General features: G+C 43.9%; 3 pseudogenes; all 3 read left to right on the plus strand.

Annotated features, from left to right (window-relative positions):
- The first annotated feature begins 4927 nt into the window (after window positions 1–4927).
- LOC141098761 (large neutral amino acids transporter small subunit 2 pseudogene) lies at window positions 4928–6547 on the plus strand (annotated as a pseudogene).
- Window positions 6548–25771: 19224 nt separating this feature from the next.
- Window positions 25772–28196, plus strand: LOC141098762 (large neutral amino acids transporter small subunit 2-like; annotated as a pseudogene).
- A 5752-nt stretch (window positions 28197–33948) lies between these two features.
- On the plus strand, window positions 33949–38681 carry LOC141098763 (large neutral amino acids transporter small subunit 2 pseudogene; annotated as a pseudogene).
- Window positions 38682–72089: the final 33408 nt, after the last annotated feature.

The following is a 72089-nucleotide window of genomic DNA, read 5'->3' on the forward strand; positions in this document are numbered from 1 at the left end:
TTGAACAGCCGGTCGAGGGTGCATACTGCTGTGCAAGATGTGAGCACGTTGTGCATTTGGAAGCCCAGATACTGGATCTAAATGTGCAGCTGGCAACACTGAGATCCATAGACAATATGGAAAGGAGTCTTCTGCTCACTGAGCAGATGCTCAATGGGATAGATGAGGGGGGGATGCTAGGTTGGAGCTGCAGGACAATGAAGCAGCTAGCTGGGTGACAGTTAGAAGGCAGGGTAGAGGGAAGAGCACCAGGGAGGCTAGTCCTGATCTGGCACACCCCAATAAGTTTGCTAAGTTGGCAGATGAGGGGAGTGTTAGTGCAGGAGTAGCACTGCTGCAGCAAGGCATGTCCTCTGAAAGCCGGAGGAGTGTCTGCTCCAGTAAGGGGGGAAATAGGAGAGCAGGGCAGGCCAGACAGGTTCTGGTAGTGGGAGACTCAATTATTAGGGGAACAGATAGGGTAATCTGTCACAAAGACAGGGATCGTCGAACGCTGTGCTGCCTACCTGGCGCTCGAGTCCGACACATCGCTGATCGGGTTGACAGATTACTGGGAGGGGCTGGTGAGGATCCAGCAGTCATGGTGCACATTGGCACAAATGACAAAGTTAGAGGTAGGTGGAAGGTCCTTAAAGATGATTTCATGGAATTAGGCTGTAAGCTTAAAGCAAGGACCTTCAAGGTGGTATTTTCGGAAAAACTTCCTGTACCACGTGCCACGCCAGAGAGGCAACGGGAGATTAGGGAGGTTAATAAGTGACTCAGGAATTGGTGTAGGAAGGAGGGGTTTGGGTTCCTGCAGAACTGGGCCGACTTCTCAGTTGGCTACAGGTTCTACGCTAGGGACGGGCTGCACCTCAATGGGGAGGGTGCCGCTGTGCTGGGGGAGAAAATGGCTAGAAGGTTGGAGGAGTGTTTAAACTAGGGACGGGGGGGAGGGTATTCCTTTTATAGGAGGGGAAGACAGTGCAGAGAGAGACCTGGGCACAAATAATGACATTGGGGTGGGGGTGGCATGGGGGTGGGGTTAGAACAGTTAATAATTTAAGAAAGAATAGAGGTACAGAGAGATACATAAAGTGCATGTATACTAATGCCAGAAGTCTTGCCAACAAAATGGAGGAATTGGAGTTAATGTTGTTGGAACATAATTATGACATGGTGGGGATATCTGAGACATGGCTGGACGAGAGCCACGACTGGGTGTTTAATTTACAGGGCTATAGTCTGTTCAGAAATGACCGTACAAATAAGCGAGGGGGAGGCGTGTGTTTATATGTAAAATCATCCTTAAAACCCATCCTGCGTGATAATATATATGAATCTAATGAAAATGTAGAGTCCCTGTGGGTAGAGATAAGGGGAGGGGAGAAAATAATAAATTACTGATAGGGGTTTGTTATAAATCTCCAAAAATAATGGAAGCTACAGAGAATATCCTCATAAAGCAAATAGATGAAGCTGCGACTCAAGGAGAAGTCATTATTATGGGGGACTTCAACTACCCTGAAATACATTGGGGAACAGAAACCTGCAGTTCCAGCAAAGGTAATGGGTTCTTGACTACTATGAGAGACAATTACCTTTCACAACTGGTTCAGGACCCAACAAGAGGGGGGCACTGCTAGACCTAATATTATCCAACAGGCCAGACCGCATATCAAATGTAAGGGTTGGGGGGTCACTTGGGTAACAGTGATCACAAATTAATAAGTTTTCATGTATCCTTTAATAAGATGTGTAGTAGAGGGGTTACAAGGACACTAAACTTCAGGAAAGCAAATTTCCAACGGATGAGAGATGATCTTGGTGGAATTAACTGGGACGATATCCTGAGACATAAAAATACACAAAGAAAATGGGAGACGTTTATTAGCATCCTGAATAGGAGCTGTGCACAATATATACCGTATGGGAATAAACATGCTAGAAATAGGAGGAAACCACTATGGCTAAATAGAGCTGTAAGGGGCGCAATAAGGGACAAAAATAAAGCATTTAGCGAATTAAAGCAAATAGGTAGTGATAAGGCATTAACTAAATACAGAAGATTAAATAAATTCTGTAAAAAGCAAATCAAGACAGCAAAGATTGAGACAGAGAGACTCATTGCCAGAGAAAGTAAAAATAATCCCAAAATATTCTTTAACTACATAAATAGTAAGAAACTAAAAAATGATAGTGTTGGCCCCCTTAAAAATAGTCTGGGTGAAATGGTGGATGAGGAAAAAGCCAAATATGCTAAATGACTTTTTTTCAACAGTGTTTGCACAAGAAAATCCCATGACGGATAACATGATCAGGGATAAAAATTCTCCATTAAATGTCACCTGCTTAACCCAGCAGGAAGTACGGCGGCATCTAAAAATCACTAAAATTGACAAATCCCCGGGCCTGGATGGGATACACCCCCGAGTACTGCAGGAATTAAGCACAGTCATAGATAGACCATTATTTTTAATCTTTAAAGATTCCATAATAACAGGGTCTGTACCACAGGACTGGCGTATAGCAAATGTGGTGCCAATATTCAAAAAGGGGACAAAAACTGAACTTGGAAATTATAGGCCAGTAAGTTTAACCTCAACTGTGGGTAAAATCCTGGAGGGTTTTCTAAAAGATACTATACTGGAGTATCTGGAGAAGAATAACCTCATGACCCAATATCAACATGGGTTTACAAGGGACCGTTCCTGTCAGACTAATCTGATAAGCTTTTATGAAGAGGTAAGTTCCGGACTGGACCAAGGGAATGCAGTGGATGTAGTGTACATGGACTTTTCAAAAGCTTTTGATACGGTGCCACACAAAAGGTTGATACATAAAATGAGAACAATGGGGATAGGGGAAAATGTGTAGGTGGTTAAGAGCTGGCTCAGGGATAGGAAACAAAGGGTGGTTATTAATGGAGCACACTCAGACTGGGTCACGGTTAGCAGTGGGGTACCACAGGGGTCAGTTTTGGGCCCGCTTCTTTTTAACATTTATTAATGACCTTGTAGGGGGCATAGAGTAGAATTTCAATATTTGCAGATGACACTAAACTCTGCAGGGTAATCAATACAGAGGAGGACTATTACAGGAGGATTTATGTAAACTAGAAGCTTGGGCTGATAAATGGCAAATGAGCTTTAATGGGGATAAATGTAAGGTCATGCACTTGGGTAGAACTAACAAGATGTAGAATTATGTGCTTAATTGTAAAACACTGGGCAAAACAGTCACTGAAAAAGACCTGGGTGTATGGGTGGACGACAAACTCACATTTAGCGGCCAGTGTGAGGCAGCTGCTGCAAAGGCAAATAAAATAATGGGATGCATTAAAAGAGGCATAGATGCTCATGAGGAGAACATAATTTTACCTCTATATAAGTCACTAGTGCGACCACACTTAGAATACTGTGTACAGTTCTGGTCTCCGGTGTATAAGAAAGACATAGCTGAACTGGAGCGGGTGCAGAGAAGAGCGACCAAGGTTATTAGGGAACTAGGGAGTCTGCAATACCAAGACAGGTTATTACACTTGGGGTTATTTAGTTTGGAGAATCGAAGGCATAGGGGTGATCTTATTACAATGTATAAATAAATGCGGGGACAACACCAAGACCTTTCTAATGATCTTTTTACTCTTAGACCTGTGACGGGGACAAGGGGGCATCCCCTATGTCTGGAGGAAAGAAGGTTTAAGCATACTCACAGATGCGGATTCTTTACTGTAAGAGCAGTGAGACTATGGAACTCTCTGCCATATGATGTTGTAATGAGTGATTCCCTACTAAAATTTAAGAAGGGACTGGATGCCTTTCTTGAAAATTATAAAATTACAGGGTATATACACTAGTGTCCTTAATATTGCGTTGATCCAGGGAGACAGTCTGATTGCCGTATGTGGAGTCAGGAAGGAATTTTTTTCCCCAATGTGAAGCTTACTTGTTGCCACATGGGTTTTTTTGCCTTCCTCTGGATCAACATGTTAAGGCAAGTTAGGATAGGATATGGGTTGAACTAGATGGACTTAAAGTCTCCCTTCAACCTTAATAACTATGTTACTATGTTACACAGCAACTAGCAGACCCCTGCAGAAACCTTGCACATGGACTATTCCATCAGTGGCCTCTATATCCTCACAGCACAATACAGACACTGCTTTCTATAATGCCATTCTCACATCAGCTATTGAATTGGTCGCCTCTCACGCATGGCAGAGTGCAACAAATCAATAGACAACTCTTGCACAAAAACCTCACCAAAATGCTTCAGAAAGTGTCCAGGTTTGCAGAGCGGTGCTGGAAGAAAAACGCACTCAAGGTGACGACTTCCCCGCATTCAAAAAAAACAGCCACACATTCAAATCTGCCCTCACCTCTGCTAAACAAGAATACCCTTGTATCCTTTATCCCAAAACCCCAAAAATCTATTCAAAACACCTTTAACTCGTTCCTTGGCCCCCTCAACTCTGCAGAAGACTACTGCATGTCACATATAAGATTTATTAAGCAAGACAAGTCTTCAAGCTATTCGGAGAACTTCTCTCCAAATTACTAATCCCCACTTGACCACATGCCACTCGACTTCAACCATGCTTGTCCCAGCCCCAACCTCTCTTCATTCTCATGTACAGCACCATGGAACCAAATGGTGCTTTATAAATAAATAACCTCCAACTTATTAACTTCGGGTATCTTCCCTTCTGCTTTCAAACATGCCACAATCTCGATAAACGAGCTGACAGGCAGCAGGGACAGCAACAGAGCGGAGGACGGCGGGGAGGCTGCAGGTGTGCGAGGAGCCGCCACATACATGGTGATAGGATCCGGGGCTAGGATGACAGCTCTGACGGCAACATGCTGAGGACATCCTGAGACAAGCGACCAGGAGCTGGTGAAAACCTATTTCTCTTTGATATACTGTTATTTTGCCAACCAAGATGGCAGAAGGTGCCCGACTGCGAACTAGTGCTTAGAAGATCCCTGAGCATCAGGCACAGGATGCCAGCTCCACTTCAAGTGCTGGCGGAGGAGGTGGCGCGTGGCCCTTAAGGAGGAGATCGGACTAGTAAGTGCCTGTGGTATTACTGTAGGAAATATCATCGGCTCTGGGATCTTTGTGTCTCCAAAGGGAGTACTAGAGAATGCTGGTTCGGTGGGTATGGCCCTTATTGTGTGGAACTTCACCGGAGTAATCACTGCAGTGGGTTCCCTATGTTATGCAGAGCTTGGAGTCACCATACCCAAATCTGGGGGAGACTATTTATATGTTTAGGACATCTTTGGTGGACTAGCAGGTTTCCTCCAGCTCTGGATTGCCGTCCTGGTAATTTATCCTACTAACCAGGCAGTCATTGCATTGACCTTTTCAAACTACATACTGCAGACCCTCATCCCAACATGTTTTGCACCTGAATCAGGACTGCGTCTATTAGCAGCTGTCTGTCTACTGCTGCTCGCCTGGGTGAACTGTGCCAGTGTACAATGGGCCACTCGAGTTCAAGACATGTTTACAGCTGGAAAGCTGCTTGAAATGGGACTGATCATAATTATGGGAATTGTCCAGATCTGCAAAGGGGAATATTTCTTGCAGGAAACAAAGAATGATTGAGAATTTCCAGGAGCCGGACATTGGTCTTATAGCATTGGGGTTCCTTCAAGGATCTTTTGCATATGGTGGCTGGAACTCTCTTTACTATGTCACAGAGGAGCTAGTGAATCCCTACAAGAACCTCCCACGTGCCTTCTTCAGCTCTATTCCACTTGTCACCTTTATGTTTTTGCTAACATTGCCTATGTGACAGCCATGTCCCCTCAAGAGCTACTGGCTTCCAATGCCGTGGCTGACATTTAGTGAAGAATTGCTAGGTCTCATGGCCTGGATAATGCCATTATCTGCTGCTTTGTACACATTTGGAGGAGGAGTCAATGGATCTCTATTTACTTCTTCCAGGTTATTTTTTTGCTGGGGCAAGAGAGGGTCATTTACCAATTGTCCTAGCCATGATCCACATTAAAACGACGCACCCCAATCCCAGCACTTCTATTCATGTGCCACTCTACTCATGTTGGTAACTAGTGACATGTATACTCTGATCAATGATGTTGGCTTCATCAACTACCTGTTCTATGGTGTTACCGTGGCGGGGCAGATTGGCTGCTTCCATCTGTGGACAGACATCCCTCGGCCAATAAAGGTTAACCTCATATTTCCAGTTACCTACCTCCTCCTTCTGGGCTTCTCTGCTGGTCTTCAGCTTGTATTCTGACCCTGTTGTCTGCGGAATAGGCCTGGCCATCATGCTTACTGGTGTCCCTGTGTACTTCCTTGGAGTCCATTGGCAAAACAAGCCTCAATGTTTCAATAACTTTGTTGATGCAATGACACGAGCGGGCCAGAAGCTGTGTGGTGGTTTATCCTCAGATGGACAGTGAAGATGAGGGTGAGGAGACAAAAGAGCAGAAAGCTCCAATCTATAAGCCAGGGTCTGAAGATGGTGCTCATGCCAGAGCTTCGTTACTCCTCCATTGAGAATTCACTCCAATCCCGCTGCCCCTAAAATCCCATGCTGTCAGGACCACATTATACAGCCCTGCAGAGATCGATGGAACCTGTGTGTATTTGTGAATGTGTATGTGTGCCTCAGTGTGCACAGACTATGCTGGTTATTAGATTTCCTGTCTCCATTGCCCTCAGGTATTTGTGGCGTCCCAGGGTGTAAATCACTCAGTGCTACGTTATTGTCTGTACTCGTAAGACCTGCAGTCGTGCATTGTTTCTCTGTAGCTCTGTCTTTTACTGTACTATGGAACTGTTCCTTATCACCACTATATACAGTGCCCTTATTTGCTATACTAGTTTTCCTGATGGGCAGAAGGAAATGCAACACTGCTGTGTCTGGTGGCCTAATGTCTATGCACCTTTGAGTGGAACTTTGAACCCCAAGTGTGTGTCTCTCATGATTCCCAGCAAACGTGCATCTAAAACCTAAATTGGGCTGAAAAATGGCAAATGAGGTTTAACACAGATAAGTGTAAGGTTATGCACATGGGAAGGAGAAACAGATGCTACAATTACTTACTAAATGGGAAACTGCTGGGGAAATCAGACATGGAAAAAGACTTAGGCATCTTAGTCAATAAGAAGCTAAATTTGAGAGCCCAGTGTCAGGCAGCTGCCACCAAAGCAAATAGGGTCATGGGATGCATTAGAAGAGGTCTGGGGACACGAGATGAAAACATAATTCTCCCTCTGTACAAATCACTTGTCAGACCACACTTGGAGGATTGTGTGCAATTTTGGACGCCGGTGCTCAAGAAAGACATTACTGAACTTGAAAGGGTTCAAAGGTGGGCTACTAAAATGATAAATGGAGTTGGTTCACTACAATACCCAGAAAGGTTATCAAAATTAGGTCTATTTACTCTAGAAAAGAGAAGACGTAGGGGAGACCTAATATATATGTACAAGTATATCAGAGGGCAATACAGAGATCTCTCCAATGAACTGTTTTTTCCAAACAAAGAGAGTGCCCCCTTGTTCTTGTCACAGTCCTTGGTACAAAGACAATTTCTGCACCAGTATAGAAGAGGGTTCTTCACGGTAAGAGCAGTGAGGCTCTGGAATTCTCTTCCTGAGGAAGTGGTGATGGCCAACTCACTGAATGAATTTAAGAAAGGAATGGATGCTTTTCTTGTGAGTAACAGTATAGGTGGTTACGAATAACAGATTATAGGTAGATGGTTGACCCAGCTTAGGGGGAAGGAATTTTTTTCCCTATGGAGAAAATTGGCTTCTACTCTGTGGGTTTTTGCCTTCCCCAGGATCAACAATGCAGAACAGCTGCACTAAAAATAGGCTGAACTAGATGGACATAAGGTCTTCCTTCAACCTTCAAAACTATGTTAAATATTATAGATTGCTTCTCATGATTGGCCACAACGGACTTTTATACCAGATCAAGGTACCTGAAAAGCTTGTTGGCCCACCACGTTCACTCCTTCCATGAATCTGCTGCTTAGAAAAGAACATTTCACATGGCACTACTAAAATAATATTCAGTGCTAAATGAAGTATTACACCTGACAATCGAGGCACACAAAAAAAAAAAAAAAAAAAAAATGACTCCTTGAATGGTCTGCACCCCACATGTGGACTTTATGGTACATGGCATTCCAACAGTGCAACCTGCTACAAAGGACAGTGTTCTACATTGTGGTCTCAGGTTTCCTTTCCCTGTCCGTACCAAGGCATGTCAGACCTTATTTCAGTTTAAAGCTGCCGTTAACCAGAGCCCCTTGAGGGCACTCCAGTCTCCTACTACCCAAATGTCCTAGGTACAATCCAGGAGCTCTGAATAATTAATTGCCAGGTGTTTTAATTCTCCAGAAAACTCTACATGTTATATATAATTTTTTTTTCTTATTTAGGATCTATTGTCTCTGAATTAACGCCCCCTGACGAAGGAAACGCTGAAATGCACGTTGGGATGGGTGCAGGCTTCAGGGCATCGTGGTCACTATTACCCGGATAATATTATTTTGGCTGACATGGCTCTATGACCCTTATGGTGTGCTGGTCGCGCTATTGGGTAAACGCTGTATTATACATTTGTTATATGCATGATTACTTAATTGATCTGTACCTTGCAGCGTTTTTTACTTATACAGATAGATCTCTAAATATTAGACCATTCTGATGCCCTGTATTGCTTGTACCTTTTGGGTATTTTTCTGACGCACATATGCACTTTGTCTCCCCCATGTTACTGTTCTTTTTCCTCTAACAATAAAGTTTATATTTTTCCCTAAAAAAAAATTGGGCTTTCTTTGATCGCTTTTTCCCTTTCCTTTTTGAATTAGTTATGTTTGCGATTAGCCCTTAATTTGGTCCTAAACTAGCACCAATATGTGTTATGAATATGTGACTATTAACTGTCTATTATAATGGTGCATTATATATTGCGAAGTATTTGTTTCACGTCTCTGAACGTAATAAAATGGATCTTGTGCCTTGGAAAAAAAAAAAAAAAAAAAAAACACCCTGAAGAAACTGTACCTCGACCCGATCACAACGTCCAGCCATAGTCCCTCATTACTGTTACAGTTCACCTCCAAACTCCTTGAACAGCAAGTCCATGCTGAACTGTCCTCCGACCTCGCATATAACTCACCGATTATGGCATCTACAGTCCAGATTTTTTCCCACTACTCCACCAAAATTGCTCTGACCAAAATTACTTACGACTAGTGTTGAGCATTCCGATATCGCAAATATCGGATATCGGCCGATAATCGCGGTATCGGAATTCCGATACCGAGTACCGATATTTTTACAATGTCGAATACCGGAATCGGAAGTTCCCATAATGCTATCAGCTAGTTGTGTTAGCCATGTTAACTAATGGCATGGCTGTGATTGGCTGCTGAAATGATGTCATCATGATGCGCTGTCTACAAGTCCCATCGGGCTATGCCTGCTACAATGACAGTGATTAACACATTAGCCAATGATGAGACAGTAGTAGTCCCATCATCCAGCTAATGTGTTGAATGTAAAAAAAATAAAATACATACTACATTCATACGGCATATATACATACTACATTCATACAACACACACTACATACTACATGCAATACATACAGTACATACTCACCATCACTTGGTCACTTTGATCCCGAAGCAAGTGTGTCATCTCACTGTAAAAATTATTAAAACAACCACCAATATACTCCCTGATCCACAGAAATCCACAAGTGTCCCACGACGATCTCCTGCAGTGCATCACTGAGAGGTTACTATAGTTCACTGGTCTCACTTTATGGCAAAAGCTGCGTGGGAACTTTCTCACACAGCAATGCCAGAAGTGAGACTAGGGACTATTCTTTTTACAGTGGCTGAGGAATACAGTGCGGAAGGATACCTACCTCCAGTCATTGTATTCCTGGTGCCCCTAGAGAGTGGTTGCATCAGCTGATGCTGCTGTTCTCCACAGGAGATCATTGTGGGACACTCATGGATTTCTGCAGATCAGGGAGTATATCAGTGGTTTGTTAATTTAATATTTTTTATAGATGACACTGGCTTCAGGGATCAAAGTGACAAGTGTTATGAATGGGTCACCGAGGAGGAAAAAACCTAAACATGCTAAACCCAGAAAAACCAGAGAGGTTGGTAACTATGCAGATTGCAGATCCCTGATCCTAACCTCACAACTAGCAGCAGCAGTGGAGTGTTCCTACGATGAACCTAGACGCCTCGTCATGGCCAGAGGACTAAATAAGCCTAAAGCAAGAAAAGGGTAAAACTAACTGCCCCAGAGCAGACCCCAAAGGATTAGACAGCCCCCACACATGTATTGACGGTGAAACAAGATGAAAACACAGGCAAGAAAATAGGCTGAGCAAACCATGGGGCCCAAACTAACTAGAAAGGAGAGGAAAGGAAAGACACTGTCTGCAATCTGCCCAAAACACTACAAAATAATGTGCAACACTTCTGATAACAAAGTTAACCCTGAAGTCACTAGACTTCTCCCACTATATCAGCACTCTGAAATATTCTGAGACAGAGCAAAAAAGAGGCCAATCTAATAAGGGACAAAAGCAAATTGGCAAATACAGATAAATAAGAGTGGAAATTCAGCACAGCCCCAGCCGGGGCTAGCTGACCACACAAAAAACTGAATAGAACAACAAAATCAAGTGTGAAAAGTAGCAGAGAAACTTAGCTTGAGCTCACTGGAACAGAGCTGAGAACCAAAACCTGGCAGAAGAAATCCCCAGCACCAGAGTAGGGCGTTGGCTGTCTTAAATCCAATCTGAGATTCCTGAGGTCCAATTGCCATCCTCATTATCAGGTGGCAGATCTCTACTGATTAATATCAGCCTCACTACCTCCTGTTACCACCAGAGGGAGCTAGGAACGAGAGCTCAACTGGTAGACCAGAAAGTGAATTCACAAGTGATGGTGAGTATGTATTGTATGAATGTATTGTATGTAGCATGTATATATGTTGTAAGAATGTAGTATATATAGTATGTACTATGTATATTTTGTTTTTGTTTTTTTACATTCAACACATTAGCCGGAAGATGGGACTACTACTGTCCCATCATTGGCTAATGTGTCAGTCACTGTCATTGTAGCAGGCATAGCCCGATGGGACTTGAAGTCCCATCGGACGATGCCTGCACACACACAACCCCCGGCAGCCCCGCACAGACACGAACAGTGTCCACCCACACTCCCCCCCCCCCCTCCCCAACTGGATGTGCAAGTAAAGAAAGGGTTTATTTTCATTCCGATGTTTATGCCCCATTGACTTGCATGGTTTTCCGGTATCGGAATCAGCAATACCCGATAATTTTTGGGTATCAGTCCGATCCTTCACGATATCAGATGGTATCGCTCAATACTACTTGCAACTTACTGCCAGAGCCACACTCAAGAAGTAGGACTTTTTCATGTGCAAGAAGTAGAGGCGTTTATTTATAACAACAATGACTATACAATGTGTGTTGTAATCGAGGTAACGTTTTTACCCAATCAGGGGTCTTTCTCAAACCTCACTGCTGGTGTTTTTGTAGGTGCAGCCAATTACTGGAGAGAAGGTGGTTGCAAGAGTACAATAAAGGGTATACAAAAATCCAACACTTATAATGGTGGCGCAATGTTATCCTACAAGCTGACCTTGTAGTAGAAAAGAGTAAACCAGAACAAATAATAAGCCAGGCCAAAAGACAGAAGTCACAGGTAGGGCTGTAGGGAGAATAGGGAACAAGACTGTACCTGACTGTCTTTCATGCATTACTCTCATTCCTGAACAGTATACTAAGGGCAGTAGGAGTAGAATCTGCCGGTGTACAGAAGGAAGGTCCCACCTGGGGCTGTGCAGTTGGCGCAATAAAGATTAAAATGCTGCCGTAGTGGGGTAAAAGAGCACGTTTGTAGAGGTAAAGGGAAACACATACCAAGACATGCCTTATTTATATAACAGGGCGTTCGCCGTCTGTGGTGGAGTGTGCCTGCATTGGTGGCCAGCGGGTTAAAATTGTATACGAACTAGAAAACAGGGGTGGGGAGCGAGGGCTGGAAGAGGGCGCATGCGCTGGAAGGAGGACTGAAAGGAGGCTTGAGCAGCAGAGGACTATGTGGGCGCGTACACAGTATAAGGAAGTGGGACGCCCCCCAGGGCTGTGGGGCTCGGTACCGGGCCAGTCTCAGATGGGAATGTCACAGCAGCGGTGACCTGGTCCGTGGCCCTGGGCGCCCTATGTAAAAATGGGAATTGAATGGTGGAATGTAGTGGATTAAATGAATAGCTCGTGACTCCACCTGTGGTGTTCGGCAAGGGAGATATTAAGCAGACGCTGCATGCAGATCCTCAGGGACTGGTGATATGGCACAGCAAAGATGTTATAGCTCCCACAGGTGGAGCTGTAGTCCCAGGGCAGTGTAGATATAGAGGCAAAGTGAAAGCGTAGGTGAAGCAATATCGGGCACCAGCATGTAGCAGTGCTGGGTGTCTTGGCGCAGGAATAAGTGCAGGACACCAGACCATGTATTTCCAAAGCTTTACTCACAGTGCAAACATGTGCCTGCCTCTGTGCCGTGTCCTCCGGATCAGGGACTCAGTCAACCTCCAGGCCAGATGGGATACTCCTTTCCAACACTCTGCCAACATGTGCCTTTCTGAACATCTCCTCTTATGGCGCCTATATATGAAGTACTCCCAGTACCAAGTTACAATGGAGTTCCTCCTGTCCAATGTTCTTATGACCTTTCCTTGTACGGCAGACAGCTGTAGCCTGCTTTGGGGACTCCTTGCTTCCTTGTCCCGGCTCACTATTCAGTTGCTGTTGTGCCCCCAAGTCTGATGTGGGAATGAAGTATTGTTAACTTCTACTCCTCCAGTATCTTCTGCAGGATCATTAGTATCCATACAACCTCGGGGACTGGACCCCAGCCTTGCGCCCAGAACTTCTAGGAAGGTTCACCTCCAACCCACGTCCTCTGTTGTCCTTTACTCCTCACGTTCCATACTAATCCTTTCTTTCTATGGATTAAATCAGGTTTCCTTTCTATGTCTCTTTCCTGTGCCAGCAGACCCAGGTCACTGGCCTGCTGCAGCACTTGCTTCATCCATCCCTCTCCCAGGGATCTTCTGTCCTTCTGCATCCTCACTCCCAGTGACTGAATCCCTAAACTCATCTCGCTCTGTGTAACAAACTAACTCTACCCACCTCCCAGCACGTTTCGTGTTCCAAGCAGGGAGCCACCAATGGGTGTTTTGCTACACTACTTTGTGGTGTGGGGTGCAGGTGTTGGAGCGTGGTTGGGAGTCTCCACCTTAAACTGGATGGTGGGGTACCACACCTCAAGAGGTGGGGTACCACACCTCAAGAGGAGGTGCAGTACCTCTGTGGCGACTGAGCCTCAGAGGCGCCACAGAAGCAGTATAGAGAAGAGTGCCGTGGACACTTGCACAGTAGGGGGCACTGGGTCATCTGCATTGTTGGCTTTGTGTGCACATGCATTCAAGATGAAGTGACTTACAGCCATTCTCTTCAAATACAACAAGGCGCAATGTTATGGAGAGGGATTAAAAAAAAAAACAATCATAAAATTCGAAAAGAAAGTTGCCCTACCATTATAAGTGTTCGATTTTGTATACCCTTTGTTGTACTTTTGCAACTGCCTTCTCTCCAGTATTAGCTGCATCTACAACAAATGCATGTGTATAGCACCTATTTATGTCTATGTATATATTTCTGTTTATTTTGACCCCACCACCCTTGGAAATTAATTTTCTGTATAATTTTTTCTTTGCAGTCAGGTTTGAGAAAGACCCATGATTGGGTCGAAACGTTACCTTGATTACACTATTCAGTTTGCTGTGGTGACTATAAATAAACTAGTCTACATCTTGCATATGAAAAAGTCCTACTTTTTGAATGCGGCTGTTTATTCTCATCTATGACTACTGGATCCACTCCAGGTTCAGCCTGCACCTACTACAGAGCACATGTCATTTACTCTTACTATTGCCTTGTGTTGACGTCTGCACCTGTGCCCTAAATGTCTTCTGAAACCTTTGCGTTTGACAAATCTGAAGCCTCTAGAATCCTCTGTAAGGTAACCAACCTGGGTGACTTCCTAAAGACTCCAGCCCTTGAAGTTCGGACAAAAGACTACGAGAGAGAACAAAAGAGGTTTACATCGTATGACTTCCACCCACACTAGCCGAATATCACAAGTTGAGCAGGATTCCACGTGGTTTGAGGTGCCATCTAAAACCTACACTATTCTGACAAACCTGAAAATTGTGAGAAATTGCAAAGAATCCTCAACAAGTGCTCGCTGGATATTTTTTAACTTACTGTTGATTTTCTCCAAACAGCCATCACAGAATCTGAAGCAAGACTCCCCTCCATTGAAGAACAATCATCAACATCTTTATCAACAGATTGGAGCAACTTGAAAGCAAAAACTGACAAAGCTATTGAAAATACTGCAAGTACTTGCAGGAGAAAAAAAAAAATTAATAAGTTCCAAAGAGACTGAGGACTACTCCCAAGGTCAAATCTACAGATGGAACGACTCTACAACTTCAGGTACCAGACAAGGAAACACTGGATCTCGACGTCAAGGATCATACAGCACCGACAGCTCTACAAACAACTTTACACAAGGGCTTTTTTTTAATCCAGGTGCCAGAATACAAGACCCAAATACCGACCAGGAGACCGATCAGGAGACCGATCAGGAGGGCCTCCTGCAAACACATCCTATGATGTAAGGCCCTCAACATTGCCTACACCCTGAACACTGCTGATCTGTCAGTTCTCCAACGAGGCCGGTACTTCTGCCCCACCCCCCAGGACAAATTCAAATTGTCCCAGGACCTACAGAACTTCTACCGCAACCTATATGTCAAAACCCATTTTGGACTGCAACAAGATGCAACAAGGAATAGGGTCCTCACATCTGTGGCAGATCCTACTCCTGATATAACTTTCACAACTAGGTCTACATAATACCAGCAGTTTCAGTCCTCCACTAAGCTATCACACCACAGAGGCATACATTGATCTAATACCAAAGGACACCAATTCAACAACACCATATGGGACACATAGCAACATTGCTCCTGTTGAAAAACAGGGCCTTGAATCCCTTAGAAACAAAAGGATCATTATAAAACAGTTGACAAGTGTGGGGGCCATAGTCATACAAAATGTCTGACTACACATCGGAAACTTTGAAGCAATTGTCTGACACATCCACTTAAACAATCCCCCACGACCCCACCCCTGCCATCAAAACTAAAATTGATAGTATTCTTACCAAATATCTGTCCCTTATTACCGTAGACTCCAAAACCGTGACCATTATAACCAACACCCTGTGATGCCAGTCCTGTACACATTACCCAAAATCCATACATCTCTCAATAACCCACCTGGTCGACCTATTGTCGCTTCAACCGATTCCATTCTGGCCCCCATATCCATCTTCCTTGAGAAACTACTTACTCCCCTAACCCGGAATATGAAATCTTTCATTTTGGACACCGGTCATTTTATTGAAATTTTTAAACAATTCCCCAGAGTGTCACCAGAGGGCATTCTAGTAGTCATCTTACACGTCAAAAGTCTGTACACCTCTATCAAACATAACTGGGGATAGAAGCAGTCAGTATCCTCCTTGAACTATCCACCCTCACCAGCAATTTGAAACATGTCTAGATATACTATCCTTAATGCTACATGAAAATTTCTTCTTATTCCGTGATCAATTCTATTTGCAGACCCAGGGCACCGCAATGGGTGCCAACGTAGCCTCAGCTTATACTTTTATATGGACACCTTTGAGCGCTCCTATATCTACAAAAGCGCCTACTTATCACACAGTAAATGTTGGGTTCATTATATAGATGACATTTTCACCAAACCCACAGATTCCAATAGCCTACTTCACTATACCAGTTGCCATCCTCTTTCCATCAAAACAGTCTTCCCAGGTCACAATTCAAATGTGTCACACGGCTAGTCTCCATCCCTAACCTCTTACCTTGTCGCTTAAACTAAATGTCCAACAATTTCCTTGCTAAACAATATCCTAGAACTCTCCTTGAAAGAAAATGAAGGCCCTCGAACCCACTCCCCATCAGACTCCCAAATCAATACCTGAACGCGTTCCCTTTATCCATACCCACCACCCAGTCATGACAAAAATTTATGTTATTTGCCAACATTGGCCCATCCTCACACGCTCATACCCACATATTGAAGCCTTCAAAACCCCTCCTCTGATATGTAAAAAGACCCAACAATATAAGGGACCAAGTCGTCAACGCTGACTTAGGCAGCTTACCTAGACTTCCCAAACAGACCTTTCTCAGTACAGAGAAGCGGCACACTCCCCTGCCTAGGATGTGCATGCTGTTCCAATGTCATTAAGTGAAATTGTACACCCCCCACGCTGGTAAATGCTACAAAGTTAAAGGATTCTTCACGTGTGACTCCAATTAGATCATCTATTTAAAGAAAATGCCTCTGTGGCTTACTATATATAGGTGAAACACAACATATCCGTGACCGAATCGCCAGCCATAAATCCACAATCGGGTGCAAAAAATCATGGCTTCCCCTTTCCCATCACTTCATATCTGCAAATCATTCAGTTTCCCAACTACGCTTCCAAGTGAGAGAGTAGTTTGCAAGATCAAGACGGGGTGGCAATCACATAAAATTGCACAAAGAGTCCTACTGGATATATACCCTGTTCTGCCCATTCTGTGCAGCTAGATATTTTAAGTGCTGTTCCAACTATTGCCAGTAGGTGTCATAAGCCAACACTTAATGTGTTTTGAATTTTCTGTTCTCCAAATGGTTAATTGTTCAGAACCGCCCCTTCTTTCTGCCTGGTCTGCCTGGTCAACAACATGTAACCATTTTTCCAGCAGTCGCAGGAGTAGCTCACACCTGCTCAGCTTTTTGCAAGCCATTACTTATAAGAAGTGGATTCCAGTAAGATAATGCAATTTTGAGGTATGCATCTGTGTTAGTAGCCATAATGCAGCCCGCTATGATGTTTGCATTGCATGCTCAGCTCCTGTGATGTTATTTCACTGCATGTTTGTTATAAGCATCCTCTAGTTATGAATCCTCCGTTCAGTGAGTGTAAAGCTGGCAGCCATTAGTGTGTTAGTTACCTTTCTCCTTTGCTGCTGTGTATGTTATATTGTCCAGCTCTTATATAATACATAACAGCACCCTGTATCATTGCTACTGTTGTGATAATACCCTGCATTGCTATTACCTGCCAGTATTTGTGTATTGTATACTGTTTCAGTACTGACATGCTGCATTATATCCGTCTCTTGTAGTTTTTACCTGAATCATCCACATTTTGTACAACAATCTGCTGAATCATCTATAACTGTACAACAACCCCTGATCTCATCTACTGCTCTACTATACCATCTGTTATCTCTCATTGTTGTCCATATCATCCCAATAAATAGACTTAAGCACCCATACAGTCTTGTTTCTGGGAGTGGATGAAAGGTTAAGCCGTATGCTGGAATCCACACAGCGTCATACGTGGATGAAGGAAGAACACACCCTACAAATCGTAACACCAATGGGAATCAATAGGGAACTTGATTTGGAATTCAAATGATCTCCGGCAAAATCATAGCTAAAACTGTATCTGTCTGCAACTGTTTGCGTGTGGTTATGCATGTGTTTATCACACAAGGCCCGGATTAATAATCTGACGAACCGGGCCGATGGCCCTTAAGACATCTTACTATGTGCGCGCTCTCCTTGCACGCGCTGACAAGAGCCGCTGTGGCACTTGATTGACAGTAGTGCTCGCCGCGGCAGCCCTCTGTCAGTGTGTGCAAGCAGGAGTGCGCACACACAGGACCTTCAGTCACAAGTTTGAACGGGCCGCCCTGGCGTGCGCAGGGCTCTTCAGTCTGACGCTGGCCAGTACCAGCGCCACAGCAGATTTTTTTTCCCTGTGCTACTCACCACTAGCCCCAGCCAGGGATCCACTGCTCTGCAGAGGGGCATATGCCCCCCAGGCGGCTCCTCCAACACTGCAGCGACAGAAGACCGGCTGCTTCTTCCCCCGGGCCAGCACTGCGCCTTTAAATCTTGTGTGCTGGCCCGGCGGCATCACAGCCAGCAGACAGACATGGCCTGGCCCCTGTTTGCTAAAATAATATAATGCAGCAGCGCCCTGCACTGCTATCTGCTGGAGAGGAACATCAAAGGAAGGATCATGTGGGCCAGAGAAAAGTTGGGGGAATGTAAAAAAAAAAATCCTCCCCTAATAAGTGTGTACATGTATGCCAATTCTGTATATTTATGTCTGTAGATATCTACAAAAAAGTTATAAAATTCATAAGTCCAAATATGTATGTGACTGCATGTATATTTATCTGTGTATGTGTCTGTATACTGTATGTGTGTGCGTGTATGCACGTGAGCATGTCTAAGTGTGTCTTATGCATGTTGCAAGCCTGTCTGTGGGTGTCTATAAGCATGTCTATGTACTTATCTAAGCGAGTGTGTGCAAGCATCTCTGTGTGCATGTCTGCATGCATGGCTATGAGCGTGTCTGCGAGGGCAAGTCCCACTATATACACAGCTTCACTCTATATTCCTTACCACCGAATATATTGTGGAGCGGTGGATACATGTTGTAATTCTTAGTATCTGCGCTTATTATGTGAACACACACACACACACGAGGTGTCCCCGATGCTATCACATCGGGAGGGAAGAGTGCGTGTGTGTATGCCGCAGCTGCCTGCTCTCCCGGCTCCGTGCTGTCACGGCCGGCAGGAAAGAGGGTGCTGGAGATGTACGTGTGTATGTGAGCATGTACGTGTGATATATATCACTCTGATAAATTGTGAAAAAAGTGTCGGACTCTTTATTAGCCCATGTAGCAACATTTCAGATCCATAACATAGCCTTTTCTCTGCTGTGGAACTGAAATGTTGCCACATGGGCTAATAAAGAATCCACCCCTCCCCGCTTGCTCAGGGCCCCGGGCACTTGCAATATTTACCTCTTCCCGCTGCGGCGTCATCTGACTGACGTTTCAGGTCAGAGGGTGCAGTGACATCATGTCTGTACTCCCTCTGCCTGAACAGTCACAGCGCAGAAAGCCGGAAGACGCTAACATTTAGGGGTCTGGAGCAAAGCAGCGGCCAGCGAGGAGAAAGCAGGATTTTTTTTTTTTTTTTTTAAATGTTTTGAGCAATATATGGATCCCATCATATACTGGAGCATAATATGGTGCCCATTATGTATGGAGCATTACATAGGGCCCATTTTATATGGAGCATCATATAGGGCCCATTATATACTGTATGGAGCATCACATGGGGTCCATTATATGTGGAGCATTACATGGAGCCCATTCTGTTTGGAGCAATATATAGGGCCCATCATGTAAAGTACAGAGCATTATATGGAACTTATTCTGTATGGACCATTATATGGGGCCCATTCGGTATGGAGCAAGGTATGGGGCTTATTATACTGTATGGAGCACTATGTGGTATCCACAATGCTGTATGGAGCACTATGTGGTACTCATAATACTGTTTGGAGCATTATATGGGCCTCATTCTGTATGAAGCATTATATGGGGCTTATTCTGTATGGAGCAATATATGGGCCTCATTACACTGTATGGAGGACTATGTGGTACCCATAATACTGTATGGAGCATTATATGGGGCTCATTATTCTGTATGTAGGACTATACTGTCTGGTTTCTGAACTATTGATATCACTGATGTAATGTAAGAAGTGAAATCTTTGGCCTATATTTCTGTGCTGTATCTGTGCATTATGAATTGTGGTATGTGTTTAAGGGGTCACTGAGACTCTCACCTGGGTCCCACAAAAGCCTGAAGCCAGACCTGTATACACTGCACTCTACCCCACTTTTCCTGTCTTGTTGTCAAAGAGGCGACTTTGAACTTTGGGAGCATCAATATTGGTTTAGTATTTTCAATATTACTATTTACAAATAAAAATAAAATATTGGAAAAGCTGTTTAAATGGATTATCCCGTGTAATCCCTTCTCCTCTGGATAGGGGATAACTTTCCAATAGCTGAAGATCCGACTCCCATGATCCTGAAAATCGAAGCTCTGTAGAGCACCATGTAAATACAGCTGCAGTCGATCATATGCACTGTGGTGCCATTCACATGTGGCTCTTCAAATATCTCCTTTTAGGAGAGTGAGGGGCACGACAAAGTATAGCAAAAATTCGCTGATCGGGGTGAGGAGTGTTCTAGTTTGTGGGCTGGTGGGGTTTGTGTGGCAGGGCTGCTTTTTGTCCCAGTCCGGCCCTGTTATCACGACACATTTTACATAGACTAATGCATTGTAAGGGTATATGTTTAACATACTGACCTCTGCTACTTTTGTCTCAACTAACCCTGTTTAATAGCACAGGTGTCCCTTCCCATCTGATCCCTTCTCCAAGCCATGCAGGGCAAGTACCCGCCCCAGAACAAATTTTATTCATTATTTTTTTCTTCATTTTCCATTCCCCATTTCTACTTTACATCTTATTCATTTTATTTCTATTTACTTATTTTACATTTTCTCATTTTTTATTTTTTCATTGTCTTATTTCCATTTAATTTCAAATTTTTGCAGCTTTTCATTTTTATTATTTTTTCAATTGCATCATTTTATTTTTTCATCTTTCCAGTTTTTCCTCTTTACATTTTTTCATTGGATTTACATTATTTTCTATATACTCATTTTTATTTATATTATTTTTATTTCGATTTCTCCATTTTTTCTCTATTTTTCATCCGCTCATTTTAATTTCATTTTCTTTTCCAATTCTCTTATCGATGCAGTTTTTTCCATCCCTCTCCCCAACATTGCGCCTTGTTGGATTTTGCAGCCATTGCCCTCAGTCACTTAGTCTTCAGCGCATGCGCCCGTGGCACACACAGCCAACCATGCAGACGAAGGTGTCGGCCCTGTGCCTCATACTGCGCACGCACCCACGGCACCCTCGCTTCTCTATACCGCTTCCTTATACTGTGCACGCGGCCACTTAGTCCTGTGCTGCTCAAGCCTCCTTTCCGTCCTCCTTAAAGCACATGCGCCCCCTTCCAGCCCTCGCTCCACACCCCCATTTCCGGTTCGTATACTATTTTAACCCGCTGGCCACCAATGCAGGCACACTCCACCGCAGACGGCGAACGGATTCATTCCGAAACGCGCGTCGGGACTATTCAAAGGCCACACTAGGTTGTTGTTTGCCAAGTGCAAATGTACTTTTTTTTGTTTAAATGCCACATTCTGCAATAAGTGCTTTAACTGCATTTTTTACACTTACTTGGTTATAGTATGTAATGGTTACACCATTTATGCACTTTGCACTTAGTATTAAAATCAGTTGATTATTGGTTATGTACACTGTGATTACATGGTTACCTCCCCCCTTTTTTATTTACATATTTGTATGAGAAGTTTTATATATACCAATTTATTCCTATATCATGGATTGATTAATTGCCAGCCTGCTATACATATTATATGTAATTATTTTACTATTTCTCACACAGAGGACACGTACTGTGTTATTGTTACCCTATTTAAATAAAGGTATTTTTATAAAATAGAGGTTGTCTCTTATTAATTGTATTTGTATATTTAATACTTCTTCATTGACCTTAAATTCGAATAATGCTTTGTTGGTTTTTCTAAATGTCTTCGAATGGTCTACCATTCCTTTTAGCTGCTGTATATCATCTATGGAAATAACTATTAGGATACTTCTAGATTATATTATTTTCTAGAAAGATATATACAAATATTGCTAAATTCAGGCTATTTTGGTATTATGTATATACACACTCACTGGCCACTTTATTAGGTACACCATGCTAGTAACGGGTTGGACCCCCTTTTGCCTTCAGAACTGCCTCAATTCTTCGTGGCAGAGATTCAACAAGGTGCTGGAAGCATTCCTCAGATTTTGGACCATATTGACATGATGGCATCACACAGTTGGCGCAGATTTGTCGGCTGCACATCCCTGATGCGAATCTCCCGTTCCACCACATCCCAAAGATGCTCTATTGGATTGAGATCTGGTGACTGAGGAGGCCATTTGAGTACAGTGAACTCATTGTCATGTTCAAGAAACCAATCTGAGATGATTCGAGCTTTATGACATGGCGCATTATCCTGCTGAAAGTAGCCATCAGATGCCTGTTCTTAGCTGAGAGGAGTGGTACCCAGTGTGGTCTTCTGCTGCTGTAGCCCATCTGCCTCAAAGTTCGACGCACTGTGCGTTCAGAGATGCTCTTCTGCCTACCTTGGTTGTAACGGGTGGCAATTTGAGTCACTGTTGCCTTTCTATCAGCTCGAACCAGTCTGCCCATTCTCCTCTGACCTCTGGCATCAACAAGGCATTTCCGGCCACAGAACTGCCGCTCACTGGATTTTTTTTCTTTTTCGGACCATTCTCTGTAAACCCTAGAGATGGTTGTGCGTGAAAATCCCAGTAGATCAGCAGTTTCTGAAATACTCAGACCAGCCCTTCTGGCACCAACAATCATGCCACGTTCAAAGGCACTCAAATCACCTTTCTTCCCCATACTGATGCTCGGTTTGAACTGCAGGAGATTGTCTTCACCATGTCTACATGCCTAAATGCACTGAGTTGCCGCCATGTGATTGGCTGATTAGAAATTAAGTCTTAACACACAGTTGGACAGGTGTACCTAATAAAGTGGCCAGTGAGTGTATTGTATAGTTTTGTTAACTATATTTATATGTTTATAGCACTTATTTAGGTCTATGTATATATTTGTTTATTTTGACCGCACCACCTTTAGAAATTAATTTTCTGTATAATTGTTTCTTTGCAGTGAGGTTTGAGAAAGACCCCTGATCGGGTCGAAACGTTACCTCGATTACACCATTTCGTTTGCTGTGGTGACTATAAACTCCTCTACTTCTTGCACATGAAAGTCCTACTTTGAATGCAGCTGTTTATTCTTATCTATGACTCTACTGGATCCACTGCAGGTTCAGCCTGCACCTACTACAGAGCGCACGGCATTTATTACTTCCAGAGCCAGACAATTCCGGAATTGAAGTGCAAGAAAAGTAATATTTCTGGTGCATTCTAGGAAGTGTGAATAGTCGCCATGAGTCTGAAGATCTTTGGGAGTAGCTAGATTAAGGTGATGTAAAGATGGTCCACAGTTTGACCATTTCCTTAAAACCGATCCACAATTCAGTCAGTCATTTTGTGTAACATGGAGAATACCCATAGGGTGAGGTGCAATGTGTGCTATAGGTTTATAGACTTGTCAGAGGAATAGAAACTTTATGTGCCAGAAATGCAAGCTTGTGACTGTAAGGCCTGTGTCACACTTCAGCTTTCTGGCGTCAGTCAAAATCCGCCATTTGCACAAAAAAACACGAACGGATTTGCCTGCCGGAACCGTCTTTTTCCCCATAGACTTTCATTAGCGGCTGATTAGAATGGATGGCCTTGCGTTTCGGTCGTTGGCTAGAATGGAAGCCTATGGGCGCCGGATCAGCGCTGTCCGTCAAATGACGGACTCCTGAGACTGATTCCGTTTAACACTGATTATACTCCTAATCTGTATTTAGTAGCCAATTGTCCAGACAGCCCCAAAACTATATAAAACCTGTCATGTGGCTTCATTCTTCAATGTGCCAGCAAGCATGCAGAGGAAGAAAACCGACAGCAACTCTCCTGCCAGCCAGAAGCATGCCAGCCACCAAGAGTCCTGCCAGCCAGAGCGGGGTGTGCGCGCGCACAGGCGTATCTGGGGGGGGGGCAGCCGGGGCAGTTGCCCTGGGTGCAGCTGGCAGGGAGGTTGCAGTCGGGGAGAAAGGTGCTTGAGGCAGCTGTCCCTCCCTAGGCGCTTTACGTCTCTAATTCTCTCGTGGTGCTGTCGTGGCGACTGAAAAAATGCTTAGCTACTTACCGGTAGCGGTGTTTTTCAGGAGCACACGACATCACCTTTCCATTCCCTCCCTATCTTCGTTTTCTCACGTATGGATCAGCACCTTTTCCTTGGGAGTTAGACCTTAGGCATGGGTGTGAGGAGTATTTAATTGGATTATATATGTTGCTACTAACCAGGGAGGTCCTCTCATGCTCTAATCCAACTGAAGAGAGGGTCGCCTTTTTGTGTCTGTAGGTTTCCTGTCCACGAAGGGCGGATCCCCTCTCTCGTGGTTATGTCGTGTGCTCCTGAAAAACACAGCTACCGGTAAGTAGCTAAGCATTTTAGGTCCGCATGTTATCTGGACTGTGGGCCGTTCTTCTATTCATTGGGCCCAGAAGAGGGCATCCAAGAGATCTTACTCCGAGAATTTTCTTGACAAGGACAGTTTCCATATATTGTGGCATGGTGTGAGAAGCTGAGTTGGTGAATATCCTTAGCGAACTTAAAAATAAAAAAAAAATAAAGAATAAAAAAGGGCCTTCATTTGGCCTAGTCCCAAATTTGGTTATTCTGCATATTGGTGATTAGAGTAAAGTAAAAACCTTGGATCTTTGGGTAATGAGGAGGGATTTTTCCTTGATTAAATGTTAGTTCCCCAACAGTCAGCATACAATTTTCTGAAATGGTTCCTAGGCTGTCCTGGTCTGGGAAGGATTGTAATTTTTTTTTTTTTAAGCAAAAAAAACCATCAGAAAAAGGATTAAATAGAGCGATGGAAAAATTCCCAACGAGTATACGTGGTTTCTTACAGGGACATGGATCTCGAAGGATTTTCTAGAGGTATTTTTAGATCTGATATGGTTAGTTTATAAAACACAGGATTGGATATTTTTAATTTGAGTTTGCAGAATTTGGTTGAGAAATGGCTCTAGTGTTTTGTTTTTTGTTTTTTTTTTTAGGGGGGCAGGACCAATAATTTTGGCCTTGGCTGTTGGATAATCGCCCAGCTCTTGCTGGGTGGATTTGGTCGTTGGAAATTGGTTTGTGGATTTGTATGATTAAATAAATATCATATTGCACAGTTATTTATAGTAACTCTTAATAAAATACATCACAGCCTATTCTTATGCCATATTTGGGTGTATTGGGTATTTATTTTAGCTTTTAGAATGTGTGAGTCTTGTGCTACCATGAATGGCTTCAACATCCCCATCGATACCTGCCAGTCAACAGCATCCAAACACCTGTCGCTTAATTCATCTTCTGGAATTACTCAGTGGTCGTCCTCAACAACTCACAGAGACGACATAAGACCTTATCTTCACCTGACTGCCCCCCATCTAACATCACAACTTCTCCCCCCATCTGACCATCTACTTGTAAGGAGAGTAAGACCGCGTCCGAGGGTCCGTCGCAGAAAGACGGCACATCGCTAACGCATGCAGATTATGACATGCGTTAGCGATGCACTCGTCTATAGCAGCCTATGGGTGCGGTAACGCATCCATTACATAGCGTTAATGCCGCTATGTAACGGATGCGTTAAACGCAGCACTCGAACGCAACCTGAACCCAGCCTAAGCCGACAGTGAAGCAGGATTTATATGTATTGGAAGACCAGGGCACACAAGACCAGATGAACTCTGCTACGACTACCGCCCTGGCTGAACTCTACATACTCACGTTCTCATCCCTGTCCTCACCTGCCACCCATGTCCAGCAACTAGCGGACCCCTGCAGAAACCTTGCACAAGGACAGTTCCATCACTGGCCTCTATATCCTCACAGCACAATACAGACACTGCTTTCTATAATGCCATTCTCACATCAGCTATTGAATTGGTCGCCTCTCACACATGGCAGCGTGCAACAAATCAATAGACAACTCTTGCACAAAAACGTCACCAAAATGCTCCAGAAAGTGTCCAGGTTTGCAGAGCGGTGCTGGAAGAAAAACGCACTCAAGGTGACAACTTCACATTCAAAAAAAAAAAAAAAAAAAAAAAAAAAAGCCACACATTCAAATCAGCCCCCACCTCTGCTAAACAAGACTACCCTTGTATCCTTTATCCCAAAAATCTATTCAAATGCCTTTAACTCGTTCCTTGGCCCCTCAACTCTGCAGAAGACTACTGCATGTCACATATAAGATTTAACAAACAAGACAAGTTCTTAGGAGAACTTCTCTCCAAATGACTAATCCCCACTTGACCACATGCCACTCTACTTCATCAACCATGCTTGTACCAGCCCCAACCTCTCTTCATTCTCATGTACAGCACCATGGAACCAATGGTGCTTTATAAATAAATATTAACCTCCAACTTATTAACTTCGGGTATCTTCCCTTCTGCTTTCAAACATGCCACAATCTCGATAAACGAGCTGACAGGCAGCATGGACAGCGACAGAGCGGAGGACGACGGGGGAAGCTGTGGGTGTGCGAGGAGCCACCATATACATGGTGACTGGATCCGGGGCTAGGATGACACCTCTGACGGAGACATGCAGAGGACACCCTGAGACAAGCAACCAGGAGCTGGTGAAAATCTATTTCTTTTTGATATACTGTTATTTTGCCAACCAAGATGGCAGAAGGTGCCCAACTACGAACTAGTGCTGAGAAGATCCCCGAGGATCAGGCACAGGATTCCAGCTCCACTTCAAGTGCTGGCGGAGGAGGTGGCGTGGCCCTTAAGAAGGAGATCGGGCTAGTAAGTGCCTGTGGTATTATTGTAGGAAATATCGGCTCTGGGATATTTGTGTCTCCAAAGGGAGTACTAGAGAATGCTGGTTCGGTGGGTATGGCCCTTATTGTGTGGAACTTCACCGGAGTAATCACTGCAGTGGGTGCCCTATGTTATGCAGAAATTGGAGTCACCATACCCAAATCTGGGGGAGACTATTCATATGCCAAGGACATCTTTGGTGGACTAGCAGGTTTCCTCCAGCTCTGGATTGCCATACTAGTAATTTATCCTACTAACCAGGCAGTCATTGCATTGACCTTTTCAAACTACGTAGTGCAGACCCTCTTCCCAACATGTTTTGCACCCGAACCAGGACTGCATCTATTGGCAGCTGTCTGTCTACTGCTGCTCACCTGGGTGAACTGTGCCAGTGTACAATGGGCCACTCGAGTTCAAGACATGTTTACAGCTGGAAAGCTGCTTGAATTGGGACTGATCATAATTATGGGAATTGTCCAGATCTGCAAAGGGGAATATTTCTGGCTGGAAACAAAGAATGCTTTCGAGAATTTCCAGGAGCCGGACATTGGTCTCATAGCATTGGGGTTCCTTCAAGGATCTTTTGCATATGGTGGCTGGAACTTTGTTTAGTATGTCACAGAGGAGCTAGTGAATCCCTACAAGAACCTCCCACGTGCCTTCTTCAGCTCTATGCCACTTGTCACCTTTATGTTTTTGCTAACATTGCCTGTGTGACAGCCATGTCCCCTCAAGAGCTATTGGCTTCCAAAGCCGTGGCTGACATTTGGTGAAAAATTGCTAGGTGTCATGGCCTGGGTAATGCCATTATCTATTGCTTTGTCCACATTTGGAGGAGTCAGTGGATCTCTATTTACTTCTTCCAGGTTATTTTTTGCTGGGGCAAGAGAGGGTCATTTACTAAGTGTCCTAGCCATGATCCACATTAAAACAATGCACCCCAATCCCAGCACTTCTATTCAAGTGCCTCTCCACTCACGTTGTTAACTAGTGACTTGTATACTCTGATCAATTATGTTGGCTTCATCACCTGTTCTATGGTGTTACCGTGGCGGGGCAGATTGGCTGCTTCCATCTGAGGACAGACATCCCTCGGCCAATAAAGGTTAACCTCATATTTCCAGTTATCTACCTCCTCCTTCTGGGTTTTTCTGCTGGTCTTCAGCTTGTATTCTGACCCTGTTGTCTGCGGAATAGGCCTGGCCATCATGCTTACTGGTGTCCCTGTGTACTTCCTTGGAGTCCATTGGCAAAACAAGCCTCAATGTTTCAATAACTTTGTTGATGCAATGACACGAGCGGGCCAGAAGCTGTGTGTGGTGGTTTATCCTCAGATGGACAATGAAGATGAGAGTGAGGAGACAAAAGAGCAGAAAGCTCCAATCTATAAGCCAGGGTCTGAAGATTGAGATGGTGCTCATGCCTGAGCTTCATTACTCCTCCATTGAGCATTCACTCCAATCCCGCTGCCCCTAAAATCCCATGCTGTCAGGACCACATTATACAGCCCTGCAGAGATCGATGGAACCTGTGTATTTGTAAATTTGTATATGCGTGTGCGCCTCAGTGTGCACAGACTATGCTGGTTATTAGATTTCCTGTCTCCATTGCCCTCAGGTATTTGTGGCGTCCCAGGGTGTAAATCACTCAGTGCTACGTTATTGTCTGTACTCGTAAGACCTGCAGTTGTGCGTTGTTTCTCTGTAGCTCTGTCTTACTGTACTATGGAACTGTTCCTTATCACCACTATATACAGTGCCCTTATTTGCTATACTAGTTTTCCTGATGGGCAGAAGGAACTGCAACACTGCTGTGTCTGGTGGCCTAATGTCTATGCACCTTCGAGAGGAACTCTGAACCCTAAGTGTGTGTCTCTGATTCCCAGCAAACGTGCATCTAAAACCTATTATAGATAACTTCTCATGAGTGGCCACAACGGACTTTAATACCAGATCAAGGTACCTGAAAAGCTTGTTGGCCCACGGCGTTCACACTCCTTCCATGAATCTGCTGCTTAGAAAAGAATATTTCACATGGCATTACTAAAATAATATTCAGTGCTAAACTATGGATTACACCTGACAATCATGAGGCCCACACAAAAATGACTCCTTGAATGGTCTGCACCCCACATGTGGACTTTATAGTACATGGCATTCCAACGGTGCAACCTGCTACAAAGGACGGTGTTCTACATTGTGGTCTCAGCTTTCCTTTCCCTGTCCGTACCCAGGCATTTTTAGACCTTATTTCATTTTAAAGCTGCGGATAACCAGAACCCCTTTAGGGCACTCCAGTCTCCTACTACCCAAATGTCCTAGGTACACTCCAGGAGCTCTAATTAAATGCCAGGTGTTTTAATTCTCCAGAAAACTCTACATGTCATATATAAATTTTTTTTATTTCAGGATCTATTGTCTCTGAACGCCCCCTGACGAAGGAAACGCCGAAACACGCGTTAGGGTGGGTGCAGGCTTCAGGGCATAGTGGTCATTATTACCCGGTTAAGATTATTTTGGCTGAGATGGCTCTCTGACCCTTATGGTGTGCTGGTCGCTCTATTGGGTTAACGCTGTATTATATATTTGTTATATGCATGATTACTTAATTGATCTGTACCTTGCAGCGTTTAATTTTACCGATTGGTCTAATACTTAAAGATCTTTCTGATGCCCTGTATTGCTTGTACCTTTTGGGTATTTTTCTGACGCACATATGCACTTTGTCTCCCCCATGTTACTGTTCTTTTTCCTCTAACAATAAAGTTTATATTTTTCCCTAAAAAAATTAGGCTTTGATCGCTTTTTCCCCTTTCCTTTTTGAATTAGTTATGTTTGCGATAAGCCCTTAATTTGATCCTATACTAGCACCAATATGTGTTACAAATATATGACTATTATCTGTCTATTATAATGGTGCATTATATATTGCTAAGTATTAGTTTCACGTCTCTGAACGTAATAAAACGGGTCTTGTGCCTTAAAAAACAAAAAAAACCACACCCTGAAGAAACTGTACCTCGACCCGATCACAACGTCCAGCCATAGTGCCTTATTACTGTTCCAGTTCACCTCCAAACTCCTTGAACAGCAAGTCCATGCTGAACTGTCCTCCGACCTCGCATATAACTCACCAATTATGGCATCTACAGTCCAGCTTTTGTCCCCACTACTCCACCAAATTTGCTCTGACCAAAATTACTGACGACTTACTGCCAGAGCCGCACTCAAAAAGTAGGACATTCATGTGCAAGAAGTAGAGGCGTTTATTTATAGTCACAATGTGACTATACAATGTGTGTTGTAATCGAGGAACGTTTCGACACAATCAGGGGTCTTTCTCAAACCTCACGGCAAAGATACAATTATACAGAACACTTCCAAGGGTGGTGCGATCAAAACAAATATATACATAGACAGGTGCTCTACATGTATAAATATAGTGAACAAAATATACAAAATACACAATATATACATAATGCTGCCCATGTGTCCGAGGGAGAAGGTGTTTTTGTAGGTGCAGCTAATTACTGGAGAGAAGGTGGTTGCAAAAGTACAATAAAGGGTATACAAAAATCCAACACTTATAATGCTGGCGCAATGTTAACCTACAAGCTGACCTTGTAGTGCAAAAGAGTAAACCAGAACAAATAATAAGCTAGGCCAAAAGACAGAAGTCATAAGTTCCCTTCTGATCCCTTCTCCTAGCCATGCAGAGTTAGTATCCACCCCAGAACAATTTTCTTCATTTTTATTTTTCTTTTTCATTTTCCATTCATTTTATACACATTAAATAAATGAGAAATGAAAAATAAGCAAATAGAAATAAAATGAATAATTATTTTTTCATTATTTGTCTTATTTCCATTTAATCTCAAATTTTTGCAGCTTCTGTTTTATTATTTTCTCAATTGCATTTTTTTTATTTTTTCATTTTTCCAGTTCTTTTTCCTCTTTACATTTTCTTCATTGGTTTTACCTTATTTTCTATATACTCTTTATTTTATTTCTATTTCTCCATTTTTTCATCCTCTCATTTTAATTTCATTTTCTTTTCCAATTCTCTTATCGATTCAGTTTTTTTCTATCCCTCTCCCCAACATTGCACCTTGTTGGATTTTACAGCCATTGCCCTCAGTCACTTTGTCTTCAGCGCATGTGCCCGCGGCACACACAGCCAACCATGCAGACGCAAGCAACGGCCCTGTGCCTCATACTGCGCATGCGTCCACGGCACCCTCGCTTCTCTATACCGCTTCGTTATACTGCGCACGCGCCCACTTAGTCCTGTGCTGCTCAAGCCTCCTTTCCGTCCTCCTCACAGCGCATGCGCCCCCTTCCAGCCCTCGATCCACCCCCAGTTTCCAGTTGGTATACTACTTTAACCCGCTGGCCACCAATGCAGGCACACTCCACCACAAATGGCAAACGCCCTGTTATATAAATAAGGCATGTCTTATGATGCGTTTCCCTTTACCTCTACAAATGTGCTCTTTTACCCCACTACAGCAACATTTTAATCTATATTGCTCCAGCTCCACAGCCCCAGCCAGGACCTTCCTTCTGTACACCGGCAGACTCTCCTCGTACTGCCCTTCGGTGCGCACTCATTCCTGAACAGTATACTGACTGTCTTTCATGTATTACTAAGTCTTGTTCCCTATTCTCCCTACATCCCTACCTGTGACTTCTGTCTTTTGGCCTGGCTTATTATTTGTTCTGGTTTACGCTTTTCTACTATAAGGTCAGTTTGTAGGTTAACATTGCGCCACCATTATAAGTGTTCCATTTTGTATACCCTTTATTGTACTTTTGCAACCGCCTTCTCTCCAGTAATTAGCTGCACCTACAAAAACACCTTCTCCCCCGGAAGCATGGGCAGCATTATGGATATATTGTGTAACTATATTTATATGTGTATAGCACTTATTTAGGTCCATATATATATTTGTTTATTTTGACCACACCACCCTTAGAAATTAATTTTCTGTATAATTGTTTCTTTGCAGTGAGGTTTGAGAAAGACCCCTGATCGGGTCAAAACGTTACCTCGATTACACCATTTCGTTTGCTGTGGTGACTATAAACTCCTCTACTTCTTGCACATGAAAGTTCTACTTTGAATGCAGCCGTTTATTCTTATCTGTGACTCTACTGGATCCACTCCAGGTTCAGCCTGCACCTACTACAGAGCGCACGGCATTTACTATTACTGCTAGAGCCAGACAATTCCGGAATTGAAGTGCAAGAAAAGTAATATTTCTGGTGCCTTCTAGGAAGTGTGAATAGTCGCCATGAGTCTGAAGATCTTTGGGAGTAGCTAGATTAAGGTGATGTAAAGATGCTCCACAGTTTGACCTTTTCCTTAAAACCGATCCACAATTCAGTCATTTTGTGTAACATGGAGAATACCCATAGGGTGAGGTGCAATGTGTGCTGTAGGATTATAGACTTGTCAGAGGAATAGAAACTTTGTGCCAGAAATGCAAGCTTGTTACTGTAAGGCCTGTTTCACACTTCAGCTTTCAGGCGTCAGTCAAAACCCACCATTTGCACAAAAAACCGATCCAACGGATTTGCCTGCCAGATCCGTCTTTTTCCCTCCATAGACTTTCATTAGCAGCGGATTACAATGGATGGCCTTGCGTTTCGTCCACTGTGCGTCAGTCGTTGGCTAGAATGTAAGCCAATGTGTGCTGGATTAGTCGGTCTGTCTGTCAAATGACAGAATCCTGTGACTGATTTTTTTTTTTTTTTACACTGAGCATACTCCTAATCTGTATTTAGTAGCCAATTGTCCAGACAGTCCCAAAACTATAAAACCTGTCATGAGGCTTCATTCCTCAATGTGCCAGCAAGCATCCAGAGGAAGAAGACCGCCAGCAACACTCCTGCCATCCTGAAGCCTGCCAGCCAGAAGCCTGCCAGCCACCAAGAGTTCTGCCAGCCAGAGAGGGGTGTGCGCGCACAGGCGTATCTGGGGGGCAGCTGGGGCAGATGCCCCGGGCACAGCCGGCAGGGGGGCACAGTCGGGGAGAAAGGTGCTTAAGGCAGCTGTCCCTCCCTAGGCACTTTACATCTTTAATTCTCTCATGCTGTCGTGGTGACTGAATAAATGCTTAGCTACTTACCGGTCGCGGTGTTTTTCAGGAGCACACGACATCACCTTTCCATTCCCTCCCTTTCTTAGTTTTCTCACGTATGGATCAGCACCTTTTCCTTGGGAGTTAGACCTTAGGCATGGGTGTGAAGAGTATTTAATTGGATTATATATGTTGCTACTAACCAGGGAGGTCCTCTCATGCTCTAATCCAACTGAAGAGAGGGAGAGGGTCGCCTTTTTGTGTCTGTAGGTTTCCTGTCCTCGAAGGGCGGATCCCCTCTCTCGTGGTGCTGTCGTGTGCTCCTGAAAAACACCGCTACCGGTAAGTAGCTAAGCATTTTAGGTCCGCATGTTATCTGGACTGTGGGCCGTTCTTCTATTCATTGGGCCCAGAAGAGGGTATCCAAGAGATCTTAGTCTGAGATTTTTTCTTGACAAGGACAGTTTCCATATATTGTGGCATGGTGTGAGAAGCTGAGTTGGTGAATATCCTTAGCGAACTTAAAAATAAAAAAATAAGGGCCTTCATTTGGCCTAATCCCAAATTTGATTATTCTGCATATTGGTGGAAATTATTTGAATAAAGTAAAAACCTTGGATCTTTGGGTAATCAGGAGGGATTTTTCCTTGATTAAATGTTAGTTCCCCAACAGCCAGCATACCATTTTCTGAAATGGTTCCTAAGCTGTCCTGGTCTGGGAAGGATTGCAAATTTTTTTTTTTTTTTTTTGCTTGGAAAAAAAAAAAAAAAAAAAAAATGGATTAAATAGTGATGGAAAAATTCCCAAGGAGTATATGTGGTTTCTTACAGGGACATGGATCTCAAAGGATTTTCTAGAGGTAATTTTAGATCTGATATGGTTAGTTTATAAAACATAGGATTGGATATTTTTGAGTTTGCAGAATTTGGTTGAGAAACAGCTCTCGTGTTTTTTTTGTTTTGTTTTTTTTAGGGGGGGCAGGACCAATAATTTTGGCCCTGGCTGTTGGATAATAATCGCCCAGCTCTTGCTGGGTGGATTTGTAGGATTGTGCAATATGATGTTTAATTATTTATTTATAGTAACTATTAATAAAATACATCACAGCCTATTCTTATACCATATTTGGGTGTATTGAGTATTTATTTTAGCTTTTAGAATGTGTGAGTCTTGTGCTACCATGAATGGCTTCAACATCCCCATCGATACCTGCCAGTCAACAGCATCCAAACACCTGTCGCTTACTTCATCTTTTGGAATTACTCAGTGGTCGCCCTCAACCACTCAGACAACATACATAAGACCTTACCTTCACCTGACTGCTCCCCATCTAACATCACAGCTTCTCCCTCATCTGACCATCTACTTGTAAGGAGAGTAAGACCACGTCCGAGGGTCCGTCACAAAATGACAGCACATCGCTAACGCATGCTGATTATGACATGCGTTAGCGATGCACTCGTCTATAGCAGCCTATGGGTGCGGTAACGCATCCATTACATAGCGTTAATGCCGCTATGTAACGGATGCGTTAAACGCAGTACTCGAACGCAATCTGAACCCAGCCTAAGCCGACAGTGAAGCAGGATTTATATGTATTGGAAGACCAGGGCACACAAGACCAGATGAACTCTGCTACGACTACCGCCCTGGCTGACCTTTACATACTCACGATCTCATCCCTGTCCTCACCTGCCACCCATGTCCAGCAACTAGCGGACCCCAGCAGAAACCTTGCACAAGGACAGTTCCATCACTGGCCTCTATATCCTCACAGCACAATACAGACACTGCTTTCTATAATGCCATTCTCACATCAGCTATTGAATTGGTCGCCTCTCACGCATGGCAGAGTGCAACAAATCAATAGACAACTCTTGCACAAAAACCTCACCAAAATGCTTCAGAAAGTGTCCAGGTTTGCAGAGCGGTGCTGGAAGAAAAAACGCACTCAAGGTGACGACTTACCCGCATTCAAAAAAAACAAAGCCACACATTCAAATCAGCCCCCACCTCTGCTAAACAAGAATACCCTTGTATCCTTTATCCCAAAACCCCAAAAATCTATTCAAACACCTTTAACTCGTTCCTTGGCCCCCTCAACTCTGCAGAAGACTACTGCATGTCACATATAAGATTTATTAAACAAGACAAGTCTTGAAGTTCTTTGGAGAACTTCTCTCCAAATTACTAATCCCCACTTGACCACATGCCACTCGACTTCAACCATGCTTGTCCCAGACCCAACCTCTCTTCATTCAATGGTGCTTTATAAATAATAAACCTCCAACTTAACTTCAGGTATCTTCCCTTCTGCTTTCAAACATGCCACAATCTCGATAAACGAGCTGACAGGCAGCAGGGACAGCAACAGAGTGGAGGACGGCGGGGAGGATGCAGGTGTGCGAGGAGCCGCCATATACATGGTGACAGGATCTGGGGCTAGGATGACAGCTCTGATGGCGACATGCAGAGGACACCCTGAGACAAGCGACCAGGAGCTGGTGAAAATCTATTTCTTTGATATACTGTTATTTTGCCAACCAAGATGGCAGAAGGTGCCCGACTACGAACTAGTGCTTACAAGATGCCTGAGGATCAGGCACAGGATTCGGGCTCCACTTCAAGTGCTGGCGGAGGAGGTGACGTGGCCCTTAAGAAGGAGATCGGGCTATTAAGTGCCTGTGGTATTATTGTAGGAAATATCATCGGCTCTGGGCTCTTTGTGTCTCCAAAGGGAGTACTAGAGAATGCTGGTTCGGTGGGTATGGCCCTTATTGTGTGGATCTTCACTGGAGTAATCACTGCAGTGGGTTCCCTATGTTATGCACAGCTTGGAGTCACCATACCCAAATCTGGGGGAGACTATTTATATGTTCAGGACATCTTTGGTGGACTAGCAGGTTTCCTCCAGCTCTGGATTGCCGTCCTGGTAATTTATCCTACTAACCAGGCAGTCATTGCATTGACCTTTTCAAACTATACTGCAGCCCCTCATCCCAACATGTTTTGCACCTGAATCAGGACTGCATCTATTGGCAGTTGTCTGTCTACTGCTGCTCACCTGGGTGAACTGTGCCTGTGTACGATGGGCCACTCGAATTCCAGACATGTTTACAGCTGGGAAGCTGCTTAAATTGGGACTGATCAGATCTGGACAATTCCCAGAATTATGCAAAGGGGAATATTTCTGGCTGGAAACGAAGAATGCTTTCGAGAATTTCCAGGAGCCAGACATTGGTCTCATTGCACTGGCGTTCCTTCAAGGATCTTTTGCATATGGTGGCTGGAACTTTCTTTAGTATGTCACAGAGGAGCTAGTGAATACCTACAAGAACCTCCCACGTGCCATCTTCAGCTCTATTCCACTTGTCACCGTTGTTTTTGCTAACATTGCCTAAGTGACAGCCATGTCCCCTCAAGAGCTACTGGCCTCCAATGCCGTGGCTGACATTTGGTGAAAAATTGCTTGGTGTCATGGCCTGGGTAATGCCATTATCTGTTACTTTGTCCACATTTGGAGGAGTCAGTGGATCTCTATTTACTTCTTCCAGGTTATTTTTTGCTGGGGCAAGAGAGGGTCATTTACCAATTGTCCTAGCCTTGATCCACATTAAAACGATGCACCCCAATCCCAGCACTTCTATTCATGTGCCACTCTACTCATGTTGGTAACTAGTGACATGTATACTCTGATCGATGATGTTGGCTTCATCAACTACCTGTTCTATGGTGTTACCGTGGCAGGGCAGATTGGCTGCTTCCATCTGTGGACAGACATCCCTCGGCCAATAAAGGTTAACCTCATATTTCCAGTTATCTACCTCCTCCTTCTGGGTTTTTCTGCTGGTCTTCAGCTTGTATTCTGACCCTGTTGTCTGCGGAATAGGCCTGGCCATCATGCTTACTGTTGTCCCTGTGTACTTCCTTGGAGTCCATTGGCAAAACAAGCCTCAATGTTTCAATAACTTTGTTGATGCAATGACACGAGTGGGCCAGAAGCTGTGTGTGGTGGTTTATCCTCAGATGGACAATGAAGATGAGAGTGAGGAGACAAAAGAGCAGAAAGCTCCAATCTATAAGCCAGGGTCTGAAGATAGAGATGGTGCTCATGCCTGAGCTTCATTACTCCTCCATTGAGCATTCACTCCAATCCCGCTGCCCCTAAAATCCCATGCTGTCAGGACCACATTATACAGCCCTGCAGAGATCGATGGAACCTGTGTATTTGTAAATTTGTATATGCGTGTGTGCCTCAGTGTGCACAGACTATGCTGGTTATTAGATTTCCTGTCTCCATTGCCCTCAGGTATTTGTGGCGTCCCAGGGTGTAAATCACTCAGTGCTACGTTATTGTCTGTACTCGTAAGACCTGCAGTTCTGCTTTGTTTCTCTGTAGCTCTGTCTTTTACTGTACTATGGAACTGTTCCTTATCACCACTATATACAGTGCCCTTATTTGCTATACTAGTTTTCCTGATGGGCAGAAGGAACTGCAACACTGCTGTGTCTGGTGGCCTAATGTCTATGCACCTTCGAGAGGAACTCTGAACCCTAAGTGTGTGTCTCTCATGATTCCCAGCAAACGTGCATCTAAAACCTAAATATTATAGATTGCTTCTCATGATTGGCCACAGACTTTTATACCAGATCAAAGTACATGAAAAGCTTGTTGGCCCACCGCATTCTCACTACTTCCATGAATCTGCTGCTTAGAAGAGAACATTTCACATGGCATTACTAAAATAATCAGTGCTAAGCAAAGGATTACACCTGACAATCATGAGGCCCACACAAAAATGACTCCTTGAATGGTCTGCACCCCACATGTGGACTTTATGGTACATGGCATTCCGACGGTGCAACCTGCTACAAAGGACGGTGTTCTACATTGTGGTCTCAGGTTTCCTTTCCCTGTCCGTACCCAGGCATTTTTAGACCTTATTTCAGTTTAAAGCTGCGGTTAACCAGAACCCCTTGAGGGCACTCCAGTCTCCTACTACCCAAATGTCCTAGCTACAATCCAGGAGCTCTGAATAATTAAATGCCAGGTGTTTTAATTCTCCAGAAAACTACATGTTATATATATATATTTTTTTTTATTTAGGATCTATCGTCTCTGAATGAATGCCCCCTGACGAAGGCAACGCCGAAACACATGTTGGGGTGGGTGCAGGCTTCAGGGCATCGTGGTCACTATTACCCGGATAATATTATTTTGGCCGAGATGGCTCTATGACCCTTATGGTGTGCTGGTCGCGCTATTGGGTAAACGCTGTATTATATATTTGTTATATGCATGATTACTTAATTGATCTGTACCTTGTAGCGTTTAATTTTACAGATAGAGAACTAAGTATTAGACCATTCTGATGCCCTGTATTGCTTGTACCTTTCGGTTATTTTTCTGACGCACATATGCACTTTGTCTCCCCCATGTTACTGTTCTTTTTACTCTGACAATAAAGTTTATATTTTTCCCTAAAAAAATATTGGGCTTTCTTTGATCGCTTTTTCCTTTCCTTTTTGAATTAGTTATGTTTACCATTAGCCCTTAATTTGGTCCTATACTAGCACCAATATGTGTTATGAATATATAACTATTATCTGTCTATTATAATGGTGCGTTATATATTGCCAAGTATTGGTTTCATGTCTGAACATAATAAAATGGATCTTATGGGGGAAAAAAAAAAAAAAAAAAAAAAAAAAAAAACACATGCCACAATCTCACTTACCCTGAAGAAACTGTACCTCAACCCAATCACAACGTCCAGCCATAGTGTCTTATTACTGTTCCAGTTCACCTCCAAGCTCCTTGAACAGCAAGTCCATGCTGAACTGTCCTCCGACCTCGCATATAACTCACCAGTTATGGCATCTACAGTCCAGCTTTTGTCCCCACTACTCCACCAAAATTGCTCTGACCAAAATTACTCACGACTTACTGCCAGAGCCACACTCAAAAAGTAGGACTTTCATGTGCAAGAAGTAGAGGCGTTTATTTATAGTCACAATGTGTGTTGTAATCGAGGTAACGTTTCGACACAATCAGGGGTCTCTCTCAACCCTCACTGCAAAGATACAATTATACAGAACACTTCCAAGGGTGGTGCGATCAAAACAAAAATATATACATAGACAGGTGCTCTACATGTATAAATATAGTTATCAAAATTATACAAAATATACAATATATACATAATGCTTCCCATGTGTCCGAGGGAGAAGGTGTTTTTGTAGGTGCAGCCAATTACTGGAGAGAAGGTGGTTGCAAAAGTACAGTAAAGGGTATACAAAAATCCAACACTTATAATGCTGGCGCAATGTTAACCTACAAACTGACCTTATAGTAGAAAAGAGTAAACCAGAATAAATAAGCCAGGCCAAAAGACATAAGTCACAGGTAGGGATGTAGGGAGAATAGGGAACAAGACTTAGTAATACATGAAAGAGTCAGTATACTGTTCAGGAATTAGTGCGTGTCTAAGGGCAGTACGAGGAGAATCTGCCGGTGTACAGAAGGAAGGTCCCGGCTGGGGCAATATAGATTAAAATGCTGCCGTAGTGGGGTAAAAGCACGTTTGTAGAGGTAAAGGGAAACACATCCTAAGACATACAAAGACACACCGTCTGCGGTGGAGTGTGCCTGCATTGGTGGCCAGTGGGTTAAAATAGTATACAAACCAGAAACAGAGGTGGGGATTGAGGGCTGGAAAGGGGCGCATGCGCTGGAAGGAGGACTGAAAGGAGGCTTGAGCAGCACAGGACTAAGTGGGCGCATCCCCAGTATAAGGAATTGGGATGCCCCCCAGGGCTGCGGGGTACTCGGTACCCGGCCGGTCTCAGATGGGAGTGTCACAGCAGCGGTGACCTGGTCCGTGGCCCTGGGCGCCCAATGTAAAGATGGGAACTGAATGGTGGAACGTAGTGGATTAAATGAATAGTTTGTGACACCACCTGTGGTGTTCGGCAAGGGAGATGTTAAGCCGACGCTGCATGCAGATCCTCTGGGACTGGTGGTATGGCGCAGCAAAGATGTTATAGCTCCCCACAGGTGGAGCTGTAGTCCCAGGGCAGTGTAGATATAGAGGCAAAGGGAAGGCGTAGGTGAGGCAATATCAGGCACCAGGATGTAGCAGTGCTGGGTGTGTTGGCGCAGGAATAAGCGGAGGACACCAGAGCATGTAGTTTCAAAGCTTTACTCAGTCTGTTGTGCAAACAGGTGCCTGTCTCCGTGCAGTGTCCTCCGGGTCAGGGACTCAGTCAATCTCCAGGCCAGATGGAATACTCCTTTCCACCACTCCGCCAACATGTGCCTTTCTGAAAGTCTCCTCTTAAGGCGCCTATATATGAAGTACTCCCAGTACTAAGTTACACTGGAGTTCCTCCTGTCCAATGTTCTTATGAACTTTCCTTGTACAGCAGACAGCTGTAGCCTGCTTCAGAGACTACTTGCTTCCTAGTCCTGGCTCACTATTAAGTTGCTGTTGTGCCCCCAAGTCTGATGTGGGAATAAGGTATTGTTAGCTTCTACTCCTCCAGTGTCTGCTGCAGGATCATTAGTATCCATACAACCTCGGGGACTGGACCCCAGCCTTGCGCCCAGAACTTATAGGAAGGGTTCTCCTCCAACCCACGTCCTCTGTTCTCCTTTACTCCCCATGTTCCGTACCAATCCTCTCTTTCTATGGAACAATCAGGTTTCCTTTCTAGGTCTCTTTCCTGTGCCAGCAGACCCAGGTGACTGGCCTGCTGCAGCACTTCATCCATCCCTCTCCCAGGGAACTTCTGTCTCACTTTGTCCTTCTGCATCCTCACTCCCAGTGACTGAATGCCTAAACTCTTCCTGCTGTGTAATAAACTAAATCCACCCACCTCCCAGCACATTGTGTTCCAAGCAGGGAGCCACCAATAGCTGCTTTGCTACACTCCAAGCAGGGAGCTGCCAAAGGTGCTTTGCTACACTACTTTGTGGTGTGTGGTGCAGGTGTTGGAGCGTGGTTGGGAGTCTCCACCTTAGCTGGATGGTGGGGTACCACACCTCAGGAGGAGGTGCAGTACCTCTGTGGCAACTGAGCCTCAGGGGCGCCACAGAAGCAGTATAGAGAAGAGTGTGCCATGGGCACTTGCACAGTAGGGGGCACTGGGTCGTCTGCATGGTTGGCTGTGTGCATATGCATTGAAGATGAAGTGACTGAAGGCAATGGCTGTAAAATACAACAAGGTGCAATGTTACGGAGAGGGATTAAAAAAAACCATAATCCATCAGAAAAATGGAAAAGAAAGTTGCCCTACCATTTTAATTGTTTGATTTTTTATACCCTTTGTTTTACTTTTGCAACTGCCTTCTCTCCAGTATTAGCTGCATCAACAAAAGATGCATGTTTATAGCACCTATTTATTTCTATGTATATATTTTTTTATTTTGACCCCACCAACCTTAGAAATTAATTTTCTGTAAAATTGCTTCTTTGCAGTCAGGTTTGAGAAAGACCCCTGATTGGGTCGAAACGTTACCTCGATTACACTATTCAGTTTGCTGTGTCGACTATAAACTCCTCTACTTCTTGCACATGAAAGTCCTACTTTGAGTGCGGCTGTTTATTCTCATCTATGACTACTGGATCCACTCCAGGTTCAGCCTGCACCTACTACAGAGCACACGTCATTTACTCTTACTATTGCCTTGTGTTAACGTCTGCACCTGTGCCCTTAATGTCTTCTGAAACCTTTGCATTTGACGAATCTGAAGCCTCTTGAATCCTCTGTAAGGTAACCAACCCGGGTGATTTCCTAAAGACTCCAACCCTTGAAGTTCGGACAAAAGACTACAAGAGAGAATGAAAGGTTGACATCATATGACTTCCACCCACACTAGCCGAATATCACAAGTTGAGCAGGATTCCACGTGGTTTGAGGGGCCATCTAAAACCTACACTATTCTGACAAACCTGAAAATTGTGAGAAATTCCAAAGAATCCTCGAGTGCTCGCTGGATATTATTTTACTTACTGCTGATTTTCTCCAAACAGCCATCACAGAATCTGAAGCAAGACTCCCCTCCATTGAAGAACAATTATCCACATCTATCAACAGATTGCAGCAACTTGAAAGCAAAAACTGACAAAGCTATTGAAAAAACTGCAAGTATTTGCAGGAGAAATTAATAAGTTCCACTGACTCTGATCAGGATGGGTACTTCAATGAGCAGTGGGAGACTGATCCTCCTGCTGACTCAGTGAAGGCACATCCTATACATCGCAGGCGGGTCGTAGAGACCCCTGCAGGTAAACAGCAGAGAGATGTGATGGATGATTTTAGTCAACAAGAATTCAATGATCTTCATGATAGTTTTTCCCAAAAATCATTGAATCCTTGATTACCTGAGCAGTTAGGTTATGGGAGACAGGAGCCCATGGGGTGCGACTAGACATGGTAGATGGTCCAAAGTTCGTGCAGCCGAGTCATGAACCTGTAGTGACGGAAGCGTTCGGCACACTGCAGATTCATCAGCCACATGTAGTCTGCAGTATGCTGGATGTAGTGGCCATGGCATTACAGCATAAATATCCATCTGAAGCAGATTGGCCCCCTAATGAGAAGCCATGGTTTACTATAAAAGATTGTTGTCAGATGTTAAAGGACGAGGTTATGAAAAATGCCATTTCTGCAGACACATGACACTTACATGGAAGTCCTTGTCAGTGCGTCCATCAGGAATCGCATAATCAGGGCTGCTCCCCCAGTTTATAAACATGTAATGATGACCCTGATGGTGAATCAGACTGGGAAAACTCTCTCTAACACCTTAGAGGCAATCCGACAGTTAGGAGATTTAGGAGATTGGGGTCCCAAGCACAGTGGTCACTATACATCTGAGGAGCAGCGTAGAGAGTCCAGAGGCGATAGTAATGGCCACTGCACCTCACGCAAGGATATGTTTATTGCCTTGCTGAAAGATGGGGTTCCTAGAGAGAACTTTGATGGCATTGGTACAGATGAAATGTGGAAATTATACCAAAAGCAAGGGCTTCATAAGAAATCAGGAAGTTCCCAAAATAAAAGGTGACCGTGAAAGATTCTGAATCTCCACAGCGTGGGCGTAGTTGGACACGAGGGGGGGGGGGGGGGGAGAGGGCCCACTCCCTCATCGCCAGTGAAACCCACAGCGCTGGGGTTTGAGGATCTTTGCAATCTTTCTCCTGAGGTAAAGGCAGCATTACTGCAGACACTTAGAACACGGCGAAGTGAACTTCCCCTTCCCCAGTGGTTTCTCAGTCAAAGGGAGATACGAGTGATTGACTCTGGCGGAGCCCTCCATCTGGATAAATGCCCTCATGTAAATTTGACCATTAATTGGAAAAATAAAAATAGGCAGTGTGTAAAAGCCTTAGTGGATACGGAGGCGGAGGCCAGTTTAATTTATGGTAATCCAAAACAATTCAAAGGAAGAAAGGTGATAATCACAGGACTAGGGGGTAAACAAATAGAAGCAGTACAGACTAAAGTGTCATTGAAAATAGGGACTCTGCCTACAGCCATGTACAATGTAATGATTGTCCCTATACCTGAGTATATAATTGACATACTGAAAGGGAAGATATTGCAATTACCGGATGGTAAGTATCAATTTGGGGTGCCCCCCTCAGTGACAGCCAGACCTTCTCAGCCATCAGTGAGGCCTTTCATTGAAGCAGCCTCAGTGATGGTTGGGAAAGTTAAAACACCTCCAGTAGAAATCCCTCCCAGCTCAAAGGTGATTAGTATGTAACAGTACAGAATCCCAGGGGGGGGGGGGGGGGGGAACAAGAGATCAGCGAGACAGTTCAGGATTTGTTGAATGCTGGCGTGCTTATACCCATAACTACTGAATGGAACAATCCTGTCTGGCCAGTGAAAAAAAGCGATGGTTCATGGAGAATGACTGGATTATAGGGAACTGAACAAACACACCCCTCCCCTCACAGTCGCAGTACCTGACACTGTCACTTTGATTGCACACATACAGAAACACAAAGGGACATGGTATGGAGTGTTGGATTTGGCCAAGTCCTTCTTCACCATACCAATTGATAAAATACTGGAATCAGTTTGCTTTCACATGGAAGGGAAGACAATATACATTTACATGTCTTCCCCATGGGTGGCTACACAGTCCAACCATTTGTCACAGGGTAGTGGGAGAACACTTGGATGAGTTTGTCCTTCCATCACACATGCAGATCTCATTACATTGACGACATTATGGTGCAGGGAGACACAGAAGAGGAAGTAGCCCAGCAGTTATACGCACTGATGGAACACATGAGGCGTAAGGGATGGGAGCTTAATCCTAAAATGGTGCAGGGACCTGCACAAACAGTGACACTCATTGGTATCCAATGGAACAAGGGACACAGGGAAATGACACCACAGGCTAGGCAAAAGATTCTTGATTTTGCCATGCCTAGAGACAAAACAGACAACAGTTCATAGGACTTTGTGCTTCAGATACCCTGGAAAGACTCTTCAACACAATAGCAGATGAACACTCCAAAATATCAGCTGCTGATGCCAGTGAGGAGCCTGACCCAGCTGAGAAATTACTTGGATTGGCTCAGTGGGCACACCAGAAATGCAGACATCTTGGAGAGAAAGCCACTTATCAGTGGGCACAAACCAGAGGGGTGCCCATCAGGTTAGATGTAATCAAGGAAACAATTATGAAATGTCCAGTATGCCAACATTCACAACAAAGACCTGTTCCCCATGTTGTTAGGGGTCAAATAGCCCGAGGTAAACAGCCTGGACAAATTTGGCAGGTAGATTACATTGGCCTCCTTCCACAAGATGGAGGATGTGTGTATGTATGCACGGCTGTGGATACGTACTCAGGGCACATGATGGCTTGTCCGTGTAAGACGGCCAATGCTAACAGTATCAAAACCATGGAAACCATAATATTATATTACGGTATTCCATTGCAAATTCAGAGTGACAATTGTAGTCATTTCAAAAAACAGAAAGGTGGCAGAGTTCTGCTCAGAACATAAAACATTGAGTGGATCTTTCATATCCCATATTATCCTCAAGCCGCAGGATTGGTAGAGCGGATGAATGGGTTATTGAAACAATTGAAGAAATTGGGAAATGGAACCCACAAAAGGGTGGAGAAAACATTTAAATGAAGCCCTTAATATTCTTAATAACAGAACAATTGGAAAACAGGAAACACCATTATTGAGGATGATTATCCCCAATTTACAGATCATGCCTCTGAAAGCTACTACCACAGGACAGACAGTTCTCTATTGGGAACTAGAGTTGGGAGCTCTGGGACCTTATAGAGCCACCCCACAGGTGGCAGGACTAGATTTAAATTCTCATGAGGAAATCAGACTAGAGATAGGGATTGTAAAGGTAATCGGAACTGCTATAGGATTGGAAATGCCTCCCTAGCATTTTGGTTTTATAGCTCCAAGATCAGGTTTGGCCCTAAGAGGAATTCAAGTGATGGGAGGAGTGATAGATCAGGACTATCAAGGTGAAATCAAGGTGCTCCTGTTGAATAGTAGGGAAAGTGACTTGTTGATCCATAAAGGAGACAGGATAGCTCAATTAATTTTGTCTATCCAGAAAATGAGAGTAATCAAGGGAACAGCTCCTACAATAATAACAGTAGGAGGAGACCGAGGTTGGCTCCACTCATTCTCTGAATGATGGTGCAAAGATTTTGGTGAAGCAGCCTGGAGATAAAGGTCCTCCAGAACCTGCAGAGGTCATTGCCCAAGGGGCCGACAATGTGCTAATCGTGATGAAGCCAGGACAAGAGAAGTGGGAACACGTCCCAACAGAGATGTTCTCAGAATATATCTTTTTATAGATTCAAAATTGGAGATGGTGGCTGACCAGTGCTAGAGACCAGAAGGACCATGCCTGTGTTACTACCCAACCGTTATAGAGGGGAATGAGAAACTCCGATCAAGGAAAGTGAGGCTTTATGGAAAACCAAGCAGAATTTATGGAGCCATTTGGCACGACTGACAAACACGAGCCATTTTTGTATGGCAAAGACTGCTACAAATGTGTTGGAAACTTGTATGGTAGCCATACCAACCCCCTTACGACTGTGGACCAAATTGATAGGGGGATTTATCCGAGAGGAGATTGAAGGAGATTTGCTCCAGAATTATACGTACAACCTGTATTATGCTTACACAAACTGTACTGGAGAGGAGTTTCTTACAGAAGATTGTAATTATAACAAATTTATTAACTGAATCAGAAATCCTTGGAATATATCTAACGATTGTCGGATCCCCTGCTATAATGGCATATGCTGCCAATACTATAGGGAGATTATCTTGTCTTATAGCTAAATCAATAAGTACTACTAGTAGAGCTTTAGAGGATATATTACTGGATATACATAGTTACCGGAAAGCAATTTTACAAAATAGGGCAACTATAGATTTGTTGTTAATTCATAATCATGGATGTCAGGAGTTTAATGGTATGTGTGGTTCTAATTTGTCTGATCACAGCCAGGATTTGCAGTCTCAGATAGATCACTTACAGGAATATGTTAATCACATCACACGAAGTGACAGTAGATGGTGGGATTGGTCATTTTCCTGGCTGCCTGATTTTGGGTATTTACGCTATATTTTATGAGTAATTTTTGGAATAATCTGTGCATGTATTGCTTTATGTTGCTGTATACAGTGTATTCCTTCTTTTTTTCCTCTATGTCGCTCATCTGTTGATGTTATTCCTTTAGGATATGGTAATGGATATAAATATATGGTTTCAGATAGCCAAGGGTGGATTGTAGTGTGAATTACATAAAAAAGCCTATTTTGAATCCATATTGAAATTACTGTATATTGAAATATAGGAACCTGAAATGTCAGCATTTGAAGGCCTCATGTCCAGTTCTTGAAAACCAGGGTTCATGAGGTCAGACCCACAATGGCTATTGAGATGCAGCCTTAACCCCTTCACCCCCAAGGGTGGTTTGCACGTTCATGACCGGGCCAATTTTTACAATTCTGACCACTGTACCTTTATGAGGTCATAACTCTGGAACGCTTCCATGGATCCCGGCGATTCTGACACTGTTTTCTCGTGACACATTGTACTTCATGTTAGTGGTAAAATATCATTCAAATAACTTGCGTTTGTGAAAAATGGAAATTTGGCAAAAATTTTGAAAATTTCGCAATTTTCCAACTTTGAATTTTTATGCCCTTAAATCACAGAGATACGGCACACAAAAAACTTGATAACTAACATTTCCCACATGTTTACTTTACATCAGCACAATTTTGGGACCAAAGTTTTTTTTTGTTAGGAAGTTATAAGGGTTAAAAGTTGACCAGCGATTTCTCATTTTTACAACACCATTTTATTTTTAGGACCACATCACATTTGAAGCCACTTTGAGGGGTCTATATGATAGAAAATACCCAAAATTGACACCATTCTAAAAACTGAACCCCTTAAGGTGCTCAAAACCACATTCAAGAAGTTTATTAACCCATTAGGTGCGTCACAGGAATTTTTTTTGACTATTTAAAAAGAAATGAACATCTAACTTTTTTTTTCACAAAAAAAATACTTCAGGTTCAATTTTTTTTATTTTACCAAGGGTAACAGGAGAAATTGGACTGCAAAAGTTATTGTGCAATTTGTCCTGAGTACGCTGATACCTGAGTTGTGGGGGGGGGGGGGGGGGAACGACTGTTTCGGCGCATGGCAGAGCTCAGAATGGAAGGAGCGCCGTTTGACTTTTTCAATGCAAAATTGGCTGGAATTCAGATCGGACGCCATGTCACGTTTGGAGAGTCCCTGATGTACCTAAACAGTGGAAACCCCCTACAAGTGACCCCATTTTGGAAACTAGACCCCCCAAGGAACTTATCTAGATATGTGGTGAGAACTTTGAACCCACAAGGGCTTTACAGAAGTTTATAATGTACAGCGGTACAATTAAAAAATCATTTTTTCCATAAAAATGATCTTTTCACCCCAATTTTTATTTTCCCAAGGGTAACAGGACCCTAAAAGTTATTGCACAATTTGTCCTGAGTACGCTGATACCCCACATGTGGGGGTAAACCACTATTTGGGCGCATGGCAGAGCTCGGAAGGGAAGCAATGCCATTTGACGTTTTTGGCTGGAATTGAGATCGGACACCATGTCGCGTTTGGAAAACCCCTGATGTACCAAAACAGTGGAAACTCCCCACAAATGACACCATTTTGGAAACTAGACCCCCTAAGGAACTTATCTAGATGTGTGGTGAGCACTTTGACCCCCCCAGTGCTTCACAGAAGTTTATAGTGCCCGGGCGTGAAAATAATTTGTATTTTTTCCACAAACATGATCATTTAGTCCCCAATTTTTTCATTTTCCCAAGGGTAACAGGAGAAATTGGACCCCAAAAGTTGTTGTCCAATTTGGCCCGAGTACGCTGACACCCCATATGTGGGAGAAAACTACTGTATGGACACGTCGGGGCTCGGAAGGGAAGCAGTGACGTTTTGGAATGCAGACTTTGATGGAATGGTCTGCGGGTGTCATGTGCGTTTGGAGAGCCCCTGATGTACCTAAACTATTGAAACTCCCCACAAGTGACCCCATTTTGGACACTAGACCCCCCACGGAACTTATCTAGATGTGTGGTGAGCACTTTGAACCCCCAAGTGCTTCACAGAAGTTTATAACACTCGGGCGTGAAAATAAAAAAATCATTTTTTTCCACAAAAATGATATTTTTGCCCCCAATTTTTTATTTTCCTAAGGGTAACAGGAGAAAATGGACCCCAAAAATTGTTTTGCAATTTGTCCTGAGTAGGCCGATACCCTACATGTGGGGGTAAAACCCTGTTTGGGTGCATGGCAGAGCTTGGAAGGGAAGGAGCACCATTTGACTTTTTCAACTCAGAATTGGCTGGAATTGAGATCAGACGCCATGTTGCATTTGGAGAGCCCCTGATGTGCCCAAACAGTGGAAACCCCCAATTATAACTCCAACCCTAACCCCAACACACCCCTAGCCCTAACCCTAGCCCTAAGGCTGTGTGCACACGCTGCGGATTTTGCTGCGGTTCCGCAGTGGTTTTGGCTGCTGCGGACCCCAGTACCATGATTCCCTATGGAAAACAAAAACCGCAGTGCAGACGGTGCGGAATTTTCCACGCGGATTATTTGCGGTTTTCAATCCGCAGAAAGAATTGACATATCAATTCTTTCTGCGGATTCTCCTGCGGTTTGCCATCTCCTCTAATGAGGAGATGAAAAACCGCAAGGCAAAGCCGCAGCGCAATCTGCAGGTAAAACCGCAGGTCTCTTGTCCTGCGGATTTTACAAAATCCGCGCGGATGAATCCGCACCTAATCCGCAGCGTGTGCACACAGCCTTACGGGAAAATGGAGATAAATACTTTTTTTAGTTTTATTATTTTTCCCCTAACTAAGGGGGTGATAACGGGGGGGTTTGATTTACTATTTATGGCGGTTTTTATGTTTGGCGGCTGTCACACGCTAAAAGACGCTTTTTATTGTAAAATAGTTTTAGCATCACCACATATTGAGAGCTATAATTTTTCCGTATTTTGACCCAATGAGTCATGTGAGGTCTTATTTTTTGCGGGACGAGTTGACGTTTTTATTGGTACCATTTTCGGGCACGTGACATTTTTTGATCGCTTTTTATTCCTATTTTTGGGACGCAGAATGAACAAAAACCAGCGTTTCAAGAATTTCTTTTGGGGGGGTGCGTTTACACTGTTCCGCGTGCGGTAAAATCGATAAAGCAGTTTTATTCTTCGGGTCAGTACAGTTACAGCGATACCTCATTTAGGTCGTTTTTTTCAGTTTTATGCAATGAAAACTATTATATAAAAAATAATTATTTTTACATCGCTTTATTCTGCGAGCTATAACTATTTTTTCGCTGATGATGCTGTGTGGCGGCTCGTTTTTTGCGGGACAAGCTGACATTTTCAGCGGTACCATGGATATTTATATGTGTCTTTTTGATCGCGCGTTATTACACTTTTTGTTTGGCGGTATGATAATAAATTATTTTTTGCTTCGTTTATTTATTTTTTAAGGGGTTCGCTAAAAGGGTTAACTAATGGGACAGTTTTATAGGTCGGGTCATTATGGACGCGGCGATACCTAATATGTGTACTATTGTTTCTTTTATTATTTTCAAAAAATGAATTTATTAGGGAATATTTTTTTTTTTTACACTAATTTGGCGATTTAATTTATTTTTACATTTTTTTTTAATTTTTTTTACTTTATTACATAGTCCCAGGTGGGACATCACTGTCCTGTGACAGATCAGCAATCTGTCACAGGCATTGAAGCAGACTTCCTCTTGCCTGCGCTTTGCAGGCACTGAGGAAGCCGGCTTCCTCAGGTCCCCGAAGGCCCCCGTCGCCATCTTGGATTCGGGGGCCTGGAGGATAGGAGCCCCCCGCAGCAGCGCTGCACATTGCGCTGCCGTGGGGGGCTCAGGGAAGCACGGAGGGAGCCCCCTCCCTGCCGATGCTTCCCTTTAACTCCCGGTACACCGCGATCATGTTTGATCGCGGTGTGCAAGGGGTTAACGTGTCGGGGGCGGTCCGTGCCCGCCCCAGACACATAGTGCCGGGTGTCAGCTGTGATAATCAGCTGACACCCGGCCGCGATCAGCGGCGCTCACCACGTGGGCGCCGCTGATCGCGGTAGACGTACTATCCCGTCGATGGGCATAGGTGCCCGGGCCCCATGGACGGGATAGTACGTCTGATGTCAGGAAGGGGTTAAGCTGGAGTCACACATAGCGACTTACCAGTGATCCTGACACGTTGATATCGTTGTCGGGATCGCTGGTAAGCTGTCACAAGCTATCAGCACAACAATGCTGAGCGCGTGGCATCGCTGTGTTAGCGCTGATGCCATCCCTGAAAAAAAAAAAAAAAAAAAAAATTAAAATAAATAGTTATTCTCACCTTCCGATGTCACGCTCAGCAATCCTGCCTCTCTCCACGCTCCCGGTCCCAGTGATCCTTTGCAAGAATGACCGCAGAAAGTCACGGTCTCGAGGGAGCGCAACGTCTCACGGTCATTCATGAAAAGGATCACTGGGACCAGGAGCGTGGAGAGAGGCGGGATGGATGCGCAGGACGTCGGAAGGTGAGAACAATATTTACTTTTTTTTTTTTTTTTTTTTTTACAGCTGATCGCTGGTCTCCTGCCTGTCACACGTAGCGATTCGTGCTGGCCAGCGGGAGACCAGCAACGAAAAAAAAAAGTCCAGAGGTTTCTTGCAGCGATCCCGGCAGGGGGGCCGGTCGCTGATCGCTGTCACACACAGCCATCTCGCTAGCGAGATCGCAGCCGAGTCACAACTTTTGTGACTCAGCAGCGATCTCACTAGCGAGATGGCTATTTGTGACTCCAGCTTTAGTGTTGAGTATACTAAAAGACAATGCTTGTTGAAGCAGTATGTTTAATCTTGATTACTGGAAAGAATTAACCTTTGTGTGCGCTGTTGACTTACTTGAATTTTAAGAGCAGTGAATGGTGTGAGTATATTGACCAAGCATCACCTGATATTTGCGTCTTAAAGCATATGGGAGGTTAAGAGTGGACCAGGAATATAGACAATTGCACATTATTGTACAGAAGGTCATAGAAATATGGCTGGGGAAGCCTAATGTAGAACCAGGAATATAGTTGGCGATCTGAAACCCATTATAGTGTATTCAATCTTGAAGATCTGTAACTGTAGTCTGAAATCTATATATTTTGTGCTAGGGTTCTGATCATAGTATGGTGTTGGAAACTTTGTTCTGGTGTAAAATTCACTCTTATCATATGTAAATATTAGGACATGAGTAAATAGTCCGAAGAGGCAAGTTTTGTTTGATGTTATTTATTCATGATAGCTGGCCACTCTCATGCGATTGGAACATCAGACAACCAACTTGTGTATTTTCATGTTTACACAATATTCTATTGTGTAAACCTTTGTTTAAAGCATATAAAAGCTGGTGAAGCAGTCACTGAAGGTAGGAGCTTTGTGGACCTGTGTAAGGAGACGCCCTTCACAGTGTAGATCCTAGGAAGCATTCTCTGTCTTCGCTGACCGCTTCTCCAGCTGAAGTATTTCCGGACAGATGACGTAAATGCCCCTAGTGAAGATTCTTTCCTCTTTCTGAGTATATGTACCAAAACCTTTGTAGTTTGAATATATAAGTAAATGCAATATCATACTATTTTCTATTTCCTGTACTTGCTATATCATTGTCATATATTCCATTTGGTGTTTTATCATTTAAATTATTCATTGTATAATAAAATTGTGTCATATCCAAGTGGTGCCTTCTTTAAAGCTGTATCCAAACCTTATTGCTTAACAGTTGGCAATACACTCCCCTCCATTGAAGAACAATTATCCACATCTTTATCAACAGACTGGAGCAACTTGAAAGCAAAAACTGACAAAGCTATTGAAAAAAAACACAAGTACTTGCAGGAGAAACGGCTTAATAAGTTCCAAAGAGACTGAGGACTACTCCCAAGGTCAAGTCTACAGATGGAACGACGCTACAACTTCAGGTACCAGACGACGAAACACTGGATCTCGACGTCAAGGATCAAACAGCACCGACAGCTCTACAAACAACTTTACACAACAGCCTTTTTTAATCAGGCGCCAGAATACAAGACCCAACTCCCAACCAGGAGACTTATCAGGAGGGCCTCCTGCAAACAGATCGTATGAGGTAAGGCCCTCAACTCAGTCATTAACACCGCTGAACTGTCGGTTCTCCAAAGCCGCCTATACTTCTGCCCCACCCCCTGGGACAACTTTATCGATTGTAGTGAGGGTTAGCGGGCGTGTCAAGTTGTGCATAAGTTTTTTTTTTTCTTTGTTTTTAAAAACAATTTCAAATTTATTCCCATGTCATTAATTTAAAAATTTCCAGCTCTCTGCTTTTATAACTCTTGAGGTTGTTTTTTTTTGTTTTTTTAACAGGCAGCCATTTTAGGTGAACTTTGTTGTGTACACCCTTATCCAGTATAAAACTGGTGTTTGACTTCTAACTTAATTCTTTTATTTTGAACCGTTGGAAAACATTTCTAACTGTATTGAATTCTTTCTTTCAGATGTCTTACAATACCGAAGAATTTATTTGTGAACTGATAAAGTTGTATAGGTCTCTTCCATGCCTTTGGAAAATTACAGTGCCTACAAGTAGTATTCAACCCCCTGCAGATTTAGCAGGTTTACACATTCGGAATCAACTTGGCATTGTGACATTTGGACTGTAGATCAGCCTGGAAGTGTGAAATGCACTGCAGCAAAAAAGAATGTTATTTCTTTGTTTAATTTTGTAAATTGTGAAAAGTTTATTCAGAGGGTCATTTATTATTCAACCCCTCAAACCACCAGAATTCTGTTTGGTTCCCCTAAAGTATTAAGAAGTATTTCTGGCACAAAGAACAATGAGCTTCACATGTTTGGATTAATTCTTTTTCCAGCCTTTTCTGACTATTTAAGACCCTCCCCAAACTTGTGAACAGCACTCATACATGGTCAACATGGGAAAGACAAAGGAGCATTCCAAGGCCATCAGAGACAAGATCGTGAAGGGTCACAAAACCCCTTTCCAAGGAGTTGGGCCTACCCGTCTCCACTGTTGGGAGCATCATCCGGAAGTGGAAGGCTTATGGAACTGTTAGCCTTCCACGGCCTGGACCGCCTTTGAAAGTTTCCTCCCGTGCCGAGGCCAGGCTTGTCCAAAGAGTCAAGGCTAACCCAAGGACAACAAGGAAGGAGCTCCGGGAAGATCTCATGGCAGTGGGGACATTGGTTTCAGTCAATACCATAAGTAACGTACTCCACCGCAATGGTCTCCGTTCCAGACGAGCCCGTAAGGTACCTTTACTTCCAAAGCGTCATGTCAAGGCTCGTCTACAGTTTGCTCATGATCACTTGGAGGACTCTGAGACAGACTGGTTCAAGGTTCTCTGGTCTGATGAGACCAAGATCGAGATCTTTGGTGCCAACCACACACGTGACGTTTGGAGACTGGATGGCACTGCATACGACCCCAAGAATACCATCCCTACAGTCAAGCATGGTGGTGGCAGCATCATGCTGTGGGGCTGTTTCTCAGCCAAGGGGCCTGGCCATCTGGTCCACATCCATGGGAAGATGGATAGCACGGCCTACCTGGAGATTTTGGCCAAGAACCGCCGCTCCTCCATCAAGGATCTTAAGATGGGTCGTCATTTCATCTTCCAACAAGACAACGACCCAAAAGCACACAGCCAAGAAAACCAAGGCCTGGTTCAAGAGGCAAAAAATCAAGGTGTTGGAGTGGCCTAGTCAGTCTCCTGACCTTAACCCAATTGAAAACTTGTGGAAGGAGCTCAAGATTAAAGTCCACATGAGACACCCAAAGAACCTAGATAACTTGGAGAAGATCTGCATGGAGGAGTGGGCCAAGATAACTCCAGAGACCTGTGCCGGCCTGATCAGGTCTTCTAAAAGACGATTAGCTGTAATTGCAAACAAGGGTTATTCCACAAAATATTAAACCTAGGGGTTGAATAATAATTGACCCACACTTGTATGTTTAAAATTTAACTGAGCAACATAATTTTGATTTGTAATATTTATGCATCTGTTAATAAATCCTGCTCTTGTGTGAAGTTTGAAGGCTCTAACTTATTTGCATCTTATCAAACCTGCTAAATCTGCAGGGGGTTGAATACTACTTGTAGGCACTGTAAGTCGTTCGATTATAGTAATCTTATCAAAAAACGGGAGGCATACCAGAAGATGATTGCCCTCTTCCAGCGCCATAATCCAGACAAGAAGGTGGATGAAGGTGTAGTTTGGAAAAAAATCCAAGGTCTCTGCACTGTCTATAAATAGGAGCTAAACAAAGTGGAGAAGTCAAGGAAGTCAGGTGCCAGCACTGAAGAGGTCTATGTGCCTTAGTTATGGTACTTTGCCTTACTTGGCTTCACCCGTGACCAGGAGATACCACGGCCATCTGTCTCATCGGTGCGGCAGACCTTGGATGAAGACCCCATGATCCACTTGGATCAAGATTCTCCAGATGCAAGTTCCTTCTTAAGTCATCCAGATTATATAAATGTACAATTGTGTGCATTTCTATCAGTTAATTGAAAAAAGTTATAATTTAACCTGTTTGATTCTGCAGTTTTCACGCGTTAACCCTGGCAGTTCAAATAGGTACACCAACTGATTATTAATTTGTAGAGCTCTGCATGATTGTGTACTGCATGATGTCCTGTGATTACTTTTGTTTTCTTTAACCGTACTTCTCAGCAGCCCCATCAGCAAGAACTTTGCACTCCGACTGCTGACCTTACAGAGAACCGTATGGAGGACCCTTCCGAGGGTTCAAGTCAAGACCCACCACCCTCAAATGGACCTCGGCGACTCCCACTTTCCAGAAAAAAAGTCATCCGTGCAGCCATCGCCAGATCTCCTATGTTTGGCGAATCCAATAATGGCTATTCAGGCCATGAACAACGTGGACCTCTTTGCACAGTTAACGGCTCAGAGACTGGGAAAGCAGGATTATCGGCAAAGAAAACACGCCAAAAGGGTCATCTTTGAAACGTTGAGTCAAGCAGATGAAGGACAACTGGATGACTCCAACTGTCCGACGTTTGCGCAACCATGATCCATCGGAACACACATGGACTCAAATGTTGCAGCCACTGCGTAGCACACCTGTTCCTCGGGTTGTTCCACCACAACTGTGCGGTACCTAAACCCCCCCCCAGTATTCAGATTATTCTCAATTTTTTAAGACAACTGTCTACTCCGCCTAGGTGTGGTTTTTCTACTGTAGAGTTTCAGTACCAGGAGTTATAGCAACTGTATACTGTTTACATTTGATTTGCAATAATTAACATTTTTGGTTGTTTGTGTATTTTGTGTTTTTATTTTCTGTTTAATAACTATTTTTTCCTTATTACTTGAAATCCGCATCAGCTTATTTCCATGACAACCTTGTGTTTTTAAAACGTGGTTGGTTAGGGCCATGTTTTTACAAGCAAACATGAAATGTATGATATTTGATGGAATACGTGTGGTTAATGTTGCGTTTCAAACCCGTGTTAAATGGCCTGCACGGGATTGCAACGGAGTCCCCTCATCATGTGCCCCCTTCGCACCTCCTTCCCTCTCATGCCACCTCATCCCAGGTCCTTTGTCCTACCTTTGAGAAAAAGAATTGCAAAACAAAGAAAAAAAAAAAATTGGAAAAAAAAAAAAAAGACAACTTGAAAGCGAATAATAAAAATGGCCGCTATATGGCCATGAACTGCTATGGCAAACATCAGGACCACACAATCATGATCTCAGTGTATCAATTAGATTAAAGTGCAAGCCCCCACAATCTTTTAACCATTTGATGTAGTCACTTTTGACAGCAGCAACTAAGGGGTTTAACAGATATGGACGGTGCCAACACCGATCATTTGTGATACAGCAAGTTGTCAGATAGTGGACAGCCGACAGCTGCTGGATTGTCACCTGTATGGGGATGATATTCTTATATCTCAGGTCAGTATATATACGTATTGGTTGTCTTGAAGGGGTTAGCGTGTGACAGCTGCCAAAAATAAAAACCACCATAAATAGTTAATCAAACCCCCCGTTATCACCCTTAGTTAGGGAAAAATAATAAAAGTTAAATGAAAACGTATTTCCATTTTCCCACTAGGGTTAGGGGTGTGTTGGGGTTAGGGGTGGAGTTATAATTGGGGGTTTCCATTGTTTGGGCACATCAGGTGCTCTACAAATGCAACATGGCGTCTGATCTCAATTCCAGCCAATTCTGCTCCTTCCCTTCCAAGCTCTGCCATGCACCCAAACAGTGTTTCACCCCCACATAAAGGGTATCAGCCTACTCAGGACATATTTCAAAACAACTTTTGGGGTTCAATTTCTCCTGTTACCCTTAGGAAAATAAAAAATTGGGGGCAAAAATATCATTTGTGAAAAAAATGTTTTGTATTATCACGCCCGGGCGTTATAAGCTTCTGTGAAGCACTGGGGGGTTCAAAGTGCTCACCACACATCTAGATAAGTTCCTTGAGGGGGTCTAGTTTCCAAAATGGTGTCATTTCTGGGGAGTTTTCACTGTTTTGGTACATCAGGGGCTTCCCAACCGCGACATGGTGTCCGATCTCAATTCCAGCCAAAAACGTCAAATAGTGCTGCTTCTTTTCCGAGCTCTGCCATGCACCCAAATAGTGATTTACCCCCACATGTGGGTTATCAGCGTACTCAGGACAAATTGCACAATAACTTTTAGGGTCCTGTTACCCTTGGGAAAATAAAAATTGAGGGTGAAAAGATAATGTGGAAAAAATGTGATTTTTTAATTGTACGGCTGTATGTTATAAACTTCTGTGAAGCCCTTGTGGGTTCAAAGTTCTCCCCACACATCTAGAAAAGTTTGTAGAGGGTGGGGGGGGGGTCTAGTTTCCAAAATGGTGTCATTTGTGGGGGGTTTCCACTGTTGTGGTACATCAGGGGCTCTCCAAATGTGACATGGTGTCAGATCCCAATTCCAGCCAATTTTGCATTGAAAAAGTCAAACGGCGCTCCTTCCAATCTGAGCTCTGCCATGTGCCCAAACAGTGTTTCCCCCCACATATCAGGTATCGGCGTACTCAGGTCAAATTGCACAATAACTTTTCCAGTCCTGTTACCCTTGGTAAAATAAATATTTAACCTAGCACTTCACAGGACGAGACTATCAGGAGAGTAGAAGTTCCTTTAGGCTGTGTGCACACGCTGTGGATTCTGCTGCAGTTCTGCAGCGGATTTGGCTGCTGCGGATCCACAGCAGTTTTTGCCGCGGTGTACAGAACCATTATTCCTTATGGGAATAAAAAACCGCGGTGCAGATTTTTCCGTGCGGTTTTGAAACCACAGAAAGAATTGACTTGTCAATTCTTTCTGTGGATTCAGCTGCTATTTTCCATCTCCTCCATGGAGATGGAAAACCACAGGGCAAAACTGCAGAGCAATCCGCAGGTAAAACCGCAGGTCTTTTGAAAATCTGCAGCATGTGCACATACCCTTAATCTTTATTACTGTGCAGGGGAGGACATAAGGAGGTGCTGTGCAGATGGGAAATAAGCTGAAGGGCTTTGCAGATGAGGGGAATAAAGTGAGGCTGTGGAGGGACAGCATAGTTTATGAGGAGCTGTGGGACCATACTGGATAAGGGGCTATGGTGAATATACTGGGATACTTATTGTGGGCCATAATACTATAGGGGATGTTGTTGAGGCCATCATAGTGTACATCCAGGCTGTTTTAGACATACTATTTATGGGGGGCTGTAGTGACCATCATACTATGCAGAGAGACTGAGGAGTGGCTAGAACAGGGCAGCGTGGTGGGCAACATGAGGGCATAAAGTGAGAAAGGGGCACAGAATGGATATAGAGAAAGTGTGGGGAAGGTGATTTGATGGACAGACTTGACTGGAAGTAGGAGGGGACCGTTTGTGCACTATAGACAGGGATTGGCCATGACAGAAGAGTAACAGCTGGGAAAGATAGAAAAGGGAATGCAGTACATAGAATTGACCACAAGATGGCAGGGGGGAGTGTAGTACAGGACTTCACATCAACTTAGGGCTTAGGAAACAGGAACCCAGGAGGGAAATTCCCAGTGAGAGAGGGGATAAATAGGACAGGACAGGGTTCCAAGTGAGGTTCGTCCCAGGAGGAGCTCCGGTGGAGAGACTCACTACAGAAGACTGACGGTGGAGAGCTTAACCAAGGGACTGACAGGAGAGATGACAGGGGGGTGGCCCTGACATGACGTACCGCAGGACAGACAACGCCCCGGGGTACCAATTGGACGACGACCTCGGGCAGGTGAAGCGCTGGCGGTACATTGGTCTAGGACAGCCCCAGTGAAAAATCCATGACTGAAGGAGAGGTGAAGGTACCCGGGCCTGGATACGGAGAGCTGTAAAGGTGCTGCGGTGTGTGGCTACGGTCGTCAGGAGGACGGCCAATAATCTCAGACCTGTTACAATTTGAGTCTGCCTCTGTCTTGTCTTTGCATCGTCTGGTCACGGTAAGCAGTGGACCACCCCCCCCCCTAATCTTGGCCCCTACCACAAAAGGACCACATGAAATAGCAGCACAATATGGAGCGAGGATAGAGCAGGGGCCCAGTGTGGACATTGAGAGGAATGAGAAAATTAGAGGGGAAAACCATGGTATAGGCTGCGGTTCATGAGGGCGGAGGGTGAAGGCTGCATTTGTTGCGCTACGGACGCAAAACATAAGACGTATCCCATTATTTATTCTGGGGTTCTATGTATTTTACATTAGAGCATCTGCCAAATGCTGGACACCTTAACAGAAGCCAAACAGCCTCGACTATAGTTACGCTTAGTCACTTCCAAAGGATTCGAGAAGTCTGAGCTTCAAGCCTTTTGTATAAAGCTAAAGAAAAACCCAGAAGTTTGCAGATTACCTTTCCCATTTTATATACACTGTATTCTCTTTTACAGTAGAGTAAGTTAACTTTGGTTCAAGTTACTAATGTGTCTCCATCTTCTGCACCCATGCAGTAGTTTACACTTTTGTGAGACTATCTTGCCGACTACACAAAGACAATTGCGGGGAAGACTTGACAAACATGAAAAATGGTGAATAAAGTGTGTTTCAAGATAATGCTGAGAGTGGACTCAGATGGGAGAGAATAGGAAAGAAGGACCTGACCATCATAGACAATGAGAAAAATAAAAAAAAAAAAGTGAAGAATCATCTAGCCCTTCACAAGTGAGAATTGCCGTACACTCAGCAGAGGGTGAGAATTTTTCTGCCAAGGGCCATTTGACAATTTCTACCATCAATTGAGGACCACACAAAATGAGTTTAAAAGTAACCCTACTATATTTGGTCAGATAATTGGCTCACCCCCAACGTGGTGGCTGAAGCTGTTCCCTTGATGTGACGTGAGAAGCAACATGCTTAATATTGCATAATGGCTTTTACAGCTTTCATTGTTCTGGAGCATAGTCAACTTGGATAATGAGTTAGGTAAATTATATACATCACATAGGAGACGCTGAGAGCAACACTGAGGACAGTGGGACGTGAACCCATTGTGCCAACTCTGCCCACAAAGCACATACTCACTGGCCAGCATGATAACTGCATGCACTGAAGATGGTTCTCAGAACGCAAGGAAAACCACAAGTAAGGAAACAGACGTATGTTCCAGGTTTGTTTGTTTTTTTTAAGAAAAAAAAAAAAAGTACAGGATTTAAGCGACAATGTGACAAAGACCCAGGTCTGGGTCGAAACACTCTAGAGGAAGAGAACTCTAGTTCATGACAATGGAAACACAAAAATGTATAAAAGGAATATATACATGTACAGATACCATACCAGTTATCTAGTCAGTTTTTGTTGTGTATATACACAGAGCAAGATACAAGGCATCCAACCGCATGGTAATCAGGAGTTAAATATGTGGTTAAGTCAGATTAAAAAAGGTGAGGTTATGGTTCATATGGAAGCAGACAAGTCAACTGGGGTGGTAATATGGGGGGAGCCCTTCACAGGTTTCACCTCCGGGAGGGACTGTCCTGCAGAAAGTAGCCAGCCTATTATTGAAAGCGCCCACCATAAGAAGGTGAGATGGAAGTCAAGTGTCTGCCCACCAGGTGGCAAAGAGCAAAAAATGAAAGGAGACAAATTGCACTGCTTGCCCAAAGAGGCCTAGTTTATGAACAGGTGCAGCTGTAGTGACGATTTTGACGCCATTAGTCTGCTGGGAGCTGAAGAGGGAGCACCATTACTAGTTCAGAGGGATAAACAGCCTGTCTGAGAGCAGTTTATGGTCCTGTGTCAGCTGGACAGAAGGGAATATGGAGCCTGGGGTTAGAGAGATATCCTCATCCTCCCCAGGGCAGCACCCACTCAACTTCACTGAGGTCAACAGCCAAGAGAACAATGCCTGGGATACCCCTTAGTCTCCCCACCATTCCTAGGAGCAAGAAGCACTGAACATGAGCTCCTGAATTTCTCTTTATACCTTGTAAAGGGCCAAATCTAAGACAACCTGGAAAAAACAACAAAAAAAAAAAAAAAAAAAAAAACACAACTTTTCCTCCCCGCCATTTTCTAATTTTAGAATCTCGCCATTGGGCATTGTACCAAAATGGATCTTTTTGCCTAATACATCTTTCCCATACGGTATGTCCCTGAATGATCAAGTTGATAAATCGATGTCTTCAGTGAATTACCTGCCTTTTGATCGGGTTATAGAAATTGAGGGAGTTCAGCCAAAATGCGTTAGTCAAAATATAACATCAAGTCTGCGTTTAGGTTGCTTCCCGTACATCTGGACAGCTTTAATTACTTGGGCTTTTATTTTAATAATTAATTTTTCTTTGATCGCTGTCTACCAATGGATTTCTCTTTGTTTTTATTTGAGACATTCCCCACATTTTTACATTTGGTAATGGAGTAGAATTCTAGTGACATCAGAATTTTCCATTATCAGGATGATTTTTATTGGTTTTACTGAATCTGAAAATTGTCTCCATGCTCGGAATAAGTTTATTTCAATTTGTCACAAATATGGTGTTCCCATTGCACTGGAGAAGACAGTTTCTCCAACAAATGTGGAGTTTTTGGGAATAACTTTGGATTCCTTCAAGATTGAGTGCAGACTTCCCCCTCCCCCAACAAAAAATCCAGACTTCACGACACCTTAAGTTTTCTAACCAAAAAGGAAAGTTACATTAAAAGAATTACTATCTTTATTAGGTTTTATGAATTTCGCCTTACGCATCATCCCCATCTAGCGTCCTTTCTCCAAACGATTATGCTACTAAAGGTTTCACCAGTCCTGGTTCTCATATCCTAGTTGGATTCAGTGGTCAAGTTTTTGTACAGCTAATAATTTTGGATTTCTTAGTTTGTAGCCGTATTTCTGGTCTTAAGTTTGATAAATTTTAAATATCAAAAGCGTTATCATATTCAGCAGTGGCTAAAACATTGGCCAGGGTTTCTTTCAATTGTTAGACCACTTAACGGGTTCTTTCCTATTTCCAATTTAACAGTTACTAAAAGATTTCAAACATAGTAACTTCAAACCAGATGCAAGGCGCCCCATTTCTATCAAGCTCGTGCATGATTTGTTTATCGCTAAAGTTCTGTTTTAACCCTGAAGAGGCCTCGTTATTTTCTGCAGCTTTCTCCCTTGCATTTTCTTGAGCTCTGAAAATGAGAGTTGGTTTCCATAAAAAAAACAAACCGAACCCTCTGGCCTTATGTTTAATGAGGTCTCCTTGCACCCATCTTACAACTCAATATTAGAAAATCTAAGACAGATCAATTTGGAAGGGGTGCCAGACTAAAGTTATATGAGCAACAGGATCCCATCATCTGCCCAGTCTCAAATACTAGACACTGGCTCCTAATTAGGCTCCATTTGTCTGGCCCATTGTTCATCCATAGAGATGGTTCTCCAGCCACTGTTTTTTGATCCAATTCTATTGTGTAAAAAAAAAAAAAAAAAAAAAAGTGTTTAGTGGGAAAAGTGAGTTAGAGATAATGTCACATTCTTTTCGTATTGGTGCAGCCACAGAAGCAGCAAGGTCTGACCTGTCAAACTCTGGGATTATAGAGTTAGGTAGATGGGACTCTTCTAGATTTAAATTAGATGTCAGACATGATTTGTATCAATACTAACTATTCGGTTTTCAGGTCCTTTTATTGTCTGGATAGTTGGACACTTATTTTCTGGCAAAGAAAAGCTTATTCAGAAAATGTATCTTTCAGCCATTCATCTGTACAAGCATGTTAGCATAACATCTGGGGTGTGAAATGGGTTCAGTTGGTGAAAGAATGTAAGAAATTGTACATGCATTTTCCTTATCCCAATTTAATCTTGCATTTAGGAGGGACCGACGTTAGAAGAATTAAAATGCTAGATCTGTTAAGCTTTCATGAGGTCAGATGTGTCTAACCTCAAGCAAGTTTTTCATACTAGTTATTTCAGAGATAGTTCCCAAATTAGTTTGGAAGGACAGTTTACCTTTTCAGACAAGATTTGGGAGTGAATAGAGGCATGGAGAAATTTTTACCTATGGTAAATGGTTTTTCATTCTGATATATTGATCTTGAGGGTTTTGTCCCAGGACTCTACAGGAATGATATGGTGCACTTATCAGACATTCGTTTGGACATTTTTAATCTGGGTTTACAATCTATAGTTGAGAGATTGTCTGATGTAATTATTTACACACGATTGGGCCTTGCCATGTTCACATCTCTACAGAGACCTCCAGGCACAGCTCCTTAACCACCAAACATTTCACACCTCGCCCCTGAGACCATCAGAGATTGTCTCTCTCAATTAGAAAGACTTGGTCCAAATTAGGGAAAAGCTTCAAAGAAACTTCACATAGAAATGCAAATGACTTAGTAACTAATGCGATCAATAAACTGAAATGGGAGTACAAGTCAGCTCTACAGAAAAATGAGAAGAAATGTGTGAATTACAAAATGACAATGAGACTCAGAAAGGAGATCGCAGAATTAAAAAAGACCCCTCCACATCTGACCCAGCAGGGAGCAATGGAAACAAGCCAGAAAGCAGACATGGCCTCCACTGACCAGAACGTGGAGAGGCCAACTAACAATATGAAAAATCCTGAAACCAATAAAAGTGAACCAGAAGCCAGAGAGATGGAAGAGAGAAGAGAACCAACCACCAGCAAAACCAGCATCACAGACCCCCCCCCCCCCCCCCCCATCAGAAGCCACTTAACCCAACCCAGACATCAAAGTCCTGATATTTTCCTAATCATGGACTCAAATGGGAAGTACCTAAAGGCACAACAGCTATTCCCAGGATAACAGGTCAGAGAAATTCACTGTGCAACTATTGAACAATTGACAGAGGTCATCAGTAATCCACAGTTTACCAACCCAAACCATATTACATACACATGTGCAAACAATCTGCCAGACCGGTACAAGCAGATTGCAGGACAACTTGTCCAATTAGCAAAGATGGCAAAACTAAAATTCCCAGACAGCAAAATCATTCTATCATATCAACAAAGGACATATCCAGGCAAACCACCCAAAGCATCAATATGGAACTGACAGAAAGGGTCAAAACTGACCCAAATGTGACCCTGGCACAACACCTTTCCATAAACCATCATTTGTATGATAAGCACCTCAAACAAGGGGTCAGCCTCCTGGCCAAAGAGCTGAAAGACATTGTACTAAACAGAGGACCCAGGCCTGATTCAATAGTGACCATTATCACACTGAAAGACCCCCAACAATAAAAAGGCAGAAAACCAAATCCTATCTCCAGAAGCTGGAAACCAAGCTCTTCACCCAAAATGAGACCATCAGAGGAGGAGACCTCCATGGAGGGGTCCACCGACCCCACACAGATACATGCAGAGCCGAGACATGGATGACATAAAGACCCTGCTCAGCACACTATGCAGGAATCTAATGTGACTGGATGAAACCAAGCACATCTACAAAACAGAAATCCAGTTTGTCCAACACAGCCATACTCATGACAAGTTATATAGACACATGATATATAGAAAAATGACTTTACTTACAATCAGCAGCTGGAATAATCAGGGTCTCAACACCTCAACCTTTGAATGTAGAACAAGTGACCATGACTTTATACAAAGACTGAAAAATAAAAACATTCAGATCCTCCTGGAAACAGACCAGAGAGTTGAAGACGAATATCTGGTAGCCACCAGATACAGGGAAATCTGTCCCTGCCAAAAAAAAAAAAAAAAAAAAAACCCGGGCCAGAGCTGAGAAGTAATACTGATCTGGTATAAAGGGGAGCTCCACTAGTACATCAAACCAGTGAAGCGAGGAGGCAGTCACAAATGGATCAGGATCAGCTGCTCCATCCTCACCTCTCAGTCTGATGTCCACCTCTGCTCCACCTATATACCACCAGAGTCCCCCTACTTCAATCCAGACTGCTTCGAGATCTTACAAAGAGAAGCCGCCCACTATCAGGGCCTGGGCAAAGTGCTCATCTTTGGAGACCTCAATGCAAGAACAAGGAGAGTAAATGACTTCCTGACCACGGACGGGAACATCTACATATTTGGAGCAGAGAATGACGGCAAAGACTCCGTACACACAGAGAAACAGCTGTGACAGTACAAACAAAAGTGGTAAAAAGCTCCTGAACATATGTAGAACTCCATATTCTTAATGGATGAACTAAAGGAGACTCCTTAGGGAGGTGTACACTAAACTCCCATGTAGGGAGGAGTGTAGTAGATTATGCCATTACAGATATGAACCTGGCAAATATCAGCACCTTCAAAGTCACCCCACAAACAGACTTGTTAGAACACAGCCAACTTCTGTACCTGAAATCTACAGAGAAACCATCCACTCAAGCCACAGTAGAGTGGCCTCCATCCTATAAATGGCCCAAAATGTCGCCATTTCTACAACTACGAGTGCAAGCCTAAACCAAAGGAAGCTAGTCAAGCTGCAAAAGTCCTCAATATATTCCATGCAATGCCCAGAGTGTCCAATCTTAAAAAAAAAAAAAAAAAAAAAAAAAGTCAACTACAAAAGACCAAAAGAAAAACAGATCAATGGTTGGTTTGACAGAATGTAAAGCCGTATGGAAGACCCCAAGAACAGCCTCAAACAAGAAACAGACCCCAACCACCTCCTGGGTCTGAGGGAAACCTATGAAACCATATAAAGGCAGTACAAAACCATCTTCAGGAAGAAGCAGAGTTACATCTCTACCAAGCTTAATCAACTACAAGATGCCCTCCAAGACAACTCCTTCTGGGAACTATGGAACCACATGGGCACAAAAAGAACATCCATATCCAAAATGGCAACATTTGGCTTTAGTACTTTAGAGACCTCTATAAAAGACATTCCAAAAGAAGAACTAAGCCAAAAACAGGAAAGCATAATGGCAAAACTAAAAGTAACGGAGGAAAAAGTAAAACCCCATGGCTACACCTATTACATTACAGGAAGTAGAGAATCTCTTCCATAAGATGTAGATAAGCCGGTGGCCTGGATGGAATCCTACCAGAAATGCTGAAATACTGCCCACCAGAAATACAGGCCGCAATGGTTAAACTCTTCAATATTCTGCTAAGTGCCAGCTACTTCCCTCGTACCTGGAACCAAGGCCTCATCACACCCATCCACAAGAATTGGGACAGGTATGACCCAGCCAACTTCAGAGGAATATGTGTCAACAGCAATCTGGGTAAACTGTTTAACAGCATCCTGAACAAGAGGATCTTCAGTTTCCTCAGAGATCAATGTCCTCAGCAGGAACCAAGCAGGGTTCATGCCGAACCACCACACCACTGACCACATCTATACCATGTACGTCCACAATACAGACAACGGGAAGATATACGCCTGTTTTGTGGACGTTAATAAGGCCTTTGATTCAGTGTGGCACCCAGGCTTATTCCTGAAACTGCTGGAGAACGGAATAGGAGGAAAGACCTACAATGTTATCCAAAGCTCCTACACCAAGAACCACTGCAGTGTGAAAGGTAAGAGAACTGCCTATTTCCAGCAGAGCTGTGGAGTCAGACAAGGCTGCAGCCTAAGCCCAACGCTCTTCAACATTTACTACGAGCTGGCTACAGTTCTGGATTCTTCCACAGCACCAGGTCTCACCCTCCATGACACCCAAGTGAGATTCCTGCTGTATGCAGAGGACCTACTGCTTCTGTCACCAACCGAGAAAGGCCTCCAAGACAACCTGAAAGTCTTAGAGAAACTCAGCTCCACCTGGGCACTACCTTTCAACCTAAAGAAAAACCAACATCATTGTTCCAGAGGAGAAAGAAAAATCAGACCAGCACCCTTCATTTGTCCTAAACTGCACCCTTACAGGAGCGGACAAATATACCTACCTGCGCCTAGAGACTCACCGGTCAGGGAGCTTCGAACAAGCCATAGAGACCCTCAAAGACAAGGCCTGCAAAACACTGGCATCCGAAGGAAACTACCATCTGAAACCACCAGTGAGGGTCTGGTTAAATATCTGACTATAATTGTCCCAATCCTCCTGTATGGCAGCAAAGTCTGGGGTCCTCACACCTACCCAGACTGGTCAAGGTGGGATTCCAGCCCAACAGAAATATTCCACCTGGAATTCTGCAAGCACCTTCTCCAAGTCCATTGGACCACCTCCAACAGTGCTTGCCGGGCCAAGCTGGGAAGACTCCCTCTACAACTAAGGGTTCTAGAGAGGGCACTGTCATTCTGGGCTCACCTACATAGGAGCAAGCCAAGCTCCCACCACCATAAAGCCCTGACATGTAGGTGAAACAGAAAAGACAGGATCCTCGGAACATCCCACCCAAACCCAACCTGACCAGAACAGCAATCACAACAACCTGACAAGAGCCGGAATCAGGAAGATGGTAGACGAAGGCCAGGAGAGGTACGCAAGTGACTGGAAGAACGACATCAGCTCACAGAAACTGACCATGTACTGGAGTCTACAGAGACTACAGACTGGCCTTAGAGATTTATGGCCCACTTTTTCATTTACTTTATCTAGGTCATGACTGGATGGTATCTCTCGTTATTATATTTACTTTAGGCTACTTTCACACTTGCGCTTTGCACTGCATGTGCAGTCCAAACGCATTAAGCGTTTTGCATGTGTTTGCTTATTTTATGCGCATGCGTTTTAACCAGTTTGTAGCCATATTGACTCTTAAAACGCATGCATTTTTAAATGCTGATGCGCACACGTCCATGTGCCTGCCAGCGTTGCCATAGACTAATGTGTTTTTGCGCATTCTATGCGCATGCCTTTTTTTATACCCAGGTTGAGTGTGGCACCCCTGAGGCTCAGTCGCCACAGAGGTACTGCACCTTCTCCTAAGGTGTAGTGCTCCACCATCCAGGTAAGGTGGGAACTCCTTGCCACACTCCAACACCTGCATCCCACACAGGATAGTTCAGCAGGGCCACATTGCAGCTTTTGGCTCGGGGTGTGTAGCAGAGCAGTTTTCGTGGAACCCCGCTTTGTAACACGAGATGTGCTGGGAGGTGGGTGGAGTTAGTATTAAAATGGGAAAGATAGAATTACAGGTCAGTCCCTGAGAGGGTCAGTCCCTGAGAGGGAGAGTCTGAAGTCAGTCCCTTAGGGGTGCATTTGACAGAAGGTTGGTCTGGGGTGAGTCCCAGAGGTCCTTAGAAGGGATGGAGGAAGGAGTGCTGCTGCTGCCTCAGTGACCCGAGCCAGCTGGCACAGGAAAGGAAAGAGGGAGAGATATGGAAAAGCAGGTTACAGTTCTACAAGAGAGAGAAAGACAAGCACAGAACGAAGTGGAGAGAGAACAGAGGAGTGGGTTGGATAGGAACCCTGCCTATAAGTTCTCAGCGCAAGGCCGGGGCCTGGTCCCTGAGGTTGTACAGACACTTATGGTTCTGCAGCAGACACTGGTGGAGTAGTTGACTGTAAATGCACTACTCCCATCAAAAACTTGGGACACAACAGCAAACTGATAGAGAGCTGGGATTCAGGAGAAGAGTCCCCGAAGCAGGCTACAGCTGTCTATCATACAAGTGAGAGTTGTTAGGAACATCTGACAGGAGGAACTTCAGAGAACCACAGTACTGGAGCTCTTCATACTAAAAGGTGCAATAGAGGAGTCGTTCAGGAAGGCACATGTTGGTGGGGTGCTGGCAGGGAGAGTCCTATCTTGCCTGGAGGTTGGCTGGGCCTCTGCCCCGGAGGACACTGTACCGAAGCAGGCACCTGTGTGCACTACGAACTGTGAGTAAAGCTTTGAAACTGCAAGATAACTCCAAGTGGTAAGTGTCATGACAGTTAAACATGGCATGAATCCAACTCTCATCTCTCCTCTAATGAAACACATACCTGTAGGTAATCTCCAGCATTTATTCCCAGATGCTGTAAGGTCATCTCACTAGGTCAAAGAGTTTATGACCCATGTTGGCCTGCATCTTGTTCCCTTGATACTTCAACAGCACCTCAAGATTCATGCAGTGAATATAAACCCAACAACAGCAAGTTCAGAGACTTAGTGTCAAGCCTATACCAACATCAACCCAAGTATACCCTGTAAGCTCCAGGAATAACAGTATACTGGGAGAGCATTAGCAAGAACCAGCACCAGAAGCTGCAGCCCTCTATGGATTATGTGTTAGTTATAAACCCCTACTTTTGGCTTGGAGGAACTGGAGTCAACTCATTGAATTACCTTAACTGCAAAAACCAATTTCCATACATATCCACCACCTCTCCCAATCATATGGATCACAGTACAAGTTATTGCCAAATTCATCACCATGTTCTGGTAAGATCTCCCATGGTTGTCACTTCATCCCACAAAGAACTGATTAAGACTGAGGCCTCCATAATCCTATTCTGCCCTCATACCCATGTCTACACAGTGCTCCAGAGAGGAAACTAAACCCAATTCACATTTGTCAGGGTCAGACAATATCCCCCTTTTATAATCAAGGTGGATGGAATAATCACTATGCGACAACTTGTCTCTTAATGATTGCTTCAAAAAAGTTCTAAAGCGAAAGATCCAGTAAAGGAACTTTACAGTGAAGTATTTGCTACATGCCTACCAATTACTAGTTTATGCTTTTGTATAATTGGTTGATATAAAAATGTTTAATAAAAATTAACGCAATATGGTCACTTTCTGATTTAACATGCAAGCAGATTTTAGAATTTTTTTATTTAACTCTTTCCAATGTTCTATATTAGTGGTATTATCTGCTTGTACTGTACCATGTAATTGAAAACACTTGGGTGTTTTTTCTATTAGATTCCCTATTTTAATATATTGTATCCAATGGCTAATATTTCACTGTATTCATTTTTAGATGCTTGTTTGAACCTTGAACATTTTTGAAGATTCCTGGAGAATAGAAGTACCAGAAGATTGGAGAAGGCTTAATGTTGTTCCCATTTTCAAGAGTGGAAAGACTGAACCAGGATATTAAAGGCCAGTGAGCCTTAGAAATCATAGGTTTGTACTAAACTAGTCATGACAGACTAATCTAAATTTTCTTCTATGATGGAGTCACTGACTGGGTGGATCAGGAAAATATGGTAGCTCTAGTATATCAACTTCAGTAAGGCATTTGATAAATATCTCATACAATCTTTATGGTAAAAATAAATGATTAAGTATGAGATTGACAAGGCTATGGTTAGGTGGATTCATAACTGCCCTTAACGATCACATTCAAGGTCAGACAATTCCCCCCCCCCCACCTTCATAATCAAGCCAGATGGAGAAACACTAAGGCATAACTTGTCACTTAACGATTGCTTCAAAAAAAGTTCAAAAGAGACAGATCCAGGTAAAGAACTTCATGGTGAAGTGTTGGTTACATTTATTTCTGCCAATTACTCAATTTCCCCCAAGACAGCACCACGGAGAGAGGGGATCCACCCCACAGGGACAGGAAACCTACAGATAAAAAGGTGGCACCTTTCTCCCACATCAGTTGGTTTCCTGTCCCCATAGGGAACCTACAGGCTTACCATCGTCGTGGGATGCCGGAGCCGAACAGTCTGGAGGACGAAAGTGGGAGCCCCCTATCCCAGCTGGGGCGGTTACCAGAGGTGCTGCCGCTGGGGTCAGCGGGCCTCCAGGGTGTGCGGGGGGGATGGCAGCAGAAAATGCTCCAGAAAATCTCCTCCCTCGGAGATAGCATCCCCCTTAGAAGCGTGGCCGGGGCAGGTACTGGGACCAGTGGCCGACGGGCGCGCAAGATGGCAGGGACCGCGCCAGCCTTGACATTGCTGGGGGTTGGAGATGGCGGTAGTGTGCAGGTGCGAGGCCTAGTCATGTGGGGCTGACGCAATGCATCTCTGGGAGGCCTGGGAGTGCGCAAGCGCGGGGAGGACACTGCAGGGTCACGTGGGGGCAGCGCTAGGCATCACTGGGTGCCGGCACTGAGTGCGCAGTATATATAAAAAAGCCAGCGCTCGGTTGAAAGGCGCAGGAAGCACCACGCTGACCTGTCCCCTGAAATCATGAGTTTGGCACAGGAAGAGCAGCAGCTGTGGGACATGCCCTGCGTCGAAGGACCCCAGCAGCAACAGCGCCAATCGCAGCAAAGCCACCGAAAGGATCCCACAGACTCACAGCGACACAGTAGCCACTCGGAGTCGCCGGCGCAGCAAGGAGTCCGGTGGGACAGGGGTCCCAAAAGACAAGCCTCCTGCAGACCTGGGATCCCCTTCAGACTCTGTATCCTTCGGTCCGGTGGGTGAGTTACGTGAATAGACATAACTAGGGCCTGTCCTCTTATAGAGGGAAGAAGTGCACGCAAAAGGCCAACCACAAGGTTTGCCCACTCTGTAAAGAGGAGCTCCCTGCAGGGTGGGGGAAAAGGCTCTGTCAATCCTGCATTGAGCACACTATATGCAAAGAATCCTCAGGCTTTGCTTCCAACCTTAGAAACCTAATAAGACATCAGGTAAAGAATACCCTCAAGTCCCTCCAGGGAAAAAAAAAATAGAGAGCATAAGGCCGGGGGTCACACTAACCGACGCAAAATACGGTCAGTATGTTACATGCGTAATACGGATGAACGACCCCTAAACAGTGCTCCGTATGTCATCCATAATCAAGGTGTGGTTGCGTATTTTGCGCATGTAAGCATCCGTATGGCGAGATTTTCTCACAAGCTTGCAAAATGGACATAGAAACCCTGTCATAGGGCTCCGTTATAACAGAAACGAAAGAATAGATTTAGACATAGAATGCATATATATCTATATGTATTCTGCGTCTAAATCTATTCTTTCGTTTCTTTATTAAACCTGTCAGTGTGAGTTTACTGTATAGCGCACTGAATTGCCGGCTTTTCTAAAAGACACCGGGTGCGTATTTCTTGCAAGTCACATGTGTGGTCCGTGTGTAATGTGTATTTTTTTTGCGCACCCATAGACTTGCATTGGCGTATTACGGCCGTAGTACACTGACAATCGCAGCATGCGTAGAATACGGATGAGAAATATACGGCTGGTGCGAGGGATCCCATAGAGAATCATTGGTCCGTGTCTAATGCGTGCTTTTAGCGCCTCTCACTCGGCCGTATTCCTCGCCAGTGTGACCCCGGCCTAAGAAGCCTAAAAGCAGGGACCCAGAGTCAGATCAGATGGTGAAGCTCCCCACAGG

This window comes from Dendrobates tinctorius, unplaced genomic scaffold, assembly GCF_039654945.1.
Source record: "Dendrobates tinctorius isolate UK_male_01 unplaced genomic scaffold, ASM3965494v1 ptg000095l, whole genome shotgun sequence".
Classification (NCBI taxonomy): domain Eukaryota; kingdom Metazoa; phylum Chordata; class Amphibia; order Anura; family Dendrobatidae; genus Dendrobates; species Dendrobates tinctorius.